The sequence below is a fragment of the Cavia porcellus genome, unplaced genomic scaffold, assembly GCF_034190915.1.
Source record: "Cavia porcellus strain 051 isolate PalLab524CR breed Dunkin Hartley unplaced genomic scaffold, mCavPor4.1 scaffold_26, whole genome shotgun sequence".
Classification (NCBI taxonomy): domain Eukaryota; kingdom Metazoa; phylum Chordata; class Mammalia; order Rodentia; family Caviidae; genus Cavia; species Cavia porcellus.
The window spans coordinates 5,562,463-5,632,535 of NW_026947509.1; the positions used below are offsets into that span (position 1 = coordinate 5,562,463).

Here is a 70,073-nt window from a genome sequence, read left to right on the forward strand (position 1 = left end):
GCTGAGAGGTGAGTGTCAGATATAGCTGTGGCAGTGACCAGTCTCCAGCCCCAGTCCCCAACAGGAGGCTCTTGCATGAGAGTCACTTAGCAGAGGAAGGAGATGAGAAAGGCCTCAGCGAGGAGCCCAGGTGTTGATGCCAACTCCTCCCTAACTAGCCACATGACCAGTTGGCCCCTCACCATCTGGGGTTGCTGCGGGTGTCATCTGTTATACCAGGAGGATGGCATTAAGTGTCTAGGGAAACAGGTTTGCCATGAGAATAACATAAGGGACACAAAGTACCTCGAAGATACCAGGCACCCCATCAAGTCTTGTCCCATAAACCAGGCTCTCCACCCTGCCCATCTGGAAATGACAGTGGTCAGCGTACCCAGTCTGGAGGCTGTGTGCACACCTGGCCAAGCCCCTAATCAGTGAACGCTGTGCAAGTTTTGTTTCCTTTATACCAAGAAGCGAGAGAGCACAGCGAAGAGCTCACTAATCCCAAGACCAGAGAGAAGAGTCCTGGCTTCATCAAGATGTCTGAAAATACTGTGGGTATAAAAAAGGACACATGGAGACTCAGGAACCTAGTGAGTGATATTAAATAGAACAAAACCTGTGTCAGGGGAGTCACAGAAGGAAACATGAAGCCGGCGTGATGCCACATGCTTATGATCCCAGTACTTGGGAGGCAGAGGCCGGAGGATCACAAGTTCAAACTCAGGGCCTCAACAAGACCCTGTATCAAAATTTTAAAAAATTTAAAAAGGCCTGGGAATGGAGTTTAGCATGAAAGCCTCAGATTCAATTCTTAGTAACAAAAGAAGGCAGAGGAGAAAGAAGAGAGGAAGGGAATGAGAACAGAGTAGAAATACATGAAGAGACAGTGGCTGAAAAGTCCCGTATTTGGAGGAAAACATCACTTATAAATTCTATGGTGTTGCCAGCCTGATGGTGGCTGGGTCTGCAATCCTAGCACCTGGGAGGCCAAGGCAAGATGATCACTGTGAGTTCAAGGCCAGCCTGGGCTACATAGTGAATGTAAAGCTAGCCTGAATAGGTGAGACCCTGTCTCGTACAAGCGAACAAACAAAAATCTATGGCATTTGGGCAACTTAAGAAAAATTAATAATGAAAACCATTCCCAGGCACATCAAAGCCTATCTCTTGCAAGCCAGAACTACAAAAAAAATTTTTAGAGAAAATAGGAAGAGGAAAAAGAAAAAACCCCAGCTAGCTGTGGTTCTCACAGAACTGAGACAGGAGTCTTCTGAGCCTATGGTGTGGAGGAAGCAGCCGTGCATGAGTCTGGCTGTGTGACCTGAGACGGAAGAACCAGGGGCTGATGGGATTGGTGGCTGCAGGAGGAGGCACAGGCAGAACCCGAGGTCTGGACCACTCTGGGGACTCGAGGTGGGGACACAGGTGCCTGCACTGTGGCCTTTGTCAGCAGGGTCATCCCAGCGCCTCAGCTGGGGAACCAGCCCCTGTAACAATGCGGAACGTTCAAAACAGGAGTGTGATGGTCATGGGACAGCTAACCATGACAACCTGAGTCAGAAGCACCCCGATCAGTGGGATCCGCACAGCTCAGAGTGGGATTTGCTGAAGACAGAAGACTCCAAGGTGGCCCTTGCCAGAGTGCGACACAGGGAAACCGGGGAGGCCGTTTGTGCCGATTCTGAGGAGCTCTGTGGATGCCAGTGCGGAGCAGAGCCCTTAACCTCCATCAGGTCCTTCACTTCCTGACAGGGACTCATGCGGAGCCCTGCGCCGAGCCCCTGGCCTCAGCCTGGGTCTCTTGGTCCCCGGAGCGCAGCAGCTCCTGAATACCCCACTGCGGAGGCCGCTGTAAGCCAGCCCATGACCTCACAGATTTGTGCCCCTCCCATTAGAGCGGCTCCTCTCGGCAGCACTGGGGGTGCAGAGAGGCAGGTGGGGAAATGGGACGTCTGCGGCCTAAAGCTGAGGAGCATCAGGTTTGCCAACTACAAAAGGTACCCCGAGGAGGGAAAATGGTGAGAAATCTTGGCTACTGATTATTACCACAGGTGGGCCCCAGAGGGCACTGGGACAGCACGTCGAGGGTGGGGACTAGAGAGTCCTCCCCATGAAGACAGAATAAATGCCTTCTAAGACAGACTGACGCTGACAGCTGTAGGTGTAATACAGGGTGAGAAGTGAGACAAAATATGAAAGTTAGACCAGGTGTGATGGTGCACTCCTGTAATCCCAGCACTCAGGAGGCTGAGGCAGGAGGATCCTTGTGAGTTTGAGACTAGCCTTGGCTACAAAGTGAGCTCAAGGCGAGCCTGAACTGCCCAGTGAGACCCTGTCTCAAAAAAACAAAAAAAAATTTTTTTTTTAAAGAAATAAAGCAACAGAGAAACAGAAAGCATAAGGAATCAATGTGGACTAAACGGCAAGCTGACTAGTACATTCGGCAGTGACAGTAACTCCATTAAAACAAAGCAGACTCAACCACACAGTGGAATGCAGAAATCAGGCTGAATGTCAAGGTGCAATATTCAGTTATATGCTGTTTAGAAGCATGTAACAACATAAATAGAACAAAGAGAAATAAAAGCCATCAGTCTGGCCTCCAAAGAAACAGAAGATATGAGAGTGGTACCTTGGTTCAGAAACTTAGTTCTTTCCAGAGTTCTTGTCATTTTATGAACTGAACTGAATGAGGCTGGAACCAAATACCGTGGTTTAGTGCTGACCCGTGAGGGGAAACCTGATCTGGTCCTCGTGTGTGTATGTTTGTATTGGTTATAGATTATCTGTAACCTACAGAGGATGTATAGTGCTGTATATAAATACATATGTACATATGGACAAAAGTAGACTAATTCAAGACTTGGCCCATGGGACTATGGGACTGGCCAGTCAAACCTGCAGGAGGGCAGGAAGCAGGGTGGACCGCAGGCTAGGGCTGCTCCTAAGCTCTGGCCCATCAGCTGGTGGGACAAGGCTCACCCACAGCCCAAGGAGACTCTCCCTCACTCCCAGGCTACTGACCGTTAGTGCTGACCAGTCTACAAAGTACCTTCCCAGCAGCCTCCCACTGGGCGGGTGCCCTGCTCAGCAACTGCTAGAATGTGTGCACAGAGGTCCCGTGCAGACACAGAAGGTGCGCAGACACCCAGCAGGCAATCAGTTGACCTGACCAAAGCGCTATCACAAGCTCCTGCAAAACGCATGCTTTGTAGGTCTGTGAGCCACACTTAGCGGGGGAAGACCACATGCTGGGCTGTCTAATGAGTCTCAAGAAAGTCTGAGTTCCCGTCAGGAGAGCCAGCAGCACCACCTTTCCCTCTAGTTCTCCTTATATGCTGCTGGCAACAGTCCTCAGGGGCCTTCTATGCCGGCTGCACGCTGACTCAGGTCAGCTGGGGGTTATTTAAGCCACCACAGTCCACCCTGATCAATTTGATAACCAGACACATCTCCTTAAATCATAGTCTCCAGTGGCAGATTTGACAAATTGACATGCCTTGATTTATCCGGATTTATATCATGTCATAAGTACAAGTGTACAATTCTTATTGTACTCATTTCCATGCCAAAGACTTTGACTAAATAACTAATTACAAACATATAAAAAAACTACATTAAAATCATAATAAAACAGCTGTTACAATCACATCATTGTCCTGTTTCTTCTCATCAACCATTTTCTCCTCTTTTTCATCCTTGCAACCCACAGCTCCACTCTGAAGGCTTCCTTGTGGCCAAATGAATCAAATCCTCCTGCTGGCTCTTTGGTCTTAATTTCAAATGTATCTGGCCAAAACCTCCCAACAGGAACCGTGCCACTGTCCCAATAGTAGGCTGCATTGAAATTTCCCACCACCCAGGCAACATCTCCAAACATAAGCAAAATGCAGATCATTGGCTGCCAAAGAACCACATACACCGCCTGGGACCCAGCAGCCCATGCAGACCTCCTCAATGGCAGCCTCCTGGGTCTCACCCTAGCTGGCAGCATTTCCATCAGCACTCCAAAGTTCCAGCTCCGTCCAGAGTCTCTCCTACAGTTTACAGCATACAGGGTGTCATGGTTTATGTTTGTGTCCCCTAGGCCTCATGAGTTTGCATTGTTCATTTGTGATGGTTCATTGTATAGTGCTTGGACTGATTGTGTCAGTGCTCCACCCACATAGGGGGTGGAGCCAGGATGTGACGTAATGGCAGGAAGAAGGTGTGTTTTTCTCTTTCCTGGTTAGAGTTTGCTGTTGGCGGCCGCCATGAACTGTAGCCCAGCCATGCCTCCCTGTCTTGGAGCCGACTGAGTGTGGACTGAAACCTCCAAAAACTGTAAGAAATAAACCTTTCCTTTCCCAACTTCGGGCTTCAGGTATTTTGTCTCAGCAACGAGCATAAAGTAACTAAGACACAGGGGCTGTCCCTCTGGCCAGTCTCTCAACAGCTTTCCAGATTAATTTCCAGGCTCTTGAGCTACATGGCCAGACAATGTACAGCAATGGTTCCACTTCTGTTGACAATTTTTTTGTAGGCAGTGCTCACAAGGGAATTGATTTAATGTAGTACACGTAATTTATAGGATTATTTTAAAATATTCACCCAGAGTCAAATACAGAAGAGTAAAAGTGATCTTTCCACACACTAGAGACTCAAACATTCGGTTGAGGGCCTGAATCCCAGGGCAATATCCTCCATGAGTCCAGCTGGAGGCCAGAGCCCACAACTATGTCTCAAGCAAGTCTGTACCAAGGATCTGCACTGGGAAGGTCTAAAGGTCAGTGGTGGAAGCCAGTAAGTGTACTAGTGGGATGAAGGCTCTGTATCAGCAGACTGAGGGACCCGCACAGGGGGATAAGAAGCGATGCTCAAGGTTAGGACAAGAGCTCCCCCACTGTGAACCATAGCTGTCCTCAGTGACAGTGAGGACCTGAGCTTCTCCGATGATGAGAACAGCCGTTCCCATCAGGAAAGCCAGCGTGACCAGCTCCTCCAGGAGCACCAGCAGCACCACCCTCCCCTCCAGATCTCCTTTTATGCTGCTGGCAGCAGTCCTCAGGGGGCCTCCCACACCCAGCTCCACGCCAACTCAGCTGATGTGTCAAGTTGACTACTAAGTAATCCACCACAGGCCGGCATCTGCAGTTCCAGTTTTTGGAATGCTGAGGCAGGATGGTTCCTTGAGTGCAGGGGCTCAGAGCCAGCCTGAGTAACACAGAAAAAGCTCATGTCAAGAAAAACAGCAGTGACAATAATGGTAAGAAATAAACTTCTATGAAGAGTCTAATTCTGTTCCTGAAAGCAGACTGTGATAGTGGATGAAAGTAACCCTTTCATCTTAACTGTGTAAATGCTTATAGCAAAAACTGCTGAGCCAAGCTATCCATGCATCACCTCTGGATCTTTGGAGAGAGGTTTTGAGAAGTTCAAAGAAATAAATTTGTGGTTTTATTGCCAGGGAAATCACCAGCGTGACGGCTCTGACTTCTGATGATGCAGTGGGGACCAGCTGGGGTGACTAGAGTGCCCTGTGTTTTCTGTGTCCCAGGAGGTGGGGACAGAGTGTGACCAGGCACCCACAGGGATCTTGGCCATGAACAGGACTGAGATGAGTCTGAATGGAGAGGGAGCCAAGCCACTCCTTTGCACCAGGGATGCCGGCCCTGTGTTCAGGTTTAGGGACAGTCACGCTGGTGTAAGGGTAAAGGTCCTACAAGCTGCAGTGAGCGCAGCTGAACCAGCAGCTCAGAGTGGTGGCAGGAGTAGGGAGGCTCAAGAGGGATGAAGGGAGCCCCCACCTGGCGGGGGCTCCCCACAGGGCCGCATCCTCATACAGTGTCTTGGTGTATTATTTCTGAGTCAGACAGCAGAAACTTGGAGTTCTGTGAGGCTGGAAGTTGTTACTATTTGGGCATCCAATTTAAGAAAAATAGATTAAAAAATACATACAGGCAGTTAGATTCAAAAACAATATTCATTCAGAAGAAAATCGCATTTGTCCAATATGTGGTTCATGCATTTTTTTTCAAATTATGGAAAAATAATACAGTAACACGGCCAAACTTCCCAGATGACTCTCATAAGCTTCTGTTTTGATGGTCTGTTCTTTTATCACTGTTTCATACACTAATAATTTTGTGATTAATTTGGTCTATCGGAGGGTGGAAAAGTGAGTTAAGTCTTCCATGTCTGACTGGTTTTCAAACATATTGGTGTACGACACTGTCATGGGAAATGCTGGCCATGGCCATAGGTTAGTAAAATACATGTGTCACGGCAAAGGCAGCCCTGGTCACACACTGAGTGAACCCCACTGAGTTCTTCATTTCTCAGTGAAGGCCATCTTCTATGCACTGATGCATCTGGTGCTGATGCTGGAGATTAGGGTGTGCAGAACTGGCCGGGGACGTAGGCGTGACGTGTTAATCACAAGGTCTCAAACCACAGGAGCAGAATAGTTCCAGCAGCCTGCATGCGGGTTTCTTGGGAGAACTCAGCGTGTTTTCAGTCCGGTGCCCGAGACCTCAGGTCAGCCTGGGGTGTGGGACCCCAGCATCGCCTCTGGGACCTGTGCGTAGAAGGTGCTGTGGCTTCCTTGAGGTCCGGACAGTTCAGAGAGACACAGGCACCGGAAGGCTTGCTGTCCTGGCTTCCTCACGCTGGCCCATGCTGATTTCTGCAGGTGTTCATCTGTCTCTTCTTTCTCCTCTCTCACTGGCCCGTGCTCACTCTGCAGGGCCAGCCTCTTCCTCCCTCTTCACTGTTGCTGTCCCTAATAAACTTTGCCGCTGTGTGTGCTCATTTTGTTCAATTCTTTGTCAAGATGAGAAGAACCTAAACTCTGACTCCAGAGGAGAGGTGAGTAACTCAGAACTTGATGACATTGAATTGGCAAGTCTCTTTTAAACTCTGACACAGCCATAGAGCAGAATCACAAGGCGGCAGATTCCGGAAACGACCCCACTCTTCTGGGCTGCCAGCTTTGCAGGCCGCCCTCACCTTGGAGGACTGGCTTGAGAAGGCGAGCAACTCGCAGAAGTCTTCAGCTGGGGCTGTCTGATGTTCCAGGACGGATGTGGTTCACACTGGGGGAGCTCTTGTCCTAACCTTGAGCATCATTTCTTACCCCCGTGCAGGTCCCTCACTCCAAAAATTATTTGGAATTTCTCAGCATAGGAGATTTGTCTCTTTCCTCATTTATTTATTCAAATATTTATTTTTATTCCTATGGACTGATATTTATTTTATAACTTACTTTGCTGCTCAAATCCCTTCTGCTTTACCCACTGGGAGCTGCTGCGGCTGGCTCCCACCCCGTTGCGTGGCCCTGTCCTTACAACTTCTGTTTTCAATACGGACATTCTTTTCAATGTTTTTAATTTTCTTAATATGTTTTGAATTTGACACCATAATTGCACATATTTACTGGGGTACAGAGTGACATCTCAGCACAAGTACATGATGTGTAATAATCAGTCCGACCAGGGAACTGGCATTTTCATTATGTCCCTGATTTGTCACTGCTTTGTGCTGGAAACATTCCCAATCCCCTCTGCTAGCTATCCTTACATACACAATTAATTGCCACCCATCACGAGTACTCTGACATCGTCCTTCCTTCTTTTGGTTGATTTTCTTGTAGTTCTGGGGATGGAACCTGGGGCTGCACGCATGCTGGGTAGGTACCCTACTTCTAAGGTGCACCCCGAGCCCTTCCTTCTGTCCTGACACCAGCACATGTTTCAGACTCAGGCACTGACCCAAGGGGTTCTCGCTCCTTTTATTGCGAATGGTTTAGAAATGTCAGGGATGCTCGTCACTATCACAGTGTTGTTGCTTGCAGGCCCTCTCAGACGGTCAGCCAAGGACCTGCAGTCCCCATTCTGACCTGTGCGTAACACACTCTGTAGTCACTTCTGTGGGTGTCATCTGCTTTCCTACGCAGGAAGCACCCGTGCGTGTTGCCCCTGCAGCCCCAACACTGCCCTCTTTCCTCCCGCCGTGCTGTCTGTAACTCCACTTCCCACAGGGACAATCACAGCTCCGACCCTCGTCTGCTGACCGCGGCCTCTGCTGACCCAGGTCTCATCTCACCCTGTCCCTCTCCCTGCCTCAGCCCCAGCCATTGATCTCCAGTGTGGACGGACAGACCTCTTCCCAGAGCTGGACATCTGCACACACCATTTCCCTCCCCAGCAAGAAAGCTGTCTCCCAGCTCTTTGGATGCCTGGTTCTGTTTCCCTTTTGGTCTGAACCTGAATGCCACCTTGTATCAGTCAGCGCTGCTGTCGCTGCAGTGAAATACCTGATTCCACAACTCAGCGAGGAGAGGTCAGTTTGTTTCACAGTGTCAGAGGCTTCAGTCCCTGGTGAGCTGGCAGAGTGGCCTGGTGGAAGGGCCTCACATGGAAAGCTGCTCACCTTATGGTGACTAGAAGTGGAGAGAGGAGGGAGCATTGTAGACTCTAAAGGCACAACCCCCCACTCCTCCAGTGAGGCCCCACATTCAGCCAGGTGCTCAGGATGCATTCACTGATGACACAGCACCCCATGACCTAGTCCTGCTGTACCCTCTTGAGGCCAACTGCATCTCCGATCTCTCCCTGCCTGTCTGGCTGGTGTAGGAGTAGCCAGCTTCCTCTTGATGTCTCTGATTTCTTCCACCATCCTCTGAAAGCACTCATTCCTTTTTATATAAAAGCTGTAGTAAGCGTCTATAATCTGTACTAGACCTGTGCAACTTTTCCATCTAGTGTTCATTTCTACCCTCGGAGGCAGGTCCTGCTCTGTTCTGTTTCTCCTATTTTACAAAGGAGAAAATTGAATTGTGGCAAAACTAAGTGACTTATCCAGGGTCTTGAAAGAAGTACAAATTCACAGACCTGACCTCGAGTTGGTTGATTCTGAAGCCTGAGCCTCTAACCACTGCACCACCCTGTCTCCAGGTGACTGTGACTGCCTGGCCTGCAGATCTTCACAGTGCTTGGTGCCAGCGTGTCAGGAGTCATGGGAAACTCAGTCCTTCTTGTCTGTGAGGAGGGCAGTTGCCATAGGCACTGCTCTGTGCCTGGGCAGGTGAAGGGCGCTGTTGTCAGCAGGAGCAGGTTGTCCCTTTGGGGGTGGTGCTCAGACCCTTGGTACTGAATGGGGTTCAGTCATGGTGATTAAATGGGGCAGCTTCTGGTTGGAGGAAGAGGCCTTCGAGCTGGTTTGGGACCCCAGGAACAACCTAGGAAGTGGAGGAGTCCTGCCCCGCTGGGGGCTGCTCAGAGCCCAGGAGCGGATGGCAAAGCTGGGCTCCTCAGGTGGCAGGGGCAGCCTGTGACAGCCAGGTGGGAGTGACAGGTGCTGCTGGCAGCCATGTCCTGGAGAGCAAGTGTCTCAGGTGGGGCAGGAATTACCTTGGTGAAAATCAGTTAATTATTCAGCCAACAGACACCACTGTGCACTGCTCTGCTCCAGGAGGCCGTGGAGTAAACGAACATCCCCACCCTGGTGGGTGCTGAATGTGTGTCTCTCACAGCAAAGGAACAGATCAGTGGCAGAACACAGCAGATGACAGGCAGCTGGGCCCGCTGGTCTGGGGACCGGTACCCATAACAAGCCTCACCTCACATGCACTTGCTTCTCCCGGAGTCCTTTCCGAGATGACCCACAGGGCCCTGCGCATGTGCAAACCAGGACCTAAAATCATCACATCTGCTGCATGCAGGGCAGGTGCTAATCAGGTGGCCTCTTTCTGTGGCTGACACCCTAGTACCTTGTGGAGTGACTTGGTCCGTGAGTCTCTTGATGGTCAGATTATTCCAAACAGAAAATCAAGTGCATAGGAAGGGCTTGACAACAGCCAGAAATTAGCCTCTGGCCTCGGTAACTAACTCTCCTTGTTACCTTTGATAGCTCCTTTCATTTCTCTAAGTTACTTTTTGAAAGAAAAAAGGAGCACATAAAAATATTTCCAAGGTCCCTTTCTGGGGTGACCTGGTCTTTCTGTGAGGTTCCATGGAGGAGATTATTCCAGGAGGTTGGAGTGGACAGAAAGAACTGAGATGCATGCCCACTGCACTGATAGTGGCAATGTCTCTGTGTTCATCAGGGACCAAGTCTCACAGCCTGGTCCTGGCTGCCACCGTATCCGACGACCCTGGAGAAATCACTGCACAGACTGGGGAGTCTTTCCACATAATCTGTTCTCCTCCACAGGCCAGGGATGGAGAGTTCAGCTGTGGGCTGGGTATGGCCCTGTGCTTGAGGACTCAGTGCTCCAGGGCAGCCATGTGCCTGGCTGGACCCTGCGAGTGCTTGGTGGGCCAGCAGCTTGGAGCCTGCTTCCTTCATAGTCAGGGCGGAAGGTGTGCTGACCCTGATCACCCTGCCCACCCTGTCCACCCGGTCCACTGGCTGAGGGGCTGGGACATGGCCTGGGGAACACACTTTCTGTTTGCTTGCTTGTCTTCTCTTCTCTCTGTGATCAGCTCTCATTGCTGTGGTTTTTCTGCTTGGTTTTCTATTTATTTGTCTGTACATCACCACATGGAGAGGCAGGAGACTGTACCATGCTCCCCTAAACACTGGCCACCTGAGCTTTGGGAAGGCGTGTTTCCTAGGAGGCTTTAACACGTTTCCATAGGATAGTAAAGCCGCCAGGCCTTCATGGGGTCAGCAGAGCATAGAAGCCTGTGTTTGAAAATCAGTCCACAGAATCAGCCCTGCTTGCTTTTCTGACTCTGTCCATTTCTACAGGGAGGCCGTGGGCAGGGTGAGCTCGGCGGGACCTGATGCTGGCAGGTCAGGCCACATAAAGCCCGAGACCACGGTCTTTCCAGAACTGCCCATCTGCCTGCCTGCAAAAGCAGAAGAGTAGCCCAGAGAGCAGGGCTGCTGTGCGGTTCCAGCAAGACGGAGTGTGAAAGCACTGTGTAAAGCCCAGCTATGGGGAAAAGCACTGTGCATCCGCAGGGAACACAAGCTAGGCCGGACAGGGAGTTCAGCTGCTGTTCACGGGGGAGGCCTGAGACCTTTAACAGTGGCCGGGCACCCAACCGGCTGAGCAGGGTCCCCTCTCTCCCTCTCCCTTTTCCCCTCTCTCCCGCGGCCCAGCTGTGTCCGTGGAGGCTCAGGGAGGATGCAAGACAGACTTCGCTGTCTGAAACTCCACACACAGTGTATTTGGAGGAGCGTCCCGTCCCATGGAAAGCTCCCTCCTGCCCTCCTCTCCCCCCAGGAGTCCTGGGGGCCTGTAATCACCTAACCCATTGGCCTCTCCAGCAGACAGTGTTTTCCAATTTGTTCCAGGAACTGCTCCCCAAACACCAGAAGCCGCTTTTCTCTCACCTGAGTTACAGATTCATTATCCCAGACTTTTTGGAAATGTTATTATTAGAACTTTAATCACCCATGTCCTCCTTTTCAGTTCTTTCTAAAATTACTCGCTGGCGATAGATAATAATTACTACAATCAGTGGCCAGCCAAGTGTAGCTGTGGCCTGGGCTGAAGCAGGATGGGGCTCAGCTGCCACCTGCACCTTGGCCACAGAGGCCGTGCTGGTTGCCCACCTCCCTGCCCAGCATTGTCCCTCAGTCAGCATCATCTAGTGACCGGCGCGGTGTCCTAACCTGGCCTGCTTTGGCATCCACTATGGGCTGCTGTGCATCCTGCAGTCACCTCTTAGCTCTGGCTCCGCGGCCACCCTGACCGTAGTCAGCAGCACTGCCCGCTTTGCTTTCAACAGCTTTGTCATAGGAGGGCAACCAAACCATCCCTTTCTGCCTCGCAGTCTTTCATTCATTCAGCAAACATGCATTTTGTGTCCACTGTGCTGCGTGATGGGCCTAAAGAGCCTATTCTTAGGACCAGGGAATCGAGGAAACAGAAATCTAAAGCACAGATCCCGCCGAGAGGGAGCGACATGCATGGAAACTCACAGACCTAGGAAGAGAACAGTCAAGTGCCCAGCTGGCAGAGAGCAGCCGGGGAGCCAGCAGGTTTGCTCGGGGACCGTGGGGACCATGGAAGGAGAAGGGAGCAAGGGTCCCACAGGCACTGGGCAGATCCCAGGAGGCAGCGCAGAGAGAACCTTGCCTGTGCCTGCAGTGATGTCCAGTCACTTCTGAGCTGTGATGGCCAGCACTCTATCAGGGGACACTGGGCAGTGACACCAGGTCTCAGCTCAGCGGGGAGCACAGGTCCAGAGAGAAAGGAGAAGGGAAGGCAGCACCCTCTCTGCCTTCTTGGGCTGGTGTCTGGTGGAAGCAGGTACAGGAGGGACAGGTGAGTTTGGGTGTTAAAATGTCTACACAGCAGGAGGAAGTTCTGTCTACACCTCTGGAGGAAGTGTGTCTCCACGGTGGGAAGAAGTCGTGTCTATACAGTTGGAGGAAGCCAGAAGCATTGCTGCCCAGGGACTTGCTGGGAGGTGACCAGGGCTCTGCATGTTTCCTAGGTGAGGAAGGCTTCGCTGACGTGTGTCACATGGGTTTCAGATCCCTCTCTGGGTCCCTGGGCTGCACTGTGGGATCCTGGATCTGGGAGGACCCTGGCCTGGTGTCCCCTGCGGTCCCCTCTCTCCTCCACAGGAGCTGAGGGCCATCTGTGTTTTCTATTCCCTCACCTTTCCGGCTGACGGGGCCCCAGTCCTGCCCTAGCCTTGCCCCTTTATGCACAGGGGATGCCAGTGGCTTCCTGGGTGTTGCCCTCTACCTGCAGTATGGATGAGAGGATTGAAAGGAGCAGATGTGACTAAATCCCAGCAGCGCTGGGCCCAGAGTAAGATGCTCGAGGAAACACCGCCTGACACTGTTTTATTTCTGAACCTTGGAGCTTTAGAACAGGTTGCATGAATGTACACTCAGAAAGATACACATTATGGCACATTGGTAACCCAAAGGGACTCAGTCCACCATGCAGAAACCGTGCGGTGACCTCTCCTATCCCTGGTCCTGACTGCTTCAAGCCGGATGTTTGGGACTGCGAACTTCAGAGTGTTTGAAGATAAATAATGCGATATCTTGGAGATGGAGCCCAAGTCCAAACACAAAATTTATGCTTATGTCCGAATTCTCTACACAGCCTGCTGGTATGTTCTGCTGTGTTTTTAGTGCACATGTGTTTTGACTACAATTTATCACGAGGTCAGCGTAGAATTTCCACTGTGACATAATTTCAGTGCTCAAAAACTGTTGGGTTTTGCTGATGTTCGATTAGGAACCTCCATCTTCACGAGGCCTGAAACCAGGAAGGGTTAGGGTGCGAAAGCTCAGGCGACACCCGGATCTTTCAGTCTCGCTCCCTGTAGGTCCTGGGGAGCACAGTCGAGTGCAGGGTCCTGGAGACCCTGGGTCCTGACAGTGTCCCCCAGTGATGAAAGACACCTGCTCAGTTGGAAAGGGAAGACGTCATAGTCTTTGAATCAGCCACACATAGTAAATAATATAGGCCATGGTCTCAGGAGGTGTCACTGGGTCCCCAAGGCCAGGCAGTTAGCTTCGGTTGATTATTTTCATCATGAATGTGAGTTTCTGTCAGCAGTCTGGATCCTCAGCTCGAATTCTGAGAAAGAGCAGCAGAGGTCTGCAGAAGCACTTGAGGAAGAGGAGGAGATGTCCAGGAAGGGTATCTGCTGCTTTCATGAATAAGGGAGCTGGTGAATGCCCACCTGTTAGTGCCTTCTGTGTAGCTGAGGAAGGCTGGTCTGTGCTGTTGCTGATGTTGTTTTTGTTTCTGTTAGACAGCATTTCATTATGCAGTCCAAGCTGGCCTTGAACTCACGTCAATCCTCCTGCCTCAGCTTCCAGAGTGCTGAGGTTGCAGGTATATGTCACCATGCCTGGCTTGGGCTAGCCTTTGAGGCAAGGTCAAGAGTCACATCCTGAGTCCAAGCAGTGCTTGGGGCATGTTATCCCTGTGGGAAACAACTCCAGTGTCTCCCCTCGAATGCAGAACAATTGCTGCAACTTTGATTATATGGAGACTGATCTCCTTATACTGATATGTTCAGAGCTGGCTATGGTATTTCCTTCTCTCCTCAATTGGCTCTAAGCATTGCAAATAAGGGTAGGAGGTACTGATATGTAATCTCTAAAGCCATCAGATGGTCTCCTGTTCCTTGCTTAGTGCTCTCTGTAAAAGATGAGCCTCAAAGTAAAGAGGCTATGACTCCCCAGGGCACAAAAGTTTTGTATCAGAAACTGAAGCAACAGCCTCCTAAAACAATTCAGTTGCTACCTTAATTGAATTATGCAAATTGATCCTTCTGCATATCCTCATCTCCGCATTTTGTAGAGATGCTTTACTCCCCATCTAGCTAGCCAGCTCAGGTTACTCTGGTAGTTCCCGCCATCCTTACTGTCACTCATCCCTGAGCCACCCCCTTCTTCAAAAGATAATAATTCTGGGAGAGGCCTAGGATCAGGGCCTTTGTCCACACATCCTCACGGGCATTGGACTTAGGCTGCCCATTGAACCTTGGCTGCCCTTCACTTGGAATGTTTCTCAGTGCCTTCACTCTCACCATGGGTTGCACTGGAGGTGGTAGATTGGAATTAACTCCCTGGGATTCCAATAACATCTCGATGGGACTACAAATATAATCTTTTGAATTGTGAGAAAAACTAGAAAAGGATTTTTTTTTTGGTCTTTTTTGAGAGGCAGGTCTTGCTATGCTGTTCAGGCTGGTCTTGAGCTCACTTTGTAGCCAGGCTCCTCTCGAATTCACAAGGATCCTCCCACCTCAACCTCCCAGAGTGCTGGGATTACAGGTGTGAGCCACCACGCCCAGCTAGAAAAGGATCTTGGTATTTGGATGACTGTAAACAATGTTTGGGATTACAATAATCCCCTTCTCAGAGCCTCACAGTGCCACGTAGGTGGAACCATCAGCAACATGAAAATCACGGAAAAGAGCCCAGGGCAGCAGGATGCTTTCTGCAGATGCCCCGCTACTGTGGGCTCTCAGTAATGAAGCTCCACACTGACACCTCCGTGTCCAGGATGCTGGAGTGGGGGTGTGGTCACTCGCTTTGGGGTCCTGTCCTTCTGGGTCACCGTGACCTAGACAGGCTCTAAAGTCTCAACCAGACCCAACTTTCTGTGGTTCCGATGGCTTTGGCATCAAAGTGACCTGAAGTCCAAGAAGCAATTACAGGCTCTAGAACAGCATTGTCCTAAAGAAACAGGTGAGTTGCATTAGTCATGGAAAGTTTTTAACAACCATGTTCTATGTCAAAGCTAAATATGTAAAATTCATGTTGCTAGCATTTAGCCCGAAATACCCAAAATATAAGCAATTCAGTGGGCAATTAATGTAAAGATAACTGAGATATTTTACATTCCTATGTGGACTTTATAAAATCCAATGCGTTCCCTGAACCTCAAGTACCACTCAGTGCAGATCCATGCTGGGCACTTAGATACGGAGCCTCTGTAGCCCAGGGCCTGTAGTGGTCCCGGGACAGGGCCGTGGGTCTCTGGGCCCCCACTGTGGACAGTGATAAAGCATGTGGCCTGCCTGCAGAGCCCATCGCCGCAGAGCCACTAGCCCTGAGCATGCTGCTGTGACCACGTGTCTGAGATGTAGCACCTTGCATGGAACAGGCTCTTAGGTCTCCTGGTCCCAGAGGCTGGGAAGACTGGAAGGAAGGTGCAGGCCACCCTCCCTATGTCTCCACCCAGACAGGGCCTTGCTCTGCTTCTTCACGTGGCAGCAGGGGCAGGGACTGGCGGGGCAGAGGCTGGTCCTCACCCTGCCTCGTAGCACTGCCTCAGGCATTCCCCGTCCCCATCCACCCTTCGTTCCCTGGCCTGGAGCTTGCTGTGGCTGGCTGCAGTGACCTCACCCTGACCTCGATGACCTCACCCTGACTCCGGGGACCACACCCCTCGTCCAGTGACCTCATCCCTGCCACTGCACTTTTCTGACCACAGCTCGTCCTCCACGTCTTGCTGACTTAATATCTTCTTTATCCTGGGATTTAAGATTGCTAAATTTCCTCTAAACCGTTCTCTGCTGTAATTCTAGAATCTTCTGAAGTCTATCTTGACCTCAAGGATTAGTTTGAAGACATCATCCCAAATGCTTCACCATTTGAGTGTGCATAGGGAAGTAATTTAAGCAATATGCTTGGTTGGCATTACCCTTTTATCTCTTATGCCTGGGCCTACGTTATTGCCATTTCGTGACAGGGAAGCACAGTCCTTGGCTTGTGATATTTGTAAAGCTAACGCTGTAATCCAGTGTGGTTGTCACAGCCTCCAGACATGGTGAGGATGTCTCACTGTTCTCTGGGATAAACATGAATGTGGAGATGCTGGTTACTGGTACACAGATCAGGGTCCTTGTCACTGCCTGAACACACTGCAAACTGAAACCTGCAAGCAGTATTTCAGGCATTTTCACTGCCTAGCCAGACTCGGAGACAGAAGCAAAATCACCTCTTCTGGTACAGAAGAAGCTGAGCGTAGCACCTGGAAAGAAATTCCCTGTGTAATCTGATTTTCCTACCACTCCATAATTTGAACATAAATATACACAGAGATGTCTAATTTAGGAAATAATCACATCTTTGTATGCATCTATGGTCTGGCAATTATTCCACATTTCATGTTTTAAAACTGATGAGGAATTTTGCCATCTTTCTCAATTTTTCAGCCTGGATGATTGAGATTCTTAGTTAACTGAAGTATTATAATTCAGGACTTGAAACTACTATAAAATGATTGTCTCATTAAATGGGCTATGTTTCTTCTTGAAGTTACATTCCCCTCAGACAGCCTTTGGGACAGAAGCCCAGTCTGCAGATGCACACAGCCCTCTTTTGAGGGCAGAGCTACAATGGCAACAGAGGATCAGGCGCATAGATCACAGGGCCTCAGCTGCGGCCCATGTCCCAAGGCAGGTACAGGATCCCTTTCTGAAGGCCTTCTATCCACAGGGAATCTTTGCTTTCGCCATCGCTTGCACAGGTGTTCTTTCCTTTTTCTTCCAAGTGGGCTCTTACCCCTTATAGGTAACCAAGTGAACACATGACTGAACAGAATCAGAACCAGGACTTAGAATTCTCCGGTCTTGGGAGAGTGAAGATTCTCCCCATAATCATGCTTAGGAAAGGGCCGGAAACCTTTCAGCTTCAAAATCATCCACACTTAGCCCTCTGGGAAGTCCTTTTCTGCTTTCTGTGGAAATTACCCAGGACCCACCTCAAAAGGGGAAGGACAAAGCTGTACCAGGACGGTGCCTCAGTCATCACTAAGGGGCAAGTGTAAGTGTGGGGCAGAGCATGTGATCCCAATCCTAGCTTTGTGTGATGTGCGCTGAAACACAGGCGTGTGTGTGGCCTGCGTGTGTGTTTGCCCGGATGCCAAGTTCTTCAGGATTTCTCTTAACATCTGTGTGCAGTGAGAGCTGCTGGTCAGCTGTGTCTGGTGCCTTCTGACTTCAGATCACTTGACATGTTTTTTAGGCCTGGGTCTAAAGTAAGCCCTCGAACACCTGCCACCAGGTAATGGAGAAAAGCACAGGCAAACACTCTGCAGCGAGTTATTTCACTAATTATCAGAACATACTATTTGATTGTTTGGCTTTTTGTCCCCTCCAGCAGAGCTAGAGCGCTGGTGGAGCAGGTGTGGGGCAGGACCCCCTCTGGGTCTATAAGAATCTTTGAGGTGTAGGCTCCTCTTGTATTTGCCACTCCTCTGGCTCCTAGTCCTGGGCAGCCTCCCTGCAGCTTCCTGAGGTTTCCTGAGATGGCCAGGGCCACCACCTGCTCTTCCCTTGGCTATGACCCCTCTGCTGGCCACATCCAGGAACCGTGCTAAAGATGTGTCACTTGCCCCAGGCGCCTCTGCATGGTTCAGGTGGCTCAAGACCCTAGGTTCTGCCTCCTTTCCTATCGGGGAGCCAATCTGGTCTACAGGATCCAGGCGGGTCCTCCTGGGCTCGGGCTGCGGGAGTGGGGAAGGGTGGCTCGGTGAGGGAGCGCAGCGCTGGGGCTTGGACAGGACGCCTGCCCGCGGCCTCCTCGCCTCCTCCTCCGAGCCATCCTCAGTTCTGCTCCAGTCCTGTCCAGGTACCGGCTGGAGAAGGCAGGACATGACGGGAGAGGGGCAGCGGCGGAGCAGAAGAGCAGCGGGCTGCAATTCGCCACAGCGGCCGGGCAGCCAGAGGGGGAGCGACATCTGTTGGCCCACTGTCCCCTGGGGACGGAGAGGGTCCCGGTCCACCTTAGACCAGCCCCACGGTTCTCATCTTCTGCATGGGTCCGAAGGAAAGACCGACGCGCAGCCGTCCGGGGAGCTCGGGGCGTCCGCTGATGCCGGGCATCCTTGGTGCGGGTGTGTGTGTGTGTGTGTGTGTGTGTGTGTGTGCGCGCGCGAGCAGGGTCTGTGGGTACAGGATCTCCGCGGGTCCCGAGTGCCCGCGGGTGCAGGGTCTCGGAGGCCCAGAGAGCAGAGAGAACTAGCTTCATCTCAAGCGAGAGCAGTCCCGATCCCGGGTCAGGAAGGGTTAACGGCGGCCGGACTGGCTTCGCGGTAAATAGAGAGCAGCTGCCCGCTGGCCCGCCGGACCGTTCAAAGGTTTGATTGGCTGCCAATGACATCACCGCCCGAGTCTCAGCAGCTAGGCCTCCGTGCTGGGCGCTAGCTCCGCCTAAAGCCGAGATGCCCCGCCTCAAGACACGCCCCCGGCCGCCCATTGGCTGCAGGTCTCGGTGAGGTGGCGGTCCGCCTCCCCCAGGTTCTAATTGGCCGAACGCGCCGTCGGTCGGAGGCCGGCCTCCCCCTCGCAATCTTACATTTGCCGTGTAGCAAAAGAGAAAGTAACTATGTTGCTGCTGGAGATCAATGAAGCCGAGTGAATGGGCGGCCCGCGCGCGTCCCCCGCGGAGGCGCAGCTCCCGGCAGTGCAGGGCTGCGCTGATCTAGGAAGTAAGTGGAAGTCCCGCGGCCACTCCGGGGCGGTGTGTGCGTGTTTGTGTGTGCGTGTGTGTGAGTGTGCGCGCGTGTGTGTGCGTGTCGGTGCGCACGCGAGGAGGAGAGCGGGAGCGGAGCGGCCGCAGGACCGCGGGGTGCTGCCCGGGCCCTGCGCGCCCACGCTGCGGTCCCCCGGCCGGGGCGGGAGGGCGCCGCGCTTGTTGGGATGCTTTGCGGCAGTTTCGCCGCCGCTGTGCGAGCGCGCTGCGTGGCGCGGACCGGGCGGTGGGTGCCGCGAGCCGGGAGGGCGTTCTCCATGCTCCGGATCTCTTCCCGGCCCTGCCTCCAGAGCCCGGTCCTCGGACCCGGGCCGCCAGGCCGACCGGTGGCTCTGGGCGCCGCGCACACCGCTCGTCTGCTGCAGGAACGCAGCCCATCGCGCTGCTGGCACAGGCAGGGGTCCTGGGCGTCCCGGGAGCAGGGCCGGAGGGGCTGACGAGCTGGTCCTGACGCCCCCACCAGGTACCATCAGGCTTCTGCCGCCCGCCCGTCCAGCTGGGAGCCGGTCGCAGCTGTTGCACTAGTACACGTTCTCCAAAAAATACTACGCAAGGGGTGGAGGGAGGCGGCAGGCTGGGTCTTCGCTCCAATCCCGAAGTGCTGGAGAAACCCGAGTCTGGCTACGTGTGCGCCCGGCTTGTGTGCGTGGATTCCGCCTGTGACACTTTGGCTGCGTGTCAGAGAGTGATGACGGTCGTGTGTAGACGAATGATAAATGACATTTTTCCAGACAGCTCTTGAAGTTCGCTTAGATGAGTCGCTGTTCCTTGAGGTTTGGTTTCGTGGCTGTGTCCACGGCTGATAGAAGCAGGCAGGGCCGTAGGAGCGTCCAGTGGCCGAAGGGAGCAGGGGGCTGGGACTGTGCCTTCCCTTCACAGGCTGCCTGGAGGAGACCAAGTGAACCTGGGCAGCAGTGTCTTTTAAGGACACCAGCTCCAGCTGAGGGGGCATGGCAGTGTCTGCTTAGTTGCCTTGGAGAAGTGGCTGGGCTGGGAAGCAACCTGCCCTGGGGACCAGAGGGCAGGGAAGGCCAAGTGGTTGGTTGGGTCCTTAGAAGCCAGGTGAGTTTGGGCATGGGCTGGGGATCAGCAGGCGGTGGATCTGCCAGGGCTGAGTTTCCAGACCTGGCTCCTCAGCCAACTTGAGACTTCATTTTACGGTACCAGGCGGAAATGCAAAGGGAAAATGCCATGACGGTTAGCCTCCAGGAGGGCATCAGCAAGCGCATAAAGTCCCAGTGTGACTGCTGCAGTTCTCAGAGGACCGCATAGGACGGGAGAGAGAGCCGCTCCTCCTGAGGCCAGCTCTGGCAGAGACTTTCCCTCTTGTCTGTAGAAAGTCGACATCTGCCCCGAGGTATATTTAGCTGCTGTGTATTTCTGTGAGCCAGGCCAGTGCTCTTGCAGTGCTCTTGGTCATCTCTGAATTGCAGTGGGTGAAGGAATTACATGGCAAGCGTCCGAGAGGGTACGCGAGCCGGGATTCCTCTGTGAAGAGTCCTTCTGCCCGGGAGATGTGGCCCAGAATAGACCCTCTGAACAGCTCTCTTCTGTCTGAAGCTTTTCTGATTCTGGTGGTCTCACCTCCCTGAGGCTGAACTTTGATGCCATTCAGGAAAGGTTGTTCATTCACATTTGTAACATGAAGTCCAATGTCAGGGTGGACTTAGTGGCCAGGTAGACAGGGCTTCCGGTCTGAATCCTGTTGAATCCATGGGAGCAGGTGTCAGACTTTGGAAGCTGCCACAAAGGGCACTTTGCTCTTCATTTGGAGATAGGCAAAAGCTCCTCCCCGGGCCTGGGTGGGACTGGGTGGGACTGCCTTTGGGTCAGATGGTGATTTTGTTCTTTCTTTCCCTCTTCCCCTTCTTTGCAGACTCTTGAGTTCTTCTTGAATTGCCAATTTTCAGCCTCCTCATGCCTCCGTCTCCTTTAGATGACAGGGTAGTAGTGGCACTGTCTAGGCCCATCCGACCTCAGGATCTCGGCCTTTGTTTAGACTCTAGCTCCCTTGGCTCTGCCACCCCCGGCAGGAGCAGCCACCTGTCTGTCATCGCCACTACCACCACCGTGTCCCTCAAGGCTGCGAATCTGACGTATATGCCCTCACCTAGCGGCTCTGCCCGCTCCCTGAATTGTGGGTGCAGCAGTGCAAGCTGCTGCTCTGTGGCAGCCTACGACAAGGACAGTCAGGCCCAGACCCAAGCCATCGCTGCAGGTACTGCCACCACCGCTGTAGGAACCTCTACCACCTGCCCTGCCAACCAGATGGTCAACAACAATGAGCACACAGGCTCTCTAAGTCTGTCCGGCGGGGTGGGCAGCCCTGTGACAGGGGCCCCCAAGCAGCTGGCCAGCATCAAAATCATCTACCCCAATGACCTGGCCAAGAAGATGACCAAGGGCAGCAAGAGTCACCTGCCCAGCCAGAGCCCCGTCATCATCGACTGCAGGCCCTTCATGGAGTACAACAAGAGTCACATCCAAGGAGCTGTCCACATCAACTGTGCCGACAAGATCAGCCGGCGGAGGCTGCAGCAGGGCAAGATCACAGTCCTGGACTTGATTTCCTGTCGGGAAGGCAAGGACTCTTTCAAGAGGATCTTTTCCAAAGAGATTATAGTTTACGATGAGAACACCAATGAGCCGAGCCGGGTGATGCCCTCGCAGCCTCTCCACATAGTGCTTGAGTCCCTGAAGAGAGAAGGCAAAGACCCCCTGGTGTTGAAAGGTAACGTCGCCGCTCCTTCCTATGACCCCTTCTCCTTGCCCTGCACACCCTGAGACCAAGCTAGCATTTCTCCCTACCTTCTCCTCCTTGTCCGTTCTTTAGTGTTTTGCTATCATAAGAAAAATGCCTTGGGCTGGAGGCTGGAAGATCAGAGTCCTAGCCTGGACCTGGTTGCTGATGCATGCCACAGGCAGGCCAGGCCAGGCTACCTGTCTAAAAGAGGGGCCCTGTCAGATGTGCACCTGGCCCCAGAGCCAGGTGAGCGTGCCTGCCTCCCAGACCCAGCAGCATGGACGGAACAGAGGGGGCAACAGGGCCGACCTGCGTGGCGCCTGGAGGTGGCTATTCTTTTGGTGGGGAATTCTTCCTCTTTTCCACCTCTCTGGCCGCCTTGGCTTTTGGATGGTTGTTGCCGTGACCTTGAAGAAGGGCGGAGATCTGTATGAAGGCCCCAGTGGAGGGGAGAAGTTCACCCGTGCATCTGTCACTCTGCCACGTCTCCCAGGAGACAGGCATTTTAGTGACCTACTCCTCAGCCCATGGTAGTCTTTGGCTTCTTCAGGAGGGCTGGTGGGTGGCTTTCCTGTCCACAGGTCATGGCATGACTGAAGTCATAGGAGCCAAGGCCGAGAGGATGCGTCCAGGACCTTCCTCTGGGCCCGTTGCAGCAGAGCTCTCTGGCCTGGCACAGGTCTCGTGCCTGGCCTGGCACAAGTCTCGTGCCTGGCCCAGCGTGCCTGCCTGTCCTCCACACTGTCCCATCCTTCTCTCCTCTATGGCATCTTCTACCTGGCAGTGGTAGCAGAGATAGTCTTGTTCTTTCTTCTGTCCTCCTCCTGGGTTTTGACCAAAGTCCTGGTGGCTCCTGGGGTCCAGCTCAGCTGCTCCCAGCTGTGTGGAGCCAAGGGTTGCCAGGTGCCCCACCACTGTGCATGTTTAAATGGCCATGTCCGCTTGGGAGCTGGGCAGCTGGCCTTTGTCGTTGGGGAGCCACTCTGCTGTTGCCTCCTCTCGTTCAGTGCCCTTGGTCCTTTTGCTGTCCCTGCCCTCCCTACTCCTGCTCCTCTCCTCAGACTCACTGTCCTTGGGCTCAGCAGTCACAGAGACACATCTTTCTCAGGGGAGTGGTCTTGGGCGGAGGAGAACGTCTCATAACTGTGTGCGCGGGACCAGAAGCTCAGGCGCCCTTTGGTGGTGGCAGAAGGTTTCCTGTGGTCTCTCACAGGTTTGGGATCTTCCATGAACTCTGTATTCTATTTCTGTTTGTGCCTGTGGTTTCCCTTCCAGTATCTCCCAGCAGGCTTCCCTGCTGCTGTCCTCCTGTGGCAATCTTGGCGGGGCTTGTCTTCTCAGATGGGAAATTCTGTCTACAGGGTTCCATTTGTGATGCTTTGTCTTGAGGAACAATGACAAATGGTCTTGCTGGTCTCATTTATCCCGCAGAGCTGATATTTTGATGAAAAGTAGGCTTCTTGTGTCTCTGGGCTGAAGGGCATCAAGCAGCGTGAATTTGGATGGCCCTGACCATGGGCATGGGTGAGGAGGAAGAGGCAGATCCTGCTCCTCTGATATGCTGTGGGCCTGCCTGCCGGGTGGTGAGAGGGGAGCATCTTGGGACCACTGTGAAGGTGGGGTGTTCTCACTCTGCCTTGGGTGCAGCCCATGGCAGGCAGCCGGCAGCCCCTGGAGCCGGGTAAGATTGCCTTGTGGGGCGGGGCAGACTGCACTGACCTCACCAGCGCCGCCACGGACAGGGCTGGGCATTTTCGGGTTGGTGAGACTCGGAGACGGTGGCTTTGGAAGACGCTCTGGTGGCAGAGGTTGGCTTCTTTGTAGTTTGGGGGCCTTTCCTTCACCTATGGGGGGCCTGAGGAATGGGTAGCTCAGGTGTAGAGGGTCTGCGTTCTCTCCGTTGTTATCATTCTCCTCTGGCAGCTGTTGGGAGAGTGGCCGAGTGAAGGCGAGGTGGGAGGTTATGAGGGTGCCTCGATCTGCTCTTTCTTGGGGTGACCCTGTGATGGATCAGTCCCATAGCACCACTGAGGCATGGGAAGGGGGCATCTCTCAAGGTCCCAGTCCGCAACTTCTCCTGGTGCTGGTCCTAGCCCAGCTTCCCCTGCGAGGTTTATTTTAGGAGCCCTGCCTTCAGGGGTCTGAGATTGTATTTCGGCAGGGCTGGTACTGGTACCATTTTGGGCTGAGTGGCTTGCAGGGCAGGTGCAGTGGCGAGGGTGGTGAGGCTAGAAGGGAGACACAGGGAAGGCCTAGTGTGTTTATTCTGGGGATTTCAGTGCGGTCTTGGGTAATTTATACCCGTCCCAGCCGACTCCCTGGTCGTGTTTGTAAACACTGGTTGCTACCCTCGCTGCCCAAGTGCTCTGGCCCCGGGTTTGTGCCAGGCTGTCTGTTTTGGTGCTGCCTGTCAAGTGGTGCAGCTGCTGGTGGCTGTTTTAGTGATGCCATGTCAGTCTGGGGGAGCTGAGGAGCCCCCAGAAATCCCTGGGGCTCCCTCCCACTGTGCATCTCAGCACCCTGCCCATGTCACCCAGGCCTGAATCTCCTGCTCGGTCCCATCTTCTGAGGAGTAAGTGGGGTCGAGCCTGAGTGACTGCTCACTGAACAAACACGATGCAGAGATCTGAGGCCTCTCGAGGTTGCGAAGGGTTTCAGGCTGCTTCATCTCAGGCTGACTTCGAATCAAGCATCACTGGGCACTGAAGGAGTCCGCCAGGCTGACCTGGACCCTTGTAACCAGCTCGCTGTGATCCCGGATGCCCCTTCCCTCCAGACAGAACTAGGCTCGGGAGAAGGATTGATTTGTCCTTTTCCTGTCGGGAGAGGAGCATCTGATGAGAATATACGCCTTTAAGATTTTTAGCATAAATAATGCTGTTTAGAGAAGTTGGAGAGTGTAGGATGAATGCACCTCCTCCTGAACCAGCAGTGATCTTTCCCTGTTTGCGTCCTCTTTTATTTTTCTTGAAATGGTTTATAGTGTAGACACCATTTAGATGGCTTTAGCATGTTTGCTAAGACTTCGAATTTTAAACTTAGTCATGCTGGGGATATTTTTGTAGCATAGTCTGGACATGTTCACTGCCAGCTACCTCAGTGCCGTGCTCCTATCTGAGTGATTTTCAAAGATGGGGCCCCAAGCGTCAGAGGGCACAGAGGGCTCCAGCACCAAGGGCTGTCCTGGGACCACAGTGTCCGTCACTGGCTTCCCCTGACCCTGTGCTGCCACAGTGCACAAACTGAGAGCCACGACCTTGGATGGGCCTCCCGGAGCAGAGGCGTTTGGGGGATGAGGGTGTGGAAGGGGCTCAGGGCACTGAACCCCAGGGAGGAGCCCCAGCGGGGTTACCGTCACATTCCTGGACTTCCCCATGCAGCCTCTGAGCGAGTCACACATAAACTTAGACAATCGTCAGCAGCGGCACAGGAGGTGACAGTGTGAACAGCCGTGCACAGGACTCAGACCCGTGAGATAGTTTTATTTATTTACTTACTTTTTGCTGTCTCTGACTTGTTTGGAAGGAAGAGTGAAGAAGAATCACCCAAACACCCCCACACACATACACTCAGGGATGTCAAGAGGATTTTTAATTGAAAAAATTAATTTTTAATGGAGATCTGATGTGAAGTCAGATCCATATCTAGGCTCACAAACTTAACTGTTGATATTCTCAGCCTCTGGCTCAAGCCCGAGGCTGGGTGCCAGATATCAGCTTTGTACCAGAAAGGGGAGAGGTGGAGGGCAAACTTCGGATTCACTGCCCCTGCTCTCGGTGCTAGTGCCCCCTGCATGGCCCTAGGCAAGGTGCTGAAGCCCTGTTATGCTTGATTTCCTCACTTACAAAAGATGATACGGTGGTAACTATTTCCCAGCGTTGGTGCGGGAGCTAAATGTATTAATGTGTGTGAGCATGTGGAGTAGCATCTTGCACTGACAAGCACTTCGTAAGTTCAGCTCAGTGCTCTTATTACTATTGGCCGAACAGAAATATGGTGCCAGTGAAAAGGTGGTTTTGCCTCTTCTTCCAGAGGAGCGCAGATAGCTAGGTTTAACAGTGTGTATGTGGGGTGTGCGTGTGTGTTGCTATGGCCTAAAAATAACTTGGTGACTGTTACCTAATTTAAGTAGCATACAGTTAGAGGGCCAAGTGACTGCAAAAACATGTTGAATCAAGAGGCTAAAGTAATTTGGGCCTATCTTAGGATTATTTATTTGCCGAGGAATTTGTAAAAACGTGATGATAAATCTGTCCTGTCCTGAGTAATCAAAGTGTAATGCTTCTGAGCTTTGCTTTTCCTGGCTCTCATCAGGCGAACTTATTTTTAGAAGGAGGGTTGTCGTCTGGCTATAAAAGTGTAAATGGGGCGGGTTCCTGGACTTGGGACCCTTTCCGTCAGCCCACTGTGGCCCTCAAGGGGTGTGTGGTTGCTTGAGGTCCCTGTTGCTCAGCTGAGTGGAGCTTAGCTCCCTCACGCCAGGCTGCAGGTCTGTATTTTTCCAGGGACCCAGTGTGTGTCCGACGGCAGCTCAGGTGACCACCAAGGGATGGGTCTGGTTCCAGCATCGCAGGAGTGTGGTAGTGGACGTGTACCAAGGGCAGCAGCACCTGGGACTCAGCTGCGCACTGGCCAGGACCCTGAGACCCTTCCCTGAGAGGCGGGAGTCCTGTTGCCCCGGCCCAGGGCTATGGGAGGGGTCCCATCTGAACACCCTCTGCCCTCCTGGTTCCGTTCTGGGAAGCCAGCCGAGTCACTCATCAGACTCATCAAGGACAGGCTCAGGAAGCTTTCCTGGGCACTGGCAGCTGATGGTGCCATGTTGGAGAAAGCAGGATGGGCAGGAGCTTAACAGGCAAAGCCGCTTGTCTATTTCTGTTTTCAAATGAGTTCGCTGGAGGAGGCGCCAGGAGTGGTGGATACACACTTCTCTCCTTTGCAGCAGACACGGCCATCTGCAGATCTGACCAAAGCACAGCAGAAATCCCCTTGCACAGCCTCCTGCAGGTGCCCTGGGGCTGCCCAGGGTCTGGGGTGCAGAGCCTGCCTCCTTAGAGCCAGGCCCAGTGCCCAGGAGGACAGGTTGGGCACCAGCTGTGTCCCACCACAGTGTTAGACAACATAATGCAAACTGGCAGAGAAGGGTGCTGCTCACGTGCAGGGCAGAAACTCCGCCCCAGCAGCGCCCTCATGGGCTGTGGATTGGCACCTCCGGCTTTCAGAGCTGCAGCATCACAAGCCCTTCCTGCTCCTCAGTGTCCCCGGGGGTGACTTCAAACTGAGGTGCTCCAGAGAGCCTGATGGAATTGGCCTGGGCCACAGCCTGCGTTCAGATGGACATGTTTCAAAGCTCCCTGAGAGATTCTAACACCCAGCAAAATTTAAGAATCATTGATCTACTCAAGTCTTCTCATTCTACGGTTATGGAAATGAGCCGAGATGTGGATGACTTGTCCAAGGTCACATGCATAATTGATTTTAGAGCTTCGGTCCTTAGTGCTCCAGTCGGTCTTGCCAGACTGATAGATGGATCTATGTCTGTGTTATCTAATCACAATACTCATAGCATGCAATATGAAATAATATATCAACACAATACTTTTGAGCACAAATACCCTTCTTCTTTTTTTTAATTCTGACATTTTAGTCTAGAACAAAAGGACCTAAGTCTAAGCATTTTGGAAACCAGCAGCTCATGGTCTGGATTTTAGCTGGCCCTAGAAATATGACCACATTTAACATTGTTTTAATTCCATCTTCTGAGTAACCACATATCAAGACGCACTCCTGGGTCATGAGCCTCTAGGCACATTCTTTGGTGGCCTCATGGTGGTTCAGCCTGGTGTGTATAAGGGGTCATGTTTGTCCGTGGCCACTGGGGAGGCCGGGTGTGTGCAGGGTCCCCGGCTGTGCGGAAGTGCATGTGGGTGAAGCCAAGACCCGGGGCCAGCTCACTGCCACGGTCCGGTTTACAGAAGGGCTGGTCTTCAGGAGACGCCTTTCTCTTTTAAGAAGAGAGATTTGCCCTTCTCAGGTGCTCCATGGGCCAGCAGAATCTCCCCAGTGTCTGCTGTGAAAAGTGGTGACCTGGCGGCTGCTCACGGTCTCCGACCTGCCCTCCCTGTGCCGGGCAGAGGAGAACTTTGTCACTTAGATGCCAGAGTAGTGGCGATGGGGCAAGGCCTGTGTTTGTGTCCCTGTGTGCTTGGCATACAAGCCAGTAAATAGGGTTTCAGTGACGAGGTTTTGCCTGCACTCAAAAAAGACTACGCGAGAGGTGCTGTGCTGGTGAAGACAGACGGAGCCCTGGATCGCCACTCCAGGCCTGAGTTACTTCCTCAGGGCTGAGGCTCCCGCAGGCAGATTCTCCTAGTCCTGATACTATATTTGAATCCTGATACTATATTTGATACTATATTTGATTCAAACAGTGGAGAAAACAATGAGAATGTTATTGTTATAAAAATACATACTTTGGTGTTCGACTTGATGGACTCCTAATTATGCAGCTTGGACTCTTTAGAGGATTTTAAGTGTGACCCAGGAGCAAGCTCTCTGCAGGCTTTCCTGCCAGCTTGGGGTAGCGCACTAGACCCCCGTCCCAGCAGGACCGGATTTTATGTGACTTATAGGAGAAGGAGCCAAGCCTTGGCAGAAGGAAATACACTGCACCTGCCGGTACTTTCTTAGCAGGTGGAAGCAGTGATTCCTCGTGCTCTGCCCCGGCACAGGGGAAGATGGTGTGCGGAAGGGGAGAAGGCTTCGGGAGCCCTCAGAGGATGTGAATTCCTAGCGGATTTCCTCGTGGAGAGGCCTCTCCTGGTTCCAGCCCTGGCTTGGAGCTCATGGAAAACAGCACAAAGCCCGAGACCGCCCTGTGCTTCTGCCTCCACTTGAGCTTCTTTCTGCCTTCCTGGGTCCCCACTGCCACCAGGACCCGCCTCAGGCACCTGCCAACCATGCCTGCTGTCAGCCAAGGGGTGGAGCCAGGGCCGAGGGCACCATCAGCTCAGCTGCCTTGGCGCTCAGCAGATCAGAATCTGTGTCTCTGGGGAGGAGGCAGGCATTCCTGTGACCTTGGGGTGCTGTCCATTTCTTTAGCACCCCGAATTTATCCTACCAAGTAAATGATCCTCTGTTCTTTAAACCACAGCCTGGAGGTCCACTACCAAGAGCCCTGAGAGAAAAAAGTACAGATTGGGAAGGATGGGGAGGAAAAGACCGCAGGGACAGTGTGATGGCAGGGGGACTGTGGGACGACAGCTCGTGGACTTCCGGGTTCTGGGTGCAAGGTGGTGTTTCGGCATGCGTCATTACTGCGTCTCTGTTGGCCTCAGATGTGGTCACACTAGAGATGAATCTCCCAGGCCTTTGGGGAAGGGACAGGTAGTCTTTTCTTAGGATTTGTACAATATTTTTATTCCCACTGTGTAGCCCAGGTGGGATTTGAGCACACAATGTCACCTATGCTAGCCTCGAACTCACAGCAATACTCCTGCCTCAGCCTCCTATGTGCTGGATTACGAGTGTGCACCGCCACACCTGGCCTGCACTCTCATTTGAATGCTACATTTTTATGATAAGACTTCAAAGGGAGGTGCGTCTTCTGGTTCCCGAGCAGTGGTATTTTAATCTGTGGCAGACATTATCCAATGAGCGCTCTGGGTCTGACCAACCTATTGTCCTTGAAATTAGAAAATTACTTTGCAGAGAGTCCAGAAAAATGAAGAGGGGCACTTCTGGCCAATGCTCTGTGCTGGTGTGGCTGTCACCTGTGTCTCCCTCGTTCTGGAGCAGCCTGGGGAGCGGGGGCGGGTCCTATCCCTTTCATGGGGGAGGCCTTGGAGGGCCAGAGCTGGTGGTGTCTGCACTGCAGGCAGTGTCTGGTAAGTGGGAGAGCAAGGACCGAAGTCCCGTCCTCGGGCTGGCCTCCAGCTAGCTGTGCACTGTGTGCTTGGCTCATGCCAGGCCCTGCATTTGGTCCCCAGAATCACTGGAAAATGTAAAAAAAAAAAAAAAAAAAAATGGTGAGAAGCGCGGGTGAGGCCCAGGGGAGTGTGCTGCCTGGGGCCAGCTTTGCAGCTTTGGCTCCGGCTGCAGCAGCGATGCTCACAAACACGCAAAACCAACAAACCCACAAACCCAGGCCCTGGGTGGTCCTGGGACCAGCCCTTGTGCAGACTCCCCGCCCCCAGCACCCTGACCTATGCCTCCCTCCATGCCCGATTCTTGCGCATCCTAGAGTGACAGTCCCAGGGTGAGGAGGCACAGCCTACCCGGACTGGAGAGCAGAGCAGGCTATTCTGGGACCCACCAGACTTTGGAGGCCTCATATTTGGGTCGTGCCAGATTTTTACAAGGAGGAAGTAACTGAAGAAGCCCTGGGGGCAGGGTAGTGATCATGGCCAGCATTTTTGTTGTTGTTTTTGAGACAGGGTCCTGCTATGTATCCCAGGCTGAGGGGGAACTCATGAGGATCCTCCTGCCTCGGCTTTGTGTGTACTGAGACCCAGTTATGTACCACCATGCCGTAAGTTTCTGGCAGGTGTGAAATGTGCCTTCTCTCCCAGGCGCTGCTGTGGTGCCAGGTCTCTGGATCACACTCATTTACCCATGGTGAGCAAGACTCAGGCAGCACCAGGTCTGGCCAGAGCTCAGGCTGGCACACATGCTGGGCACAGTGTGGTCCTGGTGCAGTCCTGCAGACCAGGGCTGGTGACCCACGTGTCCCCTGGGAGTCGGTGGCAGGACTGAAGGATGGTGTTTTCTTCCCTTCCTTTGTGCATGTGAATCCATTCCCAGAGGGAAACAGAGGTGGAGGAGACAGCGGTGCAGCGTGTGTGTGCCAGAAGCATGGACTGAGGGAGGTGGGTCCCTGCTTCAAAGACCCTCATACTCACATGTGCTCGGCAGTGGCCTGTGCTGTGGGCACCTTATCTGTGCTGTGAGCAGGGGTGGTGATGTCTCTAGAGTGCTTTCTCTAGAGCTATGAGGAGTGCGCAGCTGGCTGTTCTCATTCTGTTCAGGAAAGTGTCCCCAGGACAAGTAGGTGGGGACTGACCAGGTCTCCAAGCCTCTCTGTTGTCTGCATCTCCTCAGCATGAAAGGCTGCGGTGTCACTGGAGGGCCCGGGCACTGCAGGAAGGGACCCCTGGAAGCATGAGGGCCCCTGGAGGAAGGGCCACAGAGCTGTGCTGAGATGGCACCAGCTTCACCTGCAGGCACGCATGATTGTGCCATGTTCTCAGTGCCCACTAAAGTCTTGTCAGCTGCTCAAGCCCCCAGGTCCTCCAGTGGCTGGGTATGGAGGGGCGTGAGTGACCAGCCTGATGAAATCAGTCAGTGAGGAGCACCAGGAAATAAGAGCAGTCCTCAGTCTGCAAAGGAAAAGCAATCGATTTTAAGAGCATTTCCCCCACTTCTGGGCTCTTGGTTGCTTGGTGAATTTGCTGAGCTTGCGGGAACTTCTGTGCTGAAACCCCGGTCGTCTTGGGCCCCTCACACCGCAGCCCATGTGGTCAATTAAGAAAGGGGAGGGAGGTTTTTGCAGAGCATGGCAGTTTAGAGCCGGGGGGCTTCCTGAGCATGTGCTCGGCTATCCACACATGGATCGGGAGGCCCGAGAGGGCGCAGACAGCTGGCAGTAGAGATGGTGCAGGACTCCACTTCCTCGCTGAGCTCAGGTTTGTTTTGATCCCAGTGTGTATACCAGCTCCGGCTCACATTGAAGTTGGCATCAGATCAGTGGAGCTGCAGGTCCTGCATTCCTAGGGCTGTTCTGTGACTTCCTTCTCGTGAGCTCAGGAAATGATTCTCGGTGACAGCTGTGGGCTCACGTCTGCCCACAGTTCTTGCAGAGGGGCGATGGTCAGGTGGCCAGGAGCATGGGCTCTGGTTCCACTTCACTGTCATTGAGACCTTGGGTCAGTGAGCTTTTCTGTGACTCAGGTACCTTGTCTGTAAAATGGGGAGGCAATGTGCAGGGGAAGGGGAAAAGCATACCAGCTAATGTGTGTGCAGGAGCAGCCGGGACCGACACCGGGAGCTGACCTGCCCTGTCATTTACGCTGTCCTGATGTCAGACATGAGTTATAAGCTCGTTGTCTGCCTAAATCCCAGGGGTAGAGGAGTGATCTACTTTCTCAGCACAATTTGACGTCACCACTAACGAAATATAAGGAAAGATCTTTGATGTTTGATAGATCTTCTTGTTTGTAGCTATGGAAGCATCTGGTGTTCCTAGCGAGGTGGTGCCATATTGGACAGTTAGCATCCTTGCTATTTCTGTGTAAGAGAATCCTATCAGGTTAAGTCTTAACAAAGTGTGCGAAAACCATGTACTTTACTGTTGCCATGCGAGAAGAGACATATACACTGCGGTGCCCGGCTGCTCGGACCCAGTTTCTTCCTCCCTGGCCGCCTCATCACTCACTCCCTGCATCTGAGCCTGTGTGCAGCAGCGCTTCTCACAGAGCCTGAGTTCATTTGCCTTCTCGGTGCCCACGTTCTGGCTTCCTGCGCTGTCGCCTCAGATTCCTTCTTTGCTGGCACCAGCTCTGCTCATCCGTCTGCACGGCAGTGAGATCAGGCTTGCCTCCCAGTGGGTGCTGAGAGGGGCTCCTTGGGAAGCTCCGAGGGAAGCCATGTCCTTCCCTCCCTTAGAGGAGGGAGTGTGAGCTTGCTGGGGGTTTGGGCTCGTCTTTTTATTTCTGTAATGCACTTCTACATTCTCATTCCTGGTTTTCTCCCCAGAGTGCAAGCGCCAGGCTGCTGTCACAGCCCTGGTGTAAAGGGCAGCGTGGCGTGTCTCTGGCTGTGGATCTCGGCTCACATGCTGTGTGTGTACCACAGTCCTCTGAGCTGGCCTGGGCCTATGTGTGTCTTTGCACCCCAGGGAGCCCCAGGACCCTGGCTGGCTCCCCACAGTCACATGCAGCCCCCACAGTTGGTGAAGGAGCTGGACCTTGTGTGGAGCTGGGGCCTATGCTTGTGCCCACCTGGAGCCCCTCCCTCAGCCTGGGTCCCCATGCTGCCAGGAGGTCCCCAGTCCTTTCCCAGACACAGCGCAGGACCCCAGCAGAGCAGGAGGATAGATCCTGTCAGCCCTTCTTTCAAGGTGAGGGAAAATACCCCGTAAATGGGTGACACTGTGCTGATATGTGATTGGCCTGTCTTCCTTCCTGGAGCGTGGGGCTGGGGGTGCATTTATGGTAGTGCTGCGGATCTCAAGCAGCACAGAGCCCATGCTAAGTATTATTTGATGAGGAAACCGAGGTTGGGAGGGTGTGTAAGTTCTGAAGACACACAGCAGGAGCTGTCTTCATCACCTGGTGGTGTGCAGTAGAGGCTGAGCCTGGCTTTTATCCAGACTCCAGGGAAACAGCCACTCCTCCTGGTTTTGTGGAGAGCTGGCTGTGTCTCTGTGCTGCTGATGGCGTGGGGCCGCACCTGGGTTTGAGGAGCAGGGTGGAGCTGGTCTACACCCTGGGGCAGGGCTCTGTGTGGCTTGCTCAGCCCCCTCTGCAGGGAGCCAGCCAAGGGTGCAGCTCCGGCCCACCAGAAGTCCGACCAACACTGCCTGCGTGCTGAAACCTGGGGCCCGAAGACTGGACACCCCAGCCTTGGATACTGATCCAGGGGAAAGGGGCCCTCACACCAGCTTTGGGCATCTCTATGCTTGGATGGTCCTGACTTGTGTCCTTATGGTGACACTATGACCCAGTGTGGTGCCTCCTGAGCTCCCCGAGTCGTTCTCATGAATCAGTGAAGCCAAGGCTGCAGGAACCGTGGAACCTGTAACCCTCTCCCAGGGGATCTGGAAATGTGACATCTGCATGCATAGATATCTTCTGGCTGGATACAGGTCCTTGCCACAATGGATGGACACCAAGGGCAGTAGCTTCATGGGGGTCTCTCCAAGCCTGTTTCCTTGTGACCATACCCAGTGGGCTCTGGACTTGGAAATGACTGAGGCTTGGATCACCTGCTTTCAGTCGCCTTGGCTTAACCTGCAGGCAGCAGAGCTGGCACTGCTCCGGGAGCCTCGCCCTACAGCCTGGGACCATCCAGGCCCTTTGTGTCAGCTCCAGGTGTCATCACAGGTCAGGTGATGTGTGTGAGATTGAAAGTGTATGTGTTCATGTGTCCCCAGGCCCTGGGGATCCCTGTGTATTGCTGGTGGGACCGAGTTCCCTGTGTACAAGTTCTGATCCGGAATTGATGTGGGCCCACTCTGGTGCATGGGTCCCAGGCTCTGGTTCCCTTGTCCTGGCTTTGTGATCATTCCTGTTGTCAGGAACCGCAATGCGGTGATGCATCCCCATCCATCTCCTCCACGAGTGTACAAGGTCTACAGAGCCTTTCCTTCGGGCGCCTGGGTGTCTTAGCTGTGATCTGTTTAGGTTTTTGTTTGTTTGTTCTTTTGTGGTCGGGTTCCCTGCCCCGTGCACACTGGACCCCTGGCCAGTGCCCTCACCCTGCTCTGTCCATACCTGACCCAGCCCTGGTCCTGCACAGCTTCTTAAGTCAGCAGCATCTAGAGATCAGACTCCCAGGAGGACCCGTGGCCCTGCAGAGCAGAGTTCTAGGAAATGACCAAAGCTAACTCCATTGCCGTTTCTGGGAACCTTTCCCCCACTCGTGAGAACTGGAATGCAATTCCTTGAGTGGGCAAGGAGGCCTCTGGAAGTCTCATGATGACTTGGCATCTTCTTGACGAGGGCTAGCCCTGGGCGCCTTGCACACGGCTACCACACCAGCACTGCCATCAGGCATGTTCAGCTGTAGGGGGAGGAAAGTTGTGCCCGACACCTGGCCACCAGCAAAGGAGGTGGTGCGGAGTCAAGTCGTGGACTGCAGCAGGAGGGTCCAGAAGCTCAGCGCTCCTCCCCACGGTGCCCCCAGTGTCTCACCTTCCAGGGCACCCAGGTCATGAGGGTTCCTCACCCGCCTTTCAGAACCACCAGAATGTGCCATAGCTCTGCGAGAGAGCTGGCACTGTGGCAGCCTTTCTTTAGAGAGGAGGAAGTTCCGGGATGAGGAGATAAAGCTCTTGAGTAGTGATCATGCAGTTTTAAATGACCACAGGGATCAGTGACTGCCTGAGGGCCGCACTTGGGGGTGGGGGAATGAGAGGAGTTCCTCACCGTGTCCCTCTGCCAGTGGGTGGGAGAAGCAGAGCGGAGGCCCTGGGGGAGAGGGGAGGGCCACACAGACCTTCTGTGTGCTGCCCGTGAGCTCTTGTGCAGGGCCCTTCCTGTCCCGAGGCCACACTGACGCTCTGTGTCCCACTACAGCCTCTGCCCCTGTCTGCCAGGTATAGCTGTGTCTACAGCCTGGGGCAGGAGGCTTAGAGAGGGGCAAGGGCAGAGGTTGCCTGGTGCCATTGCTGCCCTCGCTGGCACCCACTTCCGCTGATGGGCTTTGTGTCGCCTGCTCCTCTGCCCTCCAGCCACCCCGCCTGGGCGCAGGGCTGCGGTCCTGTCCTGGGGCTGACATTGCCCACACCAAGGCATGCCCAGCCCATGGCCTTGCCCACGCTGCCCACAGCCCTTCCAGTGCCTCTCCCGCCAGCCTCGGCCCACTTCCTGCTCCTTCCCGATGGCCCCGTCCTCAGACTATTTTTATTCCCCGAATCCCAGCTTCATGCTGAACGTCACATAACTAACAGCCCGTTCTGTCTCACCCAGCGTTCATTTTATCTAAAAATATTTGATGAGACTTCCCGTGCAAGTCAGACACTGAGCACCAAGTGTTCCCAGTGCCTCTGGGCACCGTGTGGTGCTACTTAGTCACCAGATGACCACTGCCCGCCCCATGTGGATCCGTGTTCACAGAGTGTGGGGGCTCAGGGTCACCCCAGAGGCCACGGGCAGCCAGCCCTGCACTCAGGTGCCACGCTCAGCCTCCTCTGGGGCAGCCTTGGCTTCTGAGGTTACGTTGTCATAATAACAGCAAACGAGGATGAAAGACCGGCTTCTGGCGGCCTGGGAGGTGCGAGGCCCTTCCTGAGGCAGGGAGCCCAGAGAGGTGGGCCAGAGGCTCTAGGGAATCCTGGCTGTCCTGCCATGCCCTGTGTTGCAGCCTTTGCCACCGAGCATGTCCTGTGCTGAGACCTTGTCCTGGTGGGACACTGCTGGGGGTGTGGACGGTGCCTTGCACTGGTTCTCCAGAGACGCCCATTCTCCACCTCGCCATGTGGCCTCCACCACCTGGAGGCCACCAAAGTGGCTGAAGATTCGGCACAGCTGGGTGCTCAGCAGGCTGCTGTGAGCCGGAGGGGCAGAGGATGGAGCCCCAGAGCCTGCAGGCAGGGATGGGAGCTCCCTCACCCCACATGCCCAGCAGCCAGAAGCCCCCCCTCCCACACCTGTCTCGGGATCCCTGGCATCCTCCCTAAGTCGGGTGCTTTGCTAGAACCCTAGGGACCGCTCGCCTTCCGCTGACACCTCGTGAGGCTGGGGTACTCACCTCCCGCCTTGCTGTAATCCCGCTGGTGACCAGTCTCACGCTGAGGCCACTCAAGTATGTCCAGCCACAGAAGACCTGTGTCCTTGGTGGTGCCCTGGGCTGTGGGCGCTGTGTGCCAGGAACCCGCTGCATGTCTCTTACTCTCAGCCTGTGACAGTGAGGGAAGCAGGCCCGGACACAGGAGCAGGCCCTGAAGGTCTCATGTGTGCCCTGTGGCTGGGTGCTGTCCTGCCTCACAGTGGCAGCAGCGTCACAAAACCCAGATCCAGTGTCACCTCTGGTCCTTGCTGTCAGAGCCTCCGTGCGGCCTCGGGCTGGGCCAAGCCCAGGGCACAGCTGAGGTTGCACTGGGCCGCTGGACGGCTGCCCCTCCGTCTGTGACCCTGCCGCAGCCCCTCGGAGGTGGTGGGCCTCAGGTCATTCTGTTTGCCCTTGGTCTCAGAGGCTCCCTGGGTGAGGCCCAGGAGCTGGGGCCTGGTGCCTGTGCCTGTCCCGCTCTGCGCTCCTGGCCATCGGCCTCCAGGACGTGCCACAGGGGTCTCCCGAGGCCTGGCCGTGCTCCAGCTGAGCCCCGATGCACCCCTGCGGAGGAAGCCTCACTCGGCTTTTTGTGACCTGGAAGTGGTGATCCAGGAAACACCCTGATTTTGATACTGACTTGAATTCTCTTCCCGCCTCTGCCCAAATACCCTGGGCTTGCAGGTGATGCCAATGAGCAGGGGGCGCTGGTGCTCAGGCCTCACCTGGAGCAGATTTGCCTGCCTGCTCTTCCAGGGGCATCGGCTTCCCCCGTGACTTTGCCAGTGTCCTCGGGGCCGGAAGCTTGAGATGACCTTTCCCGACTGTGATTTCCACCCGGAGGAGGCTTCGCGGCTCAGTGAAGCCGGATCCTGACATTTGTGGGGATTTATTTAATTGAGCCTCACTCAGCTCCCCCAGGGAGGCCAGAGTGGCTGTGGAGTCGTGATGTGTTTCGTTCAGGGCCTGAGATAAATGTCGGTCCTCGCAGGGAGGACTATTGGTCAACAGTTTTCTTTCTGTGCTGTGGGCTGCCTGCATGAGCAGCTGTCCTGTCTGTTTGTCTAGCAGTGCTTGGTTATTTAAACCTCTGCACTCCACCGCAAAGCTTGCTTTCCCTGTCAGAGTATCTGGTTGAGCCTGTGGGGGAAATATGGTTTTGTGTTTTATAGCACCCTCCTCTGACTCGCATTTGTCCTGCTTCAGCCTCCCAGTGTGTGATCTCAAGGCCTTTTCCTCCTCCTGTAACTCAGCTCCATGGACTAATCAGTATGGAGTTGTGTAGTGCACAGGGAAGGTGGGGCTTTACCAGGTGTAGAGGAGCCTGCAGCTTGGGTCCACTTACCCAGGATGAGGCCATGGAGAGGGCTAAGTCCTGTGCTGGTCCATGGTAAAGGGAGCATTAATGAGGGGGCTATGGCTTTAGGAAAGGAGGTGTGTCTGTGTCGTGGTTTGCCTGGGAGCTGAGGTTCTGGGCCAGCTTCCAGGTCATTTGCAGTCTGGTAGGGAGCACCCCTACCTGCACCTTGGCCTGCCTCTGGCTCGACTGTAAGGGGTGGTTCTGTCCTGCATTGGCTCCCGTGTTGTCAGGCAGCTTGCCCACCTCTGGGTGGCTTTAGAAGTGGGGATGGCAGTTTACTCACCTCAGCTTTCCTGGGGTTTCCGTGAAAAGTGGAGCTCATGAGGTGGGTGATGGCTTAGTCCCTCTTCCGCGGCTACTGGGCTGGTGCTTTACAAAGAAGAGTTCACTGGGTGCCCAGTTTTGGTGAGCGTCACTTTGGGGCGGCAGTGGAGGAGACGGAGACCGGACAGTGAGACTCAGGCCCAGGCCAAGGTGTGCGCTGCGTCCTCACCGCGCTGTGGCCTGGACATCCTGGGGCGGCCAGCTTCTGGCCAGGGCCCTGTCCAGTGCCACGGCTCTCTCTGCCCTCACCTCAGATGCAGTGGAGACAGCAGCACACAGCACTCTGTCTCTTCTAAGGGCTGTACCCCACTGCTCGCCAACAAAGGTCCCCTCTGGGCTTCTCCTCACCCCATCTCTGAAACACTTTCATCATCAGGGCCTGGGGAACCAGAATGCATCCGGGGAAAGAGAGGGTTCTGTCCAGGCCCGTGGCTCCATCCTCTGGGCTTCGGGGCAGCACAGCATGGCAGAGCAGAGCTGCTCACCCTGTGCCAGGTGCTGGGAAGCAAAGGCAGGAGACTGGGCCCATCCCTCTTCGGTCCCTTAGCTGCACACCCTTCTCTCGCTCTGTGTCACCTCCTGAAGGCCCTGCCCCTCCCAGGAGCACCAGGCTGGACCTGAGGCTTCAGCATGTCCTCAGATGCATGTGATGAGGACGGAGTGCACTGCTGGTGGTTTGGTACCTTCTTCTCCCGCTCTCTTCCATTGGGGCACTATTTGTCACCTGCTGTATACTCCTGGCCATTCAGGATCCGTTCACTGTACTCAAAGTGAGACCAGCCTGGAGACCCCCACCCCCACTGCTGAGGCCACTCTGCTGCCCACCCTGCATGAGTCACTCCCAGCCCTGCTCTGACCACTGGGCTCCCACCCACCCTGACCTGCTAGCGCTTCTCTTCCCCTAGGAACCTCACCCACCATCTCAGGAGTCTCCTCTCCAACACCAGTGGACCTCATCTCCATTACTTCCTGACTGTAGCCACCTGTGTGCCACCTGTGTCCCCTGGGCTCTGGGCTCTGCCTGGTGAGAGGGTGGAGCAGGGAAGCAGAGCCTTGCATGGCATTCAGCTCAGGTCCCCATAGGCGGCTGGGTGTGACCTGGAGATGGGAGCAGACCATAAAGTGCCTGATGTGGATGTGCTGGAGTCAGTGCAGTGCTCCCTGGGTCTCCTCCGTGCTGGTCACCTGGGGGACACTGCAGATCAGTGTCCTATCTCAGCCCTGCCCCAGCCCCAGGCTGTGTCCTGATTGGCAGCTTTCTAGCAGAGGGTCAGTCATGTGTTGGCCCCCACAACCCTCTCTTGAGGGTCACTCTGGTTCATGGGTGTGGAGCACAGTCGCGGCCACACCCCACAAGCCCCACTAGAACTTTCCTCTGAGAGTGCCCCTGGCCATCTAGTCTGGCTATGTTGGGGCAGCCTGGAGGGGAGGTGGAGACACTCCGAGGCTCCCCTGGGAAAGCACTCCCCTTCCTGGTCTCAGCCACACCCACTTCCTCACTCCTGGGGTTCCTGGGCCCTGGGATCCAGAGATGCAATCACTCACATCTAAGTCACCTGCTCACTAAAGTAAGGAAGAAGCTGCCCAATGGATGCCTCTGTGGAGAATCACCCAGCGTCCTCACTGTGGCTTCTGGCAGGGCTTTCCTGCTAAGTAAATAAATGAGGTAACGGATTTAAAGAAGCAGGCTGTATTTACATACTTGGAGGAGCCTCCCAAACAATCTGTCAGCGTCATTCAAATGCACACAAATTAAACCTGCTCTCCCCAACCTCTTCTCCTGGAGACTTCAGGGAGTGGGGACAGGGTCTAGAGGGCTTTTCCTTTGGTGCGTGAGATTTAGTCCCCAGCCACTTGGAGGCACCTTTATGAGAAGAGGGGCCCTAGGGGCTGGGATTTTAAACTGCACCTTATACCCCAGGCTTAGCTTTTCTGGGAAGGCTTCCTATGAGAGCTTTCTTCCCAATTTTCAAAGATCACAGTTCTTGAAATCATTGATCTTTCTGATCAGTATATTTTTGGGAGGTAAATATTTAGGTGAGAATTTTTAAAAAGCTATTTCTTTTGAGAGTATGGTAAAGATTTTAACAGAGAAGGAAGCAATATATTTGAAAACAGCAGAAAAAAATTACAAAAGCCCCCCCCCCCAATACTTGCCATGGTTGGAATAATAGCAGGAGCACGTAGACCCTAACCATGAGAAGGAAAGAAACACACTGCTAATGGCACAAAGATAGGAGGAGCAGGCACTGTTCTCAGTTTTGGTGTCCCAGTTGCTTTTCTCATTGCTGAGACAAAGCACCTGATGCCAAAAGTTAAATGAGAGCAGGTTTATTGTAGCTCACTATTTGTAGGGGTTTCAGAGCACGCTGGCGGGGTGCAATGCAGGGTGGCACTGCAGAGAGGAACAGTCCACAGCAGGGCGGGCAGGAGGTGGCACCAAGCAAAGCAGCGGCAGCAGCAGCTGCCCTGTCTGTCTCCCTCCTGCTCTGTCCAGCTGTGGGGCCCAGAGGGCACACACTAGCCATGCCCAGGAGGGGCCTCTCGTTTACAGTTAGGGCGGCTAATGCAGTAACCACACACTCATTACCAGCCCCACACACACTCTAGATCTGGACACCTATGACAAGCTTCACTCATGGTGCCGTGAGGCTGTAGGGGGACAGCTGGGCACAAGCCATAACATCTGAATAAGCCTCTACTATTGAGCATTAGCTTCTTTCCAGAAGTTTGCAGTTTTCAATGTTGTGATTCTGAGGGCAAGAAAAATAACAGCCAAGCCAGAGTGACGGCTGTGTGGCCAGGTGCATTTTTCCAGAAACATCACTGGACGAAATTATGGGATTTTTGTCCTATAGAAGATTCAAAGAATATAAACTCAAAATTCAAGCATGTGCTGGTATAGATTTTGTAGGAATTTTCTTTTCTCCCTCAAAACTGATAAATACAACCAGGTCCAGTTAATATGAAGTGAACTAAGCACTGCCCTGTCTCTTACAGGAGATGGCTTTTTGACTGGTGCTTTAAGGTTGATTTCTGCCTGTCATTTGTCACTAAGGCAGCCGCCAGCGAGATCCCCTTGCTTTAGTTTTTGGTGTTGGTAAATTGTTCCCAAACAGTCATTGTCCACCAAGCTCTGCCTGTCCTTGGGCATACTTTGGTGTGTGGTGTGTGAGCAAGTCCCTGTCCTCCTGTGGCAGGTGTCACGGTCTGGGCTCAGAGACACCTCAGGGACCAAGGCTCTGTCTCCAACTGCTGACACGGGTTTATGCACGGAAGGCAAAACATCAGAAGCGGGGGTCTGTGTGGCCTGAATTAGCTGCAGGGCAGGCTGCTCATGGGATGCAGGTCAGCACGCTGAGACTGGCTTCTGAGAGAGGGCTGGAAACGTTAGATGCGACATTGTGCATTCCAGTAAATAACTCTGCCTGGGGAGCACGTAGAGGTACAGGACTCTGTATACATAGTTTACATTTCTAATTATGTTTTGAACATTTTTCTGTGGTTGCTTTACAGTTTGTATTTATGTTTCGGGCCTTTTTCTAAAATCTCTGTCTCTGTCTCTCTCTCTCTCTCTCTATGTAAAATGTGCACATGAATAAGTGCTCCAGGAAGATCCTTCTCTAGGAACGCGTGTTTCACTGCTTGACAAGCGTGCATGTTCCCTCCCCTACCAGCTCTACTGAAATTAGGCCATGAGGAACTAAATCTCAGGAGACCCCAGGCCCGAGGCCCAGTTCTGGCCTGACCTGCATCTCTGCCTGGTGGTACTCCTGTGGGGCTGGCTCCGAAGGCCTCCTGTCCCCACATCTCTGGCCGCCCCTCTCCTCCAGGCTCAGCCTCCCCCATCCAGGGCACTGGGGCCATGTCCAGGTGCTCAGCTTCCCGGCTTAGCTTGGCACACAGCTTGCAGGTCACCTGGGTGGATCAGGAAGTGCTGTCCCTCCCCATCCTGGCCCAGAGCACTTGGGACCTGAGGAGGGCCTGTGCCCCTGGCTCCAGACCTGGGACAGCACGTCCTGTGACCCCACCCCAGAGTGGATGCTGTTTAGGGAACAAAGCCATCTGGGGGCGTAGAGGAAGCTCCTGTCCACTTCTCAGCCTCTGCACACCCGCTGGAGTTGGCCTGCCTCCCTCTGCTCTGGGTAACGGGGTGCTCCTCCATCTCCTCTGGAGTCTTCCACCCGTGGAGCTGGATCCCTTGTTGGACGCCTTCTCTCTGTGTGGCTTGGCTTCCTTCTCCTGGGGAAGGAAATCATAATTCTTTGGGGAGAGGGTTGTAAGAGGACTGAGTGGACCCCTCTTAGCTCTGAACTTGAAATCCTGGTTCCAGAAAATCCCCGATTGCATCTACAGAGGATAGGGATGAGTTTATAGAAAGCGAGAGGCAAAAGTAGCTTAGGGACCTCCCTGACGCTCCAGATTGTCCTGGTGGAATGGGCATTATCCACTCTGGAAACTGAGAGGCTCCCTTCACCCTCTCTTGGAAGGTCTCAGCTTTGGGAAACTGACGTCAGCCACCAGATCCAAGTTGTGTCCATCCCCTAGGTCCTTGTACCTGCAGACTCTTGTGGAAGTGCGCAGATGGACCTTAGAGGTCGTTCCTGGTTAGGGCATGTGCTGCCATGGGCCTTTATGAGGAGCTGAGGAAGGGTGCTGTGGTGGCAGCCTGGGAGTGGGTGGAGGAGCCAGGCTTGGAGTCCAGTCTGGCTCCTATCTGTGCTCATCTCTCAGGTCCCCAAAGTACTGTTTGACTTTCAAAGCTCAGTGACCCAGTGAGGCAAACAAGGCAGCAAACAGGAATAAACAGCACACTACAAGCAAACTGGCCGGAGAGCCCATGTAAGAGCCCTCCCCTTCTTTGGATGTTAATCCTGTTTGCTGACCTTCAGGGGAAGTCTTCCTGGAATTTCTGGGATGTGCTCATTTTCCAGCTTAGCAGAAAACCAAAAGCCTGTGTGTGGAGGTGCTGCCCATATTTGGATCCTTGCCTAGGGGTCCCTATAACCTCTAGGGGTCTGTAACCCACACCCCGGGGCTGCTTCCCACTCATTCCGGGGGCTCCTCTGCCCACGGTACAAGCGCAGCGCAGGGTCTGGGGTGTCTGGCAAACAGAATCCAGTCCCGCCTGGACTCCCAGCCTCCTTGGCATTGCTGGGTGGCTGCAGGAAGCAGCCCGGCTGTTTGCATGCATTTTCTCAGAGGGTGGAGAACCCAGTTTTCAGATGAGGTTTAAAAATGTTTTACAGACTCCCGCAAAGTCTGCATGGGAAGTGGGCCGGGCTGGCCGGGCTCCTGGAGGCAGGGATGAAGAGGAGCCTTTTGCTTTTCAAAATCCAGTCCTCTCTGGAAAAGCAGGAAGCCAAGTGCATGCAGGCTTTCCCGGGCGTGCTGGGCTGGTGGTGAAGCCAGGCGAGCTCCTCGGGCAGGGCAAGAGGCCATGGCTTTCTCCCGGTGAGGTCATAGCCCACGGGCTTTAGAGCCACTCAGGTGTCCTGGCTCTTAGTTCTTTGAACAAAAATTGAAAAGCGAGAACTCGGGAATAGTAGTATTGTTTTGAGGTTTTTTGACGCCACACTGGACATTGCACTGCAGTCTTCACATCTGAACAGTGTCCCCAGTGCATGTTTATTTTGAGATAAAATCTGGCTGTGATGCTAAGTTGCCGAGGCTGAGCTTGGACTTGCGATACTTCTGCCTCAGCCTCCCAAAGTGCTGGGATTACAGGTGAGTCTTCATATTAAGCCAATTTTTAAAAAGTTTCTTTCCTAAAGTAATAAAAAAAGTGCTTCCTATGGGCTAGACATTATTCCAGGGTCCTTTATAATTAACCCTCGCCGCAGCAGACTGTGAGGTGGGTAGGGTTATTCACCCTGCTGTACACAGTGGGAAATTGTGTAGCAGAGAGGCGAGCACCCTGCCTGACTTCCACTGCTGTTTGGCAGGGCGTGGTCAGGTCCCAGGTCGGTCCCCCAAGTTCCTGCCCAGAATCAGCTCCCAGACTGGCATGTGGCTGTGGGTAGGTGGCAGCGGGGCTGGGACAGTGGAACTGTCCTGGGGTTGTGAGATGTGATTTGTCTGCACAGGCTGCCTGTCTCCCGGCTCCTGCTCCCCTCTCACCACCCTGTGGGTGTCTCTACCCTAGGTCCTGATGCAGAGCCTCAGTAAGGGATGTGGATTCACGGCGGTTTCACAGCTCCTGGGAGGCAGTCAGGCATCTCTGCGGCCTGGGCCCCTGCTCCTGCGTTACCCATGACACCTCCACCTTGTGGCTTGGGAGCTGTCACTGTGCGATGTTCCCATCTAGGGCTGACACCATGCAATGGGGTGGGCTGGGCATAAAGTGGCTGGAAGAGAAGACTGGATTCACACCACTCCAGGCCACCTTGGTGCAAAACACACGCCCTGCAGGGCTATGCAGCGAGGCCGCTGTGGCGACCAGGGACAGTGGGGCCCTTCCTCAGGCCATGCCCAAGGGTCCCTTGGCGCCCTCTCTGTCTCCACTCTCCTTCCCAGTGTGCATGGCTGCGGTTCCCACAGGGTGCAGGCACTCACAGACCCTGCCACACTGGCCTTCCCACCCCCGCCTCCTGCCACCTGTTTGCATTACGTCATCGCTGGGTCATTGGCTTCCCGCGCAGTTGCACCAAAGGCCTTAAACAAAGTGGTTCTTCTTGCATTGTTTGCACTCAGAGAGTGGCGGGCCAGCTGATGTCATCCTGTGTCTTTGTGTGGCTGCCATGGCAACTGGGCAGGTGGGAGCCTCGCCCGGTCCTGGAGCAAGAGGGGAGGGCAGGAGAATGGAACTGTAAAGCGCTCTCTGCTGTTTCTCTGAGTGTGGGGTTTGCTGGCATTACCCACCCCCACCCCTGCCTTTTTTCTTTTTTAACAACTGCTTTTAAGACAAGTTACAACTTTAGTACCCTAAATAAGAAGAGAGAAAGTTCAAAAAAGAAGAGAAAGTTGGTTTTTTTTTCCTGTTTCAGAGTAAGTGTCTTTTGAGTTTGTCATTCTTTCTTCCCGTCTGATGTGGCAAATGTCACAGTTGCCTTTTTCTGGAGAAAAAGCATGAATTACAAGTTCCCACCACAGGGGCCCTGTGGATCTGTCTACTTGGGGCTTGGTGGCAGTGAAGCAGAGCAGATTTTAAACCGTTCTTGGGAGTCCCCCCCAAGAAGCCCTGATGGTAATGCTGGTGGCTTTCATTTATTTTCAGAGTGGTCACTTGTGAAGTTTTTTCTGGTTTTCACATTTCTTTGGACTTTGCAAGTTCTCTCAGCTCAAACTTTATTGCTTCCATGGCATAACAAAGTGAGACGTGAGCGCGGGTGTCAATGGCAGAAACCAGTTACAGTGAGTTTATGGCGCTTGTCTTGCTTTTTGAAAGGTGCAGTTTTGTGTTTTACCCATTTCGGTGAGTAGCGGGGTTTTCCGGGACCGGTGCCTGGCTTCCTGACAGGAGGCCCTCTCTGTCAGCACGGCTGTGTCTGTGGTTGTGATAGCCCTGGGTTGTGGGCAGGGTAGGTGGGAAGCTTCCTGCTGCGGTCATGGAGGACCAGGCTTGGAGGAGACAGGACAGAGCCCGCCATCCTTTCCCCGAGGGCGTCCTGCTCACTCTCTGTGTTTTCTGTCCTGCCTCCCAGGACCATCGAGACAGACGTGAGGCATCTGGCTCTGGGGACACATGCTGTTGATAGAATTGTGGGGGGCAGCGGCTGAAAAGAAGTATAAAATATACATGACCTTCATTTTAAGAATTCGGGGAGAGACCCCCGACCCCCTGGGGTGTGGCATCTCCCCCTGGGGTCAGCGATCTCTCCGTGGGACACGTGTAGTGAAGGCATACACTTAGCTTAGGTTTGGGGTGGAGCCTGAGGGGGCGTTAGGGATGCACAGGTAGCCCACTGGCACTTGTTTGGCACCGGGGCAAATTTCTAGGGGTGGGGAAGATGGGGCCACAGGTAAATTCCTAGGAGTGGGGGAGATGGAGCTCCTTGGTTCCGCCTGAGGCTTTACTGGCTACAGTGTCCTGTCTGGGCCAAAACTCTTTCAGCTGTGGGCTGGTGGCTTCCAGCTTTCGGAGGTTTCCTGTCCTTTTCCTTGCACTTTCAAAGACCAGGCCAGAGATCTCACGTGCTGGGCTTGAATGGCAGCTCCTCGGAGAGGACAGAAGGCAGAATCCACTGTCCTCCTGTGTACAATAATAACCCTCTGGGTGTGGCCCTGCGTTCAGCCACGTGTAACAGACACCAGAGGAAAACTTAACAAGCTGGACTCCTGTTCCCGTTTACTTGGTCCTCCATCTTTGGGAAAGTTCGGCACTAGCTGGCCTTTCACGTCGTGTTCACTGCGCAGAAGCGTTTTCTCGGTTCTCATGTGTGTTTCTTCACCGCCCTCTTACTGCCTAGCTGATAGTCCACGGAATGCACAATGAATAGCGCTTTCTTTTACAGAAATCTCCCTTCGGCTCCTCTCTTGGCCCTTCCATTAAACACAAGATACTGTGGCCAGCATCTTGGCGTCCCTGGCTCTGGGCTCCCTAATCTTCATCCCCACAGTCCGGATTGTACCTGTTGGGGGGGGGGTGGGTAGGGGAATGGGAACTTTGGGGCTGCATCCGTGACTCCCACAGCAGCGCAGGCCTGGGGCTCAGCACCTCTGCAGTGCATCAGAGGTTTCCATGGCTGACTTCCCTTCACCCCCCACCAGCCACACACGGGACAGGCTCTGCCCTCAGACCCCACGCCCCGAAGGTGAGGTGAAAACCCTGAGCAGGAGGTTCCTCGGGACCCCGGCCACCAGCACTTGCTGGCTGGTCCAGGCTTTCTCTTCTGCCTTCCTCTGCCCCAAGTGCAGGGCACATCTCCAGGCAGATGAGGCAGCCACTGATGCTGGGTGGGACCCATTGGCCTCATGGTGCCATCAGCATGCGGGGTATATTTTAAGCAGAGGCTGAGGCAAGAGAATCACAAGTTGGAGACCAGCCTGGACAGTTTAGCAAAATAAAATGTAAAAGGGCTGGGAATATAGCTCAGTGTGAAGGCCCTGGGTTCAAACCCACTGCCAAAAAAAAGCACGTTCTTTGGCCCTCCACACAGGGAAGGGAGGCTGGTCCTGGGGTCCCAGCTGGACCCCAGATATCTAAGCACTCCCTGGCCTCACCTCCCGCACCCACGTGCAGGCCTTGGCTTCCATGTGCTGTGCCAGGCTCACAGTGGCTTCCTTTTCTGCCGCAGGAGGACTCAGCAGCTTCAAGCAGAACCATGAGAACTTGTGCGACAACTCCCTGCAGTTGCAGGAGTGTCGGGAGGCGGGCGCTGCCGCTGCAGCCCCTGGCCTGCTACCTCAACCTGTGCCCAGCACCCCAGACATCGAGAGCGCTGAGCTCACGCCCATCTTGCCCTTCCTGTTCCTGGGGAACGAGCAGGACGCCCAGGACCTGGACACCATGCAGCGGCTTAACATCGGCTACGTGATCAACGTCACCACGCACCTGCCCCTGTACCACTACGAGAAGGGGCTGCTCAACTACAAGCGCCTGCCGGCCACCGACAGCAGCAAGCAGAACCTGCGGCAGTACTTCGAGGAGGCCTTTGAGTTCATCGGTAATTATGCCCGATGCCCCTGCCGGCGGGTGGGTCACAGCCCTGGTGTGTTCCCTGGCTGCCTGGGAGTGCGGGCTCTGCCGCCTGTGTGTTGCTCAGTCCTGGCAACCATTGGCATTCGGTGTGGCTGCGTCCGGCCACCTAGACATGCCCAGGCCATGGGATGGTGGTTGTGTCCCCCTCCCCACTGGGCACACTGCTCCACCATGCCCGTGGGGCATGGGGGTCACTGCTCCCCTTGGTTAACCCAAGCTGCCGTCCCTGTGGGCTCTACCCAGAGATGGGGGAAGCCGTCACCCTGTCTGAGGGCGTCCTGAGGTGGTGCTTACTGTTTTAGATTTTTGTGTTTATCAGTCCACTCGGGCAGCGCACAATGATTACGTTCAGCTCAGGCTTGGTGCGCATCAGTGACCAGCCTTCGTGCTTTATGGTCTGGTCCCCCACCCCATCCTGGTTTCCTTTCCACTGTGGAGAAGTCTGTCTCCTGTTTCCTATCATATTTTGTTTGCTTTTTATGCATACTGCAGCTTTCTCGTGTACAAGAATCCACGTGCTATGTAAGCTCATGTATCTGACTTATTTCACTGAACACTGTGGTCCCGAGGTGCATCTGTTTTCCTGCATGAGTGAGGTCTCTCCTGCTTTCTGGTAGAGAGTGCTCATGCATGTGTGCGCTGCTGTGCACGCATGCCTGTGTGGGGATCACCTCTCCTCATCCACTCATCTGTGCACGGTCCACTCCAAGCTTTAGCCGCTGTGAGTGTGGCGTGGGCGGATCACAGTGGTGCGATGCCTCTGCTTCCTCTGAAGCCTTTCTGGTTAGCAGCTCACCAGAGCAATCTCCCTTGCTGGCCCCTGTCAGCACAAAGCCGGGAGAGCAGAGGGGACATTTCTTCCTCCTTCTCAGTGCTTAACCTCAGTGTTTAACCCAGCAACAAGCATTGTGCATGTGAGTTGGTACGAGTGGTCCCGACTCTGACAGCGGTCCCGACCTCTGTGACACGGGAAGGTCAGGCTGTGTCTCCCCAGGAGGTGCTGAGGAGGAGAATTCTAGCAGGGTCAGTCACTCTCAAGTCACTCTGACCTTTGTCACCCTGACCAGTGGCTGGATCTTCCCTTCCTCTCCAAGAAGAGCACCCTCCTGGCTGCCACCCCTCTGTCAGAAGGAAGTCCTGGGTCTGACCCATGCTGGTGGCCTGCTGGAGAGCTGGAGCTGTGTCACTTGTGCAGCTGTGGTCCTGTTAGTGGGCCCACAGCATGGCGTGGTAAGCTCAGGATGGAAGGAAATTCAGGGAGGCCATGGAGCTCAGAGCATGGCTTCTCCATGTTGTGGGGCTGTTAGAGAGGAGACCAGGACCCCGACAGAGGCCTTTTCGTAGCATGCCAGCCAGCAACGCAGGGTGTAAAGATGCCTCTACGTGCCCCAAGTCACGGTGAAACCTGCCACGAAGCAGACAAGAGACTTCCTGCTTCACACGCAGCCTCTGGCTTCGACTCCTCTGACCTTAACTCCAGGTGGGGAAGTCGGAGATTGTTTTCCACTGAATGAACAGCGAACGCATGCTTGTTCTAATAGGATTTCAAGCAAAGTGCTCATGTTCCTTGTAGATGCTTCAGGCTCCTCTGGTTTTTATTTTTAGAAGAAAAACAAAACCAATAACTAATAGCATTTAGCTTGAAGAACAATTCAGACCATGGCCTTTGGAGGCACAGTTTTTCCACCCATCGCCCGCCACCTGGGATAAACTGAAATCTTAGTGTTCCTTCCAGGCAGGCTTTGGAAGTATACTGGTCCCCAAAGGTTTCATAGGGACTGAGCTGCATCTGGGGCTGGGTTAACTCTGGGCGCTCTGATCCCCATATCCCCGAGCCAGGACGACGAGGCTCTGGGATTTATGTGACCCACATGCTGAGGTCACTCAGCTGCTGCACCTGACCACAGCCAAGCTGGTGCTAAGCGCCTCTCTGGCTCCTCCTCCTCCTCTTGTCTCGGAGTGAAGGCCAGACCTTTAAACACAGCTGTCCTTTCAAACACTGTAGAAGGAAGCCTCATCTGTTTATGCTGAAGATAAAATTCTCAGCCTGCTCCACTCCTTGGCTGCTGAGGAGAAGCCAGGGAGAGCGTTTTAGGTCGCATGTCCTGTGCCTTGGCCTCTTCTATGCCTCTGTGGAACTGGTGCTCCTAGTGAACTGTCACAGGGTCCCCAGCACCTACAGTGTCATCAGGGATCATGTCAGGGCAGGCTTATGGCCTGGTCCCCAGAGCGCTAACCCCCATGAAGCTTAGCAGGCCCTCATCTCCTGACCATGTCCCCCTCGGTGCTCCCATGATCCAGGGAAGGACACAGTGGGCACTCAGGTGAGGGGCCCCCCGGGGCTCTGCTGCAAGTCCGAAGCCGCTCTGCTGAGACGTGTTTTCCTGTGAGAAGCTGAATGCAGTCACTTTCTGGCAGAGTCTGTGCGTCCCCCTCAGCTTTGGTCAGGCTCAGCAGGGCTGGACTCTCACCCCTCGGTACAGCTCCTGGGCAGAGCACTTCTAAGCGGAAGGGAGGAGCGTGTTTGTTCTCTGTCCCTGGCAGAGGGATGTTGCTAACAACACCTGTCTCACAGCCTGACAAGTGGAGTGAACCCGCTCCGTCAGAACAGGAGATATATCACACACGTGCACACATGCACATGCGCACATGCACACACACACACACACACAGTGTACTTGTGTGCCTATGTTTGTGCCCACAGTTTCCCCTGCTTTGATCTTTTTCCCTTTCTCTCTTTCCTTCATTCCTTTCTTTTTTGCGATAGTGCGACTTTAGGAAACAGGGAAAGGGAGCCAGAATTCGGGAGAGGACTCAGGGGCATGGGGTGCTAGCTCTGTCCTGCGTAGCGCACAAGTGTGGGCCTTGGGGGTCTCACCTCCATCCCTGTCCCCTGAGACATGCAGTCCCCCATCTGCTCCCTGGTGTGGCCCCCGTGGAAGTGGGGACTCACCACGCGGTGTCAGCCATGCACCCTTGACTCCCCTGGGCGGGGCACTGTGGTCCAGGACGGGCCAGCCCCTCACTGCTCTCTCCTTCCCTGCAGAGGAGGCACATCAGTGCGGCAAGGGGCTCCTCATCCACTGCCAGGCCGGTGTGTCCCGGTCCGCCACCATCGTCATCGCCTACCTGATGAAGCACACCTGGATGACCATGACAGATGCCTACAAATTTGTCAAAGGCAAAAGACCAATTATTTCCCCGAACCTTAACTTCATGGGGCAGTTGCTGGAGTTTGAGGAAGACCTGAACAACGGGGTGACACCGCGGATCCTGACCCCCAAGCTCATGGGCGTGGAGACAGTGGTGTGACAGCCGCCGAGGGTGGACTCTGGTTTTGTCAGTTTTCTTTCTTTCTCTTTTTTAGTTGGAGGTGTAGTTTGTGAATGGAAGCAAACTTGTTTAGAGACTTTCTATTTTTAACAAGTGTGAGCAGACTGAAACCTTTTGCGGCCATTGAGCTCTACTCCCCGCCAAACCCCAGCGGGAAGGCTGAGAGGTCGTTGTCAAAGTCCAGCGCAAAAACCTAAGGACCGACTCTTCCCGTTCCTTTAAGCTATTCGTAGAGTTTACAACAAAGTAGTCTGTGCAGGTTCATAGACCGAAGATACCAAACCTTATGCCCGTTCAGAAGAACCCAAAGTGAGGAGCGAGGACGTGGAATGCTGCAGCTCGGGGTCTCCCCGCGCCCCACGAGGAAACCAAACCCGGCCACGCGAGCCCCACCACACTCTCACCCAGAGAGCCAGGGGTTTCTCCGGCCCAGAGCCCTTCTGCCTTCCCTAAAGACACCGATGATGCTGTTACTTAGTGTGTTTCGTGCCTGGATGCCCTCTCCTGGGCTAAGAGGGTTTTTGGAGTAAAAGGCAGTGGCGGGACACCCCACCCCACAGCTTTGTGCAGTTGCCCGAGTGGGAGCCGGCCCCAGCCCCGGGGTGCCGGGACGGAATTCAGCAATGCCGGTTACTCCCCGCCTTTGCCTTTTTCCTCTTCTCCCTTTTGATTCGATTCTGGTTACAGTGCCACCAACCTTGTTACATATGTATATCAGAATGTAAAAAAAAAAAAAGACAAAAATTTATTTAAAAATATTTTTCGCAAAAAAACCAAAACTTGGTGTGTTTCTGTTGATTGTGTAAAAATTTATTTTCATTACATAAATGAAACTCACTTTGGGATGTGTCGTTTCTTTTCTTCCCTCTTTTGCCTCCATTTGCGGTCATGATCTCACCCTCTGTGTCTTGCACCACGTCCAGCAGAGACTCATGAGTCCATCCAGGGACGGAGCCACGTGGGCAAGCTCACCTGGAACCTGAAGCTCCCCGGTGTCTGCCGGTCCCGTGGCCATTCCCATCCCACTAGTCTCATCTGCCATCCTGTCCCCTGTGCGGGACCCCCGACATCCCACAGGACACATGCGTGCCAGCAGCCCCACGTGCCCCTCGCTGGCCTTAGTTGCGCATTGATGCCAGTCTGCCCCTCCCCACTGTGTTGGCTCTGGTCACTTGATGTCTCTCCCGTCTCCCCCAGCTGGCTGAACTCTCTGTGTGAGGTCAGCTTGCAGGAGGGGTGGGCATCCCTGACCCTCAGACAGGGTCCATGCATTCTCAGTGGGCCGTGGCCATGCGAGCTGTGGGGCAGCTGGGACTCGGAGGTGTGAGAGAGCTCCTGTGTCTGGTTCTCCGTGACTGCATTTGGCACCAATATTTTAGTGAGTGTTTGCTTACAAGTTATATCACAAAATATTTTGACATTTCTATTTTGAATAAAAAAGCTATTTAGATTTTTCATTTATTAGGAGAAAAAGAGAGATTGAATTTAACCAGAATTCACTGAGCTGTTTGGGCTTCTTTTAAATTGAAGTGTTAGTCAGCTGAAGAGTGAGTCCATGTTTGCTATTTCCTATCCGAACAACTTGTTAGCAGCTATTTCCTTTATGCTGGAGACCATTTAAAGTCAGATTTTTTTATAATTAATGATGTAAAATATATAGTAATGTGTCACACTATTTTTGTTTAAATTTGAATGCTACATTTCTGAGAGTGTGCATGTTTTCTTTTTGTTCTCCCTTTTCTCCCCTCCTTCCCTTCCTCCTTCCTTCTTTCCTTCTTTTCCTCCCTCCCTTCCTTCCTCGCTTTTCCTTCCTTCTACAAAAGGAGGGAAAGAATCATTACAGTTTCTGTTCTTCAGCTACATGGAAATGATCCGTAGTTTTGGAGGCTTATGATTTAGGAGCATCGTCCCAGGGCGGCCAGGGCCGAGCACGCTGAGCATTCTGGGAGGGATGTCAGTTCTTCTCATCTGCTCCAGGCACTCAGCCTTCATTTCTTCATGAGAAACCTTAATCACTTCATGAATACAATGTGGATGAATCCAGCCATTGCTCCGGAACCAGGGCTCCCTGCTCTCGGGGCCTCACCAGCTGCTGGGGAGCCTGAGACTGAGCCAGGAAAAGCCTGTGTCTTCTGTAGAAAGCAGAGCCCCTAACCGATGAGTCATTTCTCCCAGAGCCAACGAGCGCTGCATGGTGCCGCTGAGCTTAATGATTCTGTAGAATCTGTAATGTGTCTAATAATTTTTAAAAACACACTCAGTAGGCATTGTCACCTTAGGTGGAACAGGACTTGGACCCTGGCGGTGGGCGCGTTTATCCAGTGGCCGATGCTCTTCCAGCAGCTGAGTCCTAACCCTGCACCCTGCACAGAAACAACAGCCTTTTCCAGATGCTGTCAGACAAAGACGGTGGGAGGGCGGGGACACAGGATGCTGACCACAGAGGGCACATGCAGGGAGAGAGGAGGGATGTGTGGGACCTGCAATCAGGTGGGCAGTAAATGGGGAGTTCTGACCTTCTGAAAGCCCACTGAGATGAGAGAAAATTGGGGGAAGAAAATAGATTTCAGTGAAGAACTAGGAGGTGCTGACTAGGACAGTGCCTTAATCAGACCCCTTCTACTGGAAGGCAAAGCAAACTGAGCACAGATCAAACAATATCAGCCTTCGCCATGGCTGTGGACAGGCTCTTGGAAATAAGCTGTGCACAGCCATGGGATCCCCCGAACATGTGACATCCAGCCTCAGCTGTTTGATTACAAGCCACGAGCAGAGACAGCTGTCCTGTGTGGCCTGGGGGAGGGGGACGAGATGGTGGAAGATGGACAAGCAGTGGCCACAGATGGATGAACAGTAACAAAGGGATTAGTGTGAGGCATAGGATGTGGGTGCAGTGTTGCCCCTGCGCCCACATTTCCTCCTCTGAGACCGCCTTTGTCAGTGTGGGCTGTGGGGTTCTTACCAGGTTTGATCAGCAGCAGAAACACCGCGTGGTGTGGACTAAGCTTGTTCTGGGGAGCAAACCTCAGGTCCGAGGACAGAGTGAGACCCCTGGGGAGTATCGCTTCTGTGTGACGAGGGCCAGAAGTCTCCAGACCAGTGCAGTTACCCAGGAATGAGCCTGCCCAAAATAGAGGAGTGTGAGGGAGAAGGAACTGAGAAGAGAAATGAAGACCCACCTCAGCCGGTCCCCGCCTGTGTGGGGCCACATGGGTCTGGGCGCCTCCATCATGGCGCTGAACATGATGACCTTCACCTGGACTTGGCGAAGCTGACTTTGGAAAGCAGAGGGGGCTCAGGAGCCACCAGCACAGCTTCTGCCCTCAGTCAGGGTGAGCCCTGGTCTGATGGGGCCGTGTGCAGTCCTGTTAGCAGCAGGCACCCTCCAGGGTACAGGGCTGCTCTTCACTTCTGCCCTCCAGCCTCCTGCAGATCTCCCACCAGCAGACTTCAACCCGTGGGAGACAGGAAAGGGAGCGTGGGGTCTGGGGACTATAACTTCTGATGTGGCCACCACTGTCCACCCCTTGCCGACATGTCTTCCAGCTGCACTTCCGTCCACCACACAGAGTATCCAAAGGAGGATGCTAGAAAAATAATGCTTCTTGCTGCAGGGACTCCCTCCAGCACAGATGAAAACACATTCATCCCCACCCACAGCTCTTTGTTACTTTATCTACTTGCAGGGGTAACGTTAAATCCTCTTCTAACTGAGTCTGCTCTCTGTTTGAGGTGCTGTGTTTAAATGCCGAGGTAAAGCATGGCTGCAATGTGTCTTCTAAAAAGGTGTTTTGACACCTGGACAGCTGTGAGCTTCTTTGGAAGTGGCGTCTTTGTAGGTGTAATGTAGGTAACAAGGTGTCATATTGGAGCAAGACGGGCTTAACCAATGCCTTTTGTACTTAGAAGGAGAGGTGCACACATACACACACATACACACACACACGGTGGACATCAGAGGCAGAGACTGCAGTGACGTGTCTACAGCCCAGGAACAACCAGTAGCCAAGTGACCAAGTGGGTAAAGAGAGAAGCACCCAGCAGATGCCCCCTGGAGCCCACACAAGGAGCCAGGCCTGGCCGACCCCTTGGCGTGGGTGTCCAGCCCCAGACTGTCCAACACAGCTCTCGGTCATGAGAATCCACACAGCAGCCCATAGCTACAGCTACAGAGCAAACTGATTTTATCCGTTTTCTATTAGGTGATGCGTAGAGAACGAAGAAAAGAAGCAGTAAGTAGAAGATGTACATTTCCACGAAAATAAGAAATGTTCCCCGTTCTTGCTGTCTTCTGTCTGTAGCTGATGTTTGTAACTCCTTCCTTCCCTGGGCAACTGAGGCACCCTCGGCCTCGGGAAGCACAGCACAGCTCCCGGTCACCATGCCTTACCTGTTGAGGTCCTGTGGGCCTCTGTTTTAAGAGGATTCAGGCCCTGGAAATAGAATCTAGGTCACGTTGTCTTTCCTTTTCTTTGCTACAGTAACAGAAGTAGCTACAGGATGGGACTCGCAGGAGATGTACTTGAGTCGCAGAGCCCTCCTCTGCGGCCCACAAGCCTCCTAATGGTTCCATGTCCTTTTGATAGCCACAGTTGCCTCAGCCAGCACCTCGAGACCGCAGGCCTTTGGACCGAGTTATATACCTTGCCCTTTTTATTACAGTTTTTTGGTGACAGGGCCTTGCTGAGTCGCCCAGCCAATATTACATGATGATTTAGAGAATTTAATTGCATTAGCCTTGGCCCGCAGAGCTCTGTCCACTTAGCCTAGAAGTGGAACTGTCAGAGAGCCACTGTACCTTTCCCGGCCTCGCAGTGATGGAGAACATGCGAAGACTGATGAGTTCTGCAAGCATGAGCTTTGCCACGGTTAATTTACCACGGTGATTTCCTCGGTCAGAAACAGCACTGGAATTCCACGACAGTGAATAAGATGTGAGAGTTCCGTGAGTTCATAGGTGCTGGTTTTGGAAACAGTCCTGAGGACCTGAAAGGCAAGTCTGGGACAGACTGAGTTTCTGCAGAGTGAGAACAACCGCAGCCGTTGGGTGCCAGGAGGATCCCAGTTACTGACCTGCTGCTATCGGAGAGCTGATTGGTTCTTTCAGACCGTGGTGCTGTGTTAGAGACTTGGAGTCAGACTCAGTTTTGGTGAGTCAGACACTTACCAGTGGCTACAGCCGGACCAGCCTTGTACTCACCCAGGAGACGTTTGTACTACTGGTCTCATGCATACCCACTTTTACACCATGGCTACTTTGTTCATTATCCAATTAATCAAGGAAGGGAGGGTCTGGAGGTGACCTGACAGAGGTCACAGGAAGTGTCATCCTGCCATCATTAAGCTCTTTCTCTCGAGATGCTGAGCTCCCACTGGGATGCTCTGTGCCCATTTGGGAATGTTGATCCATCTTCCCCACACTTTGGCGTCCCCCGCTTTCCAGCCGTGTTTCTTCTGCATCCCTGATTATCCAGCCAGCCACTGACCACTGCCTGCGAAGCAATGAAGATGCACATGTCCAGTGCAGAAGGGAGGAGTGGGAGCGTTAGCAGAAATCTGGAAATTCCTACCCACCTCCTCTGGGGCACGTAAGACCTGGCTGCAGAAATGCCACTTAGTCTGCATCATACTGAGGCATTATGCAAAGCCTTTAGGAAAGATCTGGTACGCCTTCAGTCCACTCGCCATAGAACCTGTGGTGAGCCCCAGATGTGAGTTCCAGGGATGCTGAAGTGAGCAGTGGTGTTTGGTCACCTGCCTGTCCAGCATGCTTGTGTTTGGTCTCATGTGCTCCACTGCATTTGGTGATAGGGTGCTGTTGTTCAGACTCAACTTAGGTGCTTGCTGGGTTGACTACACTGACTTTGGCACAGGCGATTCAGGCCACATCAGTCAACAGCTTCTAGGTTCAAGCTGTTACTCCAAAGGTGTTTTTCTGAAGACGCCATTATAGTTTCACCCCACACTTCTGGATGCCTGCGCTGGGGCTCACTTACTGGATGAAAGGCTTCTTAAGGGGTCCCTGTCTAACACAGATACCTTCAGCACCACGGGATCCACTAGACTTAGAAGTGAAAGCTGCCAGCGGGTAACCTTGGCCTACTGTAGACCTACTCTTACTCTGGACCCAGATCCAAAGTTAATGTGCTTTTATCTTCCTTGGTCAGCGGGTGGAAGCAGTGTGCCCAGGGAGGTGACCGGCTCTCCAAGTCCCACAGGGCTACCCTACTTCCCACTTAGTGGTGGGAGGCTCAGGTGCAGAGCTGTTGATCATGTTCAGAGAAGGGGAAACACCAGACCCACACATTTCCCTGGTGCTTTGTTTCACCTCTCTCCCTCCCTCCTTCCCTCCCCTCTCCCTCTGTCTCCTCTGTCTCTCTCCTCTCCCCGGCTGTTCTTGTTCAAATACAAGCTCCACAGGCCCAAGCCCTCTGCTCTCTCTCATGTCCTGGTCCCACCCGAAATGGTCCTCCCATGGCTGCTCCAGTCTGTGCCCTGGCTGCTCAGGCTCACAAATGTCAGGGCACTCTCCTGGAGCTGATGTGATTTGCACTCCTCAGTCACATCTGAAAGTCGGTCATGTGGGGCTCAAAGGCAAGGTGTTTCCAGTTCCTGAGCTACAGAGTGTGTAGTGCCCCAGAATCCTCCAGGCTGAAGCCTGGTCCCTTCCCTCTACTCTGGAGGCTCTGCGGGTCCTTAGGGCCAGGGTTCCTGCAGAGCGAATGCTCCTGGGTTCTCCTGTATTTACCATGACCCAGGCTGGTGAGCAGTTCCAGTTCTTACTCAGTCGCTCTGAGTTGTCTCTAATTGCAGTGGATGAGCAGACATCTCATAAACTCTCCCCCATCAGCACGCTCTGCACCCCAAAATAGCCCTGATCTTGTCCAGGCTGAGCTGGCCTTAGGGCCAGTGCTTTTATCCATATTTGGAGAGGGAGAGATCCTCCGGGGATGCATCTGTGTGTGCGTGTGCTCACATGTGTGTGTGAACTCATGTGTGTGGGGAAGTGAGAGGCAGTCATGGATCTGAAGTCTTAGGGAAACACAGGAGCGGGTGTGGGAGAGTACAGGCGCCCACATCGAATCTGGGTGGGTTTGGCATCCAGAGGTTCTGCGGCACTGAGAGACGTCCTTCAGGTACCCTCAGCCGCTCTGGGCTTCTTGACCTTCGTGTGTGTACTCTTCACTGTGTCCTTTCTGTCTCCACAAAGTGTCGCATCTGACCTCAGTCTTCACATTTCAGTGACTGAACCACTCATGGTTTTTGACCTGGTTTTCACTTTTCAGCTCTCGGCCCACTTTACAAGGGTCATCTTCTTCTCCATCCTTCCAGCCACGCTGGGAGAAGGAAATCGGACAGGCAGATTTGCCTAGGTAGCAATGCTCTGCACAAGGTCACAAATCACAGAGCTGGGATAAGAACCACACTTTTCTTCCATGTCCTGGGAGTACTTGTCCTTGTCACAGGAATGGATTATACTGGTGGTCACTGTCAGGGTGGTGCAGAGGACAGAGAAGGCTCTGGGATCAAACAAATTGCAGTTTCAACCTCCGACAGCTTCCAGCAAGTTGTTCAAACATCGCCAACCCGGTGCAGATTAAACAGGCACCAGAGCCAAGTGCAAGGAAGAAGAGCAGCACCCGGTTCTGTAACAGCTGCACCAGCTGGCACCTTTTCTGCAGAGAAGGCCGTGGACGCCCACACTCTGTGCTTCGCACAGTGACACTTAGCCTGGCCTCTGTGTCCCTCTCTCCCTTCGTGTTGGTGGTGGCGGGAGAGACAAGACACTGCGAAGTTGGAGTCCTCTGCAGCTCCAGACCTGTGCCCTGCACTGCTGTGCATTCCCAGAAGCTCCTACAGCTCAGGCAAGGCACGAAGGGCTGGATGTGTAGAAGACAGGAAAGTGAACAGAGAGTGCTAAGCAGCCGCGAGGCTCCAGGCATTGTCAGAATCGACGTGGATGTCTAAAATTTTAATCTTATTTCCATCAAAAATCCCAGCTATGCATCACATTACTGAGGCAAAGGAAAGTTCCAAAAAGACGAACAGTTTTCCAAGAGGAAATGATCTGCAGTTACCAGCTGCCTGTCCGGTACGGGGATGCAGAAAATCACACAGCACCACTACACCTAGCACGTCAGCTGAGGAGCCCAGGCCTCCGCCAAGGGCTGCAGACTCTGCGTAACACCAAGGGCACTGCGCGCTCAGGAACCTTTCACCACCCACAGATCTTGGCAGAGGCCCTCTCGGCACTTTTGGAGAGCTTGCGGGAAGGGGCCACTCTGTTGTGGGTGACAGACAGTGACTTTGCAAAGCCTGACAGTGAGCTGGTCAGAATCCCCGGAGGGGAGATGGCTCAGGGCTGGGACCTGCTTGCTGACCCAGGCCTTCACCACTTCCTCTTCAGATGGAGCTTCCTCTTCTGGGCACAGATCTGGGCACCCTTGCTGCTGGATGGGCCATAGATGAATGAGAAGAGGTGCAGGCCAGGGACCAGGCCACTGCATGGTGGGGGCTGGAGGGGGGACCGCTCAGTACTGGACCTTCCCATGCCTTTGCCCCTGCCTTCTTGGAACTCTGCAGTTCATGTGTAGACCCAGCTGTGGCATCCTGTGAGGCCTGGACTTTGTGGTCAGGATGTCTTTCTGGACTTGGCCTGTGTGGCGACGTGCTGGGCAGACATGTGATTCACATGTGCCTTGGTAACTCAGGGTGGCAGGACTTCGTCTGCCCCCCACTTCAGGGAGTGAATGACCCAGATCAGCATTGGCAGGACCGAGTAACCCCCAAAGCTGGGCAGAGACCCTGTGTTCTCCTCCAGCCTCCTCAGATGTCACCTCCTCCACCCACAGCCGTGTCTCCTGAGGTCCCTGTGTCTCTCTTCTGAGCACGTGTGTGGGGCATGTGGAGTGCAGTGATGTCCAGACTCTTCCCCCTCCTCAAGAGCCAGCAGTGAGGTGCTGTCCAGGCGAAGCCTCTCCGATGTCAAACTCCAGGTGAGCGAAGAGTGTGCAGTCAGAGGTGAGTCCTGCCCCTCCCAGCAGAGGTGCCGATGTTTGCTTCCTGACACACGTGGTCACCACAGGAAACTGAAAAAAGTTCTGGATCTTTCCAGTTTATAAACCGGTCAAATCTCAGAGTCCCCAACATCCATGTTCTCCTTGCCCCTCATAGAAATGCAAGAACACCCATTTTAAATAAAAAAGTTTATAATTCCAAATCGGGCAAATCTTAAAGTTAGCAGTAGATTTTCCAGGCTTAGAAATGACAGAGCTCAAGAAAGAAGAAGCAAGCAGAGTTTGAATAACTCAGGGGGCCACGAAGCTGGGGGAAGAAGTCACTTTGTAAGGAGGAGGGAGATACAAGTAAATTCATGAAAACTCTGGCCCTGGCTTACAGATGCAAAACAGAATTAGTATGTTCCTCACACTTAGCACCAGTAACAAATCAGAGCTCCTGGCCTACTTTAAGGTGAATGAACCTGTGTTGACTGATCACGCCCACAACCTCCTAAATGAGTGTATGGAAAACAGCTTCATTAAAGAGACAAATTGTGTGGTTTTGGGGCTCCAGGAAGGTCAAAACTCGCTCAGGAGTAAAGTTTCTCTGGGAGTAAAGATAAAGAGATCCACTGGACAGCCTGTATTTATTTGGTTTTCAAGCCCAGAAAGGAAATCCTGAGGCCAGGTGGGAGCTAAGCAGGACCTTGGGAAGTTAGTTCAAAGACTTCCTCAAGTAGTAGGTTTTGCCAGTTAAGAGAACTGTCTGATGTCTAAAGTTGGCAGCTTTATTTTTCTGGTTAGGGAGGTCAGCAGGCTGTTAGCTGCTTCAGCTGTAGTGTTATTTTGACCTCAGAGCACTGTGAATAGGAGCTTTTCCAGCCCAGCCAGAGGTCCCCTCATGGTCAGCTACTTAATCCCTTCATAGCATGGTCTCCAACAGTGAGGAATTCAGAGATGAGATTGTGATGCACAGGTGGTCCAGGCTAGTGATGGCCCACGATTCTCATCCAAACTGAGTGTGCAGTGGCTCTGGGGTTACACGCACAACAAGTAGAAAGTGTGGGAGCCATCCAGAATAGGTACAAGTACTTAACTGTACGCAACCCAGAAAACTTTAGAATTAACGTGCTAAGGATTTCAAGTCACAAAGAAAGAAAATAATCCAGAATATAATAAGAAGAAATGAGCACAACAAATACATTTGAAGAGAAAAAATAGAAATTCTCAAAAAGGAAAACTGTAGTCATTAAAATATAACAAAATAAGCAGTTTAAACAGTAGACTACATTTATCAGAAGAGTGGCTAATAAATTGAAAGGTGATTTTGGAAGAAAATAGGTTCCTTTAAGAAGGAACTAAATGGAAATTCTGGTACAAATAAAATATGATAACCAAGATTAAGAAGTCAGTGAATTAATTTAATAAAACATAGAGTACATATAACTGAAGAGAAGATTGTGGTATTGAAGGTTTATTAGAATGTCATTCCTAGAATAATGGACAGAAAGCCAAGATACATATGCATTGGGTGAAATATGAGGACATAAATACAGACTGACTACAGGTATAACTGGATCCAACCTGATAACTCAGGGTTCTCTCTCTTTTTTAAAACTAACTGATCAATAACCTTACCTGTATCTACAGACTCTTTCACCAAGGCACCTAACACAGCGCTGGTGTGATGCTGGGGCCAAAAGCCATAGGTCAGAATTCTATCTGCCTTCCTTGTTAGGGAGCCTTCTAAATGCTGATCTGTTTCACTGCACAATATTTGGAAATTAGATTTGCTAATATCACCACCATGCTCATCAGAAAAATCCTCAAATATGAGGCATTTGTCAAGCTAAATCTGGTAATATGAAATTCATTTCAAGATATACTTTTTACAAGATTCTCAGTTTCACTTGAAATCTCCAATTTTTATGACCTGCAGTAGATACTCAGCGTTGCATTCCTTTAGTAAGAAGTTATCTTCATTTTTGAGAAAATCCTTAACCAAGTATGAAAAGCTGAATTGCCATGTTTATCTGTTACTAATTCTTTCAGTTAAAAACGGTGAAATGAAGTCAGTGAGTTGGTCAGTTCAGTTTGTAGCCCAAACCTTCTCTAAGTGCTTTTCTGAAAGCAGCATGGTACTCTGGACACTCTGACACTGCTTCAGGGTCACTTCCCGTTTTGTCACATAGATGGTAAAGACAAGTACTCCAAGGGTGATGTATAATATCATTCACGTTCTAACTGATCCATCAAGAGCATCCTAGGCGAAATGGGTTCCTTTTTCTCAACTGGGAATATGCTCAGTAATGAGAACAGTAACCATCAGCAGCATGTGGTGCCCTGTCTTGGTTTGAACTAAAGTACCAGCAACTTCACCTACCACTGCACAACTGTGCAAATGTCAATGCAATGAGAAGGCAAATGATGTCTTGGCGTTACTGTGAAAATAGTTTGCAGCTAGTGGGCTCCCTTAAAAGGTCTCAGGGGCCCTCAGCTTCCTTGGACCACACTGAGAACTGCCTATACATAACAATGTTGTTCAAAAGGGTCATGGTTTATGTCAGCGCCCCCCACAGGCCTCATGCAATCATAGCGGTGGCCAAATCTAGCGTTTGTGATTGGTTTGTTGTCTAGCACTTGGGCTGGTGGTGTGAATGCTATACCACCCAAGGGTGGGTATAATGGTGTAATGGTGGGGAAGAAGACGTGGCTTTTCTCTCTTGCTGGTTGCTGTTTTATGGTGGCCTGCCATTCCACCCTGCTGCTTGGAGCCAGCTGAATGTGGACTGAAACCTCCAAGAACTGTAAGAAATAAATCTTTCCTTCCCTAACTTTGGGTGTCACGTATTTTTGTCTCAACAACAAGCAAGAAACGTAACCAAGACAAAAGTTATACAAGATATATTTGAACATAATGAGAGGAAGCTTCCTTCACAAAGCTAGTGATAAATGCTGAAATTTATTTCCCTAAGAAGAGATACAGTCGGACCATAGTCAATGCTAGGACCTTCGAATATGACATGAAGGTTTCTAGTCACTTTTTACTATGATTCTCTCAGAGATGGAACACTGGTGTAGCTGAATGGTGGATTAGTCTTGGGGGGCACTATGGTTACTATGAGTGTAAAACAAAGAGGGCATATCTTCTGAAGCACATCAAAGCAGCATACCATTTGGAGTCTGGTGTATGTGTGACATACATGTGTACAGGGCGTGTGTGGGAGAGATGAGCACATGCAAGAAGTGTGAAACGTGTGTTCACCTCCACTAACCATGTGCCACTGTGGTGGAGAAGGCTGTCTGGGAGGGATAGCTGGTATTGCCTCTATTCGTGGGTCACTCTCAACATCCACATGGTGTAAAGAAGGTAGAATTCCTTTGGAATGAACCAAATTCTGCTGATCAAACCGCCATCCATCCATCGTGTGACACTGTCTTAGTTATTTTCTCAATGCTGTGACAAAATAACCAGCATACAAAGTTAAAGGAGGAAAGGTTTGTAGAGGTTTCAGTCCACAGTCAGCTGGCTCCAAGGCAAGGCGGCATGGCAGGGGGCAGCACAAGGCAAGGCGGCATGGCAGGGGGCAGCACAAGGCACGGCGGCATGGCAGGGGGCATCACAAGGCAAGGCGGCATGGCAGGGGGCGTCACAAGGCAAGGCGGCATGGCAGGGGGCAGCACAAGGCACGGCGGCATGGCAGGGGGCATCACAAGGCAAGGCGGCATGGCAGGGGGCATCACAAGGCAAGGCGGCATGGCAGGGGGCATCACAAGGCAAGGCGGCATGGCAGGGGGCATCACGAGGCAAGGCGGCATGGCAGGGGGCATCACAAGGCAAGGCGGCATGGCAGGGGGCATCACGAGGCACGGCGGCATGGCAGGGGGCATCACGAGGCACGGCGGCATGGCAGGGGGCATCACGAGGCACGGCGGCATGGCAGGGGGCATCACAAGGCAAGGCGGCATGGCAGGGGGCGTCACAAGGCAAGGCGGCATGGCAGGGGGCGTCACAAGGCACGGCGGCATGGCAGGGGGCGTCACAAGGCAAGGCGGCATGGCAGGGGGCGTCACAAGGCAAGGCGGCATGGCAGGGGGCATCACGAGGCACGGCGGCATGGCAGGGGGCATCACGAGGCAAGGCGGCATGGCAGGGGGCAGCACAAGGCAAGGCGGCATGGCAGGGGGCAGCACGAGGCAAGGCGGCATGGCAGGGGGCAGCACAAGGCACGGCGGCATGGCAGGGGGCATCACAAGGCAAGGCAGCATGGCAGGGGGCATCACAAGGCACGGCGGCATGGCAGGGGGCATCACAAGGCAAGGCGGCATGGCAGGGGACATCACAAGGCAAGGCGGCATGGCAGGGGGCAGCACAAGGCAAGGCGGCATGGCAGGGGGCATCACAAGGCAAGGTGGCATGGCAGGGGGCATCACAAGGCAAGGCGGCATGGCAGGGGGCAGCACAAGGCAAGGTGGCATGGCAGGGGGCATCACAAGGCAAGGCGGCATGGCAGGGGGCATCACGAGGCACGGCGGCATGGCAGGGGGCATCACAAGGCAAGGCGGCACGGCAGGGGGCATCACGAGGCACGGCGGCATGGCAGGGGGCAGCACAAGGCAAGGCGGCACGGCAGGGGGCGTCACGAGGCACGGCGGCATGGCAGGGGCATCACAAGGCAAGGCGGCATGGCAGGGGGCGTCACAAGGCAAGGCGGCATGGCAGGGGGCATCACAAGGCAAGGCGGCATGGCAGGGGGCATCACAAGGCAAGGCGGCATGGCAGGGGGCAGCACAAGGCAAGGCGGCATGGCAGGGGGCATCACAAGGCAAGGCGGCATGGCAGGGGGCATCACAAGGCAAGGCGGCATGGCAGGGGGCAGCACAAGCAGGAACAGTTCATGTCAGGCAGAAGGCAGGAAGGCAGAAAGCAACAGAGCAGCAAGCCGCAGTGACACAGAAGCCTGCTCCCTGCCCCTGTGCAGGCGGCACTGCCGGCATCCCATCTTAGTCCTGGCGCACACCAGCTACCTCCAAAAGGCCCCACCTACGAGGACATGACTGGGGAACATCCGAATGCTGTGCGAATCACCACAGGGATACACTGGCAGCATCAGGGGTGCCGTCAGCTGGATGAGGAAGAGCAGAACCAAGGCCCGTTTGTGAAGAGATCGTGTCCCGTGAGGACTGGTCATTCCTCTGAGTGATAGTGACCTGCAGAGCTGGGACCACTGCTAACAGCTTGGGGCCATCTCCAGTCAAACCCAGTGCCCTCGACAGAGAGGTGTGGTTGATAGCAGGGAAGGGAGGACCACTTGCTGATGGCACTCAGTGGAGAGGTTCATGGTGAGGTCTTCCTCCCAGCTTCTCAGCACTCTCTTAGCACCCTGGCCCAGCTCCTGTCAGCTCAGAGCAAGGTGGCTAGGGTTTCCAGTGACCCCCAAACTTCATTCATCATGAGATTTACCAGCATTTTCCAGGCCCCCTTTGGCTGACCTAAAGGTTTGGAGTAGGATAATGTTGTAGTCTGCTTTGTGCTATTGTATCAAAACACCCCAGGCTAGATAACTTTATAAAGAAAAAATATTTATCTTGGTTTAGTTTTGGAGGCCCAAGAGCGCAGTGATGGCCTCAGCTTCTGCTGAGGGGCTCATGGTGGACCTGTGCCTTTGTGTGAGAGAGGTGCCCCCGTGAGTGCTGGGGGCAGGAGGACAGGCCTGGGCTAGCTGTTTATAACACCCTGCTGTTTTGAGTCTCAGGAGCTCACTGGAGACCTGGCCTTCTCACAGGAGAGAGTGCCAATCTGGGTAGATCTCCTTGACCTAGCATCCTTTCACCAGCCTGGTGTTCACCACCCAGGCATCGCCATAGCAGGACCAAGCACCTCTGGGAGACACACTTGGTCCCTATCTGAGCCTGTGGGTGGGGCTGGTTGTGACAGCCAGGCCTGGCATGCTGGGGTGCTAACTCTCACCTGCTTAGTAGAGAAGAAAACACCAAGGGCAGATGACAGGGGGTTGTTTGTGTTGCAGGAATGACAGGGGAGGTAACCTGGCAGTTTCCTCTGTGCTGGCATTTAGTTAGCTGAGGCCCACCTGCAGCTTTCCCGGGTGCCCAGCAGCCCTTTAGAACCAGCGAGCAGCATTTAGGCCTTGTAGGCCTCCTCTTCTGGAAAGTGCGAGTCCACTTCGGACCTCATTTTTCTCTCTCTGATTTCTCTCCAGTGAATGTTAAACAAAGCTTAGCTTCTGCCAGATTAGTGGCTGTGAATCTCACTTATTCACTCCACAGATGTTGACTTCGTGCTGCTGTGTCCCAGGCACTGCCCTAGGATCACTAGTTTCCTGGCAAACATGACATTGGCACTTGTCAGACTGCTTTAAGCTATTACTTTTGAATTTCTGGATTTTTCTTCTGCCCTTTACTGCACTTTCCTTGTCTCTGTGACCTCAGAGAAGGAAAACATGGAAGGCCCACACGACATCCACAAATTCACAAGACCTGACTGTTACGTGGACTCCTGGGCTTTTCCCCATCTTGGAAGGTCACCAACGCAAGCCGGAGCTGCCACGTGGATTCTGCAAGGGCCTTGGCCACCTGAGCCCAGTGTCCTCAAGTGGACCCTTATGTTTATAGGCAAAAGGCTAAAAAAGCCCTCAGCAGGAGATGTGTGAGGTCACCTCTGTCCCGAGGGTGCGTGGTTGAGTCATGCTCTGCATCATACTGGATCCTGGGTTTTCTCTATGAGTTTATGTGTTCTCACTTGGGAAGGAATGGACAGCAGATCTCTGCCTCTCGTCCTCGAGTCTCCTACCCCCTCCCTGCAGTGTGCATTGGACCTGAGGGAAGACACTGGCCAGGGCTGACCGAGGCAGTTCAAGGGTTGCCAGTGACCGTCATCTGGGGCCTGAGCTCAGCTCTTGCACAGCCCCTTGATAGCACAGCGCACAGCGCCACGCCCCGGGTCTCTGGAGCAGACCTGGCCGGGAAGATTGAAACTGCATCCTGAGCTCAAAACACAGGTGGCTCTGCAGAGGGGCGGGGAGGAGGCACAGCACTGGCGTGGTGATGTGATCAACCGTCCCTTCCCTCAGTGGCTCCCAGTGGGAAATGAGGCCGAAAGCCACAAGTAGCCATCAGGGCCCGGACTAAACACCGCCAGCTGGCAGGGCTGAATGCCCAGACTTTGACGTCCTAAAGCTGCTTGCACCTTCCAGAGGAAGACGCCCCACTTCATCTCTGGGTCTAATTGTGAGGTGTGGGTACAGGGAGGGTGGGTGGGGTAGCAGCTATATGCAGACAGATTGAAAGATGGGGGGCCCAGAAAAGGAAGGGATGGCAGGCTAGCGCTCTGCCTTCTGGCCAGCAAGGGTCCAGATGCTGGGGCGGCCGATGTTTGCTGTTCCCTTCGTCCCTCTCACGGTGTGTCCTCCTAGCTCTGCAAGCCAAGGGGTGCCGGGTGGAAGCACAGCAAGTGTGCATTCCCGTGCCTGCACAAAGAGGGGACCTGCGTCTCCCTGATTTGAAGGCTTCTCTTCCCATAGAGGGGGTGTGGCAAGACAGCGCTGCTGACAGCAGAGCTTGGGATGGTGATGGAAGCAACCGGCTGGACACCTGGCCATATTCCTGGTGAAGAGAGAGGAGGGAGAAAGATAGAGACAGGGACAGAGACAGACAGACAGACAGACACAGAGGCTGTAGCACTCTGATAACACAGACCTGGCAAGGCCATGCTTTCCTAAGCTTGCTGATGTAAACCCAGCTCCTCGCCCGCATCTTTGATGGAAATCCTCTTTTACGCTCACTCCAGGCTAACTTGGGGAATGGAGTCCAGGGGAGGACCAGACATAGCCAGGCAAGATTCAGGCCAGTGTGGACAGGGAAGGGTTAAGGAGACCCAGCATGGGCATCTGGAAGACAGCAGGAGGGACTTCCTGATGGACCAGGCTGGGGACTGGGGGCTTCCCATGCGCCCCAGTGAGAAGCACCTGGAACTAACATCAGGGGCAGCCATGGGTCGGCTGTTGTGACTGCAGTTACCTGGCTGGAACCCGGTACCAATCTTAGGCAGAGGAGGACCTTCTAGGCGGATCTGGCCCTGAGATGCTGTCATGAGCTGCATTTATGTCGTGGCATCAAGCTCTTACATAGGTTGTGCCTCTATTTGGGATAGCGTGGGAACCTCTAGGGTCCCCCATTACCTTTTGCTTTTGTGTACTATTTTTAAATCATTGTGTGCTTTTAATTATTTCCAACCCTCCCTTCTGTTGCCTTCACAAAGTCCTGAACAAGACCAGCACTTCAGGAGGGCAACATGAAGGGGTCAGTAGTCCCAGCGGGTGCTTCCAGTAGTGGTGGGTAAGACTGGTACCCAGGTAGGGCAGATCAGGTTAGTAGTGGTGGGTAAGATTGTGGTACCCAGGTAGAGCAGAACAGGTTAATGAGTTCCTGGCCCCTTGCACCAAGGGAGGGGTGTGTGTGCGTGTGTGTGTGTGTGTGTGTGTGTGTGTTGGGAGTGAACAAACATACTTGGGAGCCACGCTGGTTCCTTGCTGGGCTCTTTGGTTCAGCCAGCACCCAGCTCATAACACGCAACGCTGCTCCTGGTGCTGTCTCTACCCGATCACATGCAGGAGCCCTCGGAGCCCAGGAGCAGCTTGGAACTGGGACCCCACTCCTCCGTCTCCCCCTCTGCCTCTGCTACCGGCCCCCGACAGGGAAAGTGGGCTGGGCCAGCTGGGTTGTTTCCAGTTTGCTTAGAAAGAGGCAGAGGTCAGCTTTTCTCTGGGTAGCTGGGTGTGTGCTGTGTATGTCTGAGAGGTGCTGGTGTTTGGGGATGGGGTGGGTATCGTGAAAGGAGCGGTGTGGACAGGGGACAGCACCTCTGTTGGTAGCCCTGGTCCTCTTCCCTTTCCTGCCTCCATCTTTTTTTGACTCCTCAGACTTCTGTGGAACCCTCACAATACCATTTCTCTGTCTATGGCTTGAGGTCGGCCAGATTGGTGCTTGTGGCATAGTCTCAAGGGCTGTAACCTGGGAGGTGGCTTGATAATATCTTCGTGACCTCAAGGAACGTGGACATCTGGTGTCTGGAAACCAGCTCCGCAGTCTTCAGGCGCTCACTTGCCTCCCTGCTGGGTTCCTCCGCCACGGACTTCCGCTATAGGGCTCTGCTTGGCTGCAGCCTAACTGTGCGGGTCACGGCACAGGTAGATCCATTCCTGCTCACCATTCCTGCTCACCTGAGAACTTGTTCCAAGTGGCTGTGTCCTGTGCCGGAAGCTGGGCACACAGAACATGTGTTACGTGTGTTGGGAGGTGAACCTCAGACTCTTGGGACCGTAAGATCCTGTCCTGTGCAGATCCTGTCCTGGTGACACTGGAGTGGCTGCATATCACATCTCACAGGTGGATGGCTGCAGCCTGCTGAGGGCGTGACAGAAGACAGGAGTCACCGTCCTCCTGGGCAGCCTGGGTGTCCTTCCTGTGGTACAAGGTTAAATGTGCCCAGTAAGCTCGTTTTCAAGGAAGAATAGAAAGAAATCGCCCTCTGTTTGCAGTATAAGTACTTCGGTTTCCTTCCTTACAGATTTCCACCTGCCCGCTTCCCGCTTCCCGAGCTGTGGTCTTGGTGCTCCTCCCTTTGGGAAAGACTTTGCTGCTTCACAGCCTCTGAGTCCTTGCCGGGTTCTCAGCCAGCCTACCGGTGCATTTGTGATAAGTGTGTAACATGCCCACCCGTGAAAAAGCGCTCTGTTTATGAAAATATGATTTATTGTTGGACGGAAGGACAACCGTGAGTGGCCCTGGGCCTTTCACAGGACAAGCGCTGTGAGCTACAGCTGTGATGGTTTCCAGGACCCCTCTCCTCCATCTCCCCAGCCCGGCAGGAGCGTGGCTGTGCAAGAGGGAAGGAGGGAATGGAAATGTGTGGGAGGGAACTATCGTGCTTTTTACCGTGTCAAGCCGAGTCACAGTTCTGAGATCCTGACCAACACTCCTTTGATTTCCTGTGGTGTTGTCCATTGCTCCTGAGCCTCTGGCCACGCAGTGCCTCCCTGCCAGTCCTGGCTGGGCACCCTGGGCCACGTGTCCCCAGGAACCCTCCTGGGAAGGGGAGGGACCCCTGAGAGGGCAACATTTCATGATGGGGTACGCTGGGTGTTTCCATAGACTGCCAAGGGCAAGCCAACCCACACACGCTTCTTCCTCTGATGTCCCGCCAGGGTACAGTAACTTTTCAAATTAATA

The 70,073-nt window shown here is 53.5% G+C and overlaps 1 protein-coding gene across 2 annotated transcripts; it reads left to right on the top strand.

Annotated features, from left to right (window-relative positions):
- Window positions 1-18,721: 18,721 nt before the first annotated feature.
- On the top strand, window positions 18,722-51,671 carry Dusp10 (dual specificity phosphatase 10). Of its 2 annotated transcripts, none has more exons than XM_003474507.5 (4): window positions 18,722-18,895; window positions 20,816-21,670; window positions 47,090-47,458; window positions 50,540-51,671. In XM_003474507.5, exons 2-4 carry the CDS (start codon window positions 20,857-20,859, stop codon window positions 50,803-50,805), a joined length of 1,449 nt encoding a protein of 482 aa, XP_003474555.1. In that variant the 5' UTR covers window positions 18,722-18,895; window positions 20,816-20,856; the 3' UTR covers window positions 50,806-51,671. The 2 variants fall into 2 exon arrangements, with proteins under 2 accessions (XP_003474555.1, XP_005005647.1); XM_005005590.4 differs by lacking the exon at window positions 18,722-18,895 and adding an exon at window positions 19,058-19,402.
- Window positions 51,672-70,073: the final 18,402 nt, after the last annotated feature.

Coding starts and splice junctions, on each gene's coding strand:
- Dusp10 (XM_003474507.5), top strand. CDS start 20,857: ATGCCTCCGTCTCCTTTAGATGACAGGGTAGTAGTGGCACTGTCTAGG. Junction 21,671..47,089: donor AGACCCCCTGGTGTTGAAAG/GTAACGTCGCCG, acceptor TTTCTGCCGCAG/GAGGACTCAGCAGCTTCAAG. Junction 47,459..50,539: donor GGAGGCCTTTGAGTTCATCG/GTAATTATGCCC, acceptor CCTTCCCTGCAG/AGGAGGCACATCAGTGCGGC.